Raw genomic sequence first — 71,276 nt, 5'->3', positions numbered from 1 at the left:
CTCCTGAAGCACAGACAAAGAAGAAGAAGACCTGTGCAGCACATACAAAGTAGGAGATGTCCCTGGTGTCCCAGAAGGAATTGGCCATGGCTTTGGGGAGAGTGGTGGAGATGGAGCCCAGGTCGAGGAGGGAGAGGTTGAGGAGGAAGAAGTACATGGGGTGTGCAGGTGGTGGTCACAGGCGATGGCGGTGATGATGAGGCCGTTGCCCAGGAGGGCAGCCAGGTAGATGCCCAGGAAGAGCCAGAAGTGCAAGAGCTGCAGCTCCCGTGTGTCTGCAAATGCCAGGAGGAGAAACTCGGTGATGGAGCTGCTGTTGGACATTTGCTTCCTCTCTGGATCTGGCAGACTGTTACAGGAAGAAAAGCCAGTGGTAAGTGGGAAGAGAGTTCTCTGAGCAAAACCTGTGCCATTTCTTTATAGACCCTCCCCCTACCCCACACACAACTGTTTTTTTTGCCTCTGGGTGAACCATTCATTCAGTCTCCTGACTTGAGCTTCACTTTCTGAAGCCAGTGTTGTGATTTCATGTTGTGATGGGCAGGGCCTCTGCCCATGGGTTCTGGAGAAGGCAGCCCTGCCCCACTGCAGTGGGTATGTGGGAATGTGGCAGGGGGAGGAGGGACTAGGTTTGATATTTAGAATTAAGAAGATGAAATCACTCCTCATTTAGAAGGCTTTGTCAGAATCTGCACTCCTAGTTCTAAGGAATAGGGGTGGCAGAAAGTAATTTAGGCAATCTTTTTTTCTGACCTCCCCCATCATGCTGTTTGAGTGTTCTCTGAAACCAGGAATCCTGAAAAATTCTGCTGCACTCAGACCCAATGGCTGTGAGACCAGAGAAGAAACAGGATTCCCTGTGGTCTAGTGAAGAGTGAAGGGAGCTGGTTGAGCCTGTTCCCAGCTGCCCTGTGCTTGCACCTTCCTGAGGTGGAGGGCAGTCTCCCTCCCATGTATCTCTGAAAAGACACCAGACACTGCTAAGAGCAGAGGGATCCTGCAGACCACTCAGTGTCTCACTCTTTCTCAAGGTCTCAGCATCCCACTTCTAGCCCAGGACACACACAGCTCAGTTCACCAACCCAACAGCATTTCCTCAGTCCCAGTATCTCTGCGCTTCTCTATGGGACTTTAAGATAAACCAGAGGTGCTCTGAGATAGGTTTGCATCCTTGAGGGCAGCTCACACCTTGGAAGGACACCTCAAGGGAACAGCCAAGTGTCCTAATGGTGGTGCCTCAGTAAGTAAGAGTTAGGTCACACCCCAGCCCCAGAGATTGTATTGACCAGATCTCCACAGGTGAGGGGAAAGCTGGGACACTTGTTCCCATGCACACAGCTGCGTGAAAGGGCCCACAAGATCAGTGTGTGACCTGCAGCTGAAACTCCTATCCCTGACAGCAAGAATGAAATAACAACAGCAACAACACAGAGAAGTGGAGAGACAAGTTTAAATACAGTGAGGGTCTGGCTTAGAGAGGCCAGGGCAGGGGCAGCCTCAGGACAGCGTTACCCTTCCCCAGCTGTGCTCATCACCTCCCAGACACCAACGTTGCCGGGCACCTGCTCCCAGCCCCTGTGATCTTCAGAGGGAACTGGGCACGGGGCTGGAGAGCTGCACCACGGCTCTGCCGCAGCCCGGGCTGTAGAGGAGGAGGTTCATGCCTTGGACCCCACTGCCCTGAGGGCAGAGGCTTTGCTGGGTGGGAGAGAAGGAAGGAAAGGGGCTTGCTCAGAGGAAGGGGTCTGCACTGGAGGCGATGATATGGAGATTTCTGAATTCTCCCTCCCACGTTTCTGTTCGCATTTCCTCTCATTCCCTGACCATGTCCCTGCTGTCTGGAGTTTCTCCTCCTGGAAGGTGGTTCCCTGTGCCAGGTCTTTCCCTGTCAGCATGGACAGACCCCGTCCCAACCTCTGGGCATTCACCTTGGCCTAACAGAAACCTGCCTGTTTGCAGGGCACTGGCTGGGTGCATATTCCTGTTTGCAGGTAGAAAAGGGCAGGTCAGAACAACCCTGATGGGTGATGCTGGTGCTGCCATAGGCAGGGGAGTGGCTGAAGGCACTTTAGGAGGCTGCTATCAAACATACTGCTCACTCAGACTTATAGCTCAGGACTCTCAATGACTTCTTCAAGCATGAGAACTCCTTTTCCACTTCTCCCCCCAAATTCTCAAAAAGCAGGAAATTGTAAACAGAGACTCAAGAAAGCTCCTTCTCTTTATAGTAATCCCTGCCTTGAACTTCCTCTTGAAATGCTGCCTCTGCCAATGTCCAGTGGAGATCTGGAGCTGTGAGCAGCCCTGACCCACGCAGCACCCTCTCCACAGCAGAAGGACCCTGCCCTGCTGGGGGTCTCTCCTTCCCCACACAGCTTCTCCCCACAGCACCCTGGGCAGCTCCCCGGGCAGGCTGAGTGCTGACCTTGGCAGGCGGCAGAGTCCCTGCCCCGGCACACAGCCCCTGGGCTGCAGGGACCCTGCTCTCAAGGACAGCCCTGGGCACCCCTGGCTGCACTCGCGGCAGCCGTCCCCGGGAGAAGGCAGCGGCCATGGCCTGTCCCTCTGACAGTGCAGCAGGGAAGCCCTGCTCTGGAGCACGTCTGTAGGAGTACAGACACCAGGGAGATTCCTGGTGGCTGTGCCAGCTTCACCAGATCCCTCCACCACCTGCAACTGCATTGCCCTGCACCCAGAGACTTACTGTGTCAAGGGCTGTGTCAGCCTCACCTCTGTGCCTGGGAAGATCATGGAACAGATCCTCCTAGAAGCTGTGTTGAGGCTCTTAGAGGACAGGGAAGTCATTTGAGACAGCATGGCTTCACCTTGGCTGACCTACCTTGTGGCCTTCTAAGATGCAGTGACAACATCAATGGGCAAGGGAAGAGCTATGGATGTCGTCTAACTGGGCTTCTGTAAACCTGTGACACAGTTCCCCACAACATGTCGAGCTGTCAGGGGTGCTCTGTCCACCCCCCATCACCACCCCGAGGTGCCTGGGCCCTTCCATGTACAGCTGCCCCATGCAGGAAGCTGGACTGATGCCAGGGAAAATGGCTGAATCCATGCTGGATGTGGGGGTGACTCTGTGCTGGAGCTGGGCTTGTGGCCAGGGATGGTGTTTCTGCTAAGCCTGGCTTTGTCTTGGGTGCTCTTGAGGTGGGTGCTGGGCGTATGCAAGGAGGAGTCCTGGGAGAGATAAATCTTGACCTTACCTTCTCCAGCTTCACCCAGCTCTCACCACAGAAGATGAAGGTCGCAGTTCTCACCATGGCCCTGCTCTTCCCCATCCTGCTGTGTACCCTGGAAGATGCTCAGGGGAGTCCCCAATGCCATGGGAAGGGGCTTAAGGCTGGGGATGGGTCTTGGCTGCAGGACATACAGTCTCCTGCAGAACAAAATCATAGTAGGGAGCATGAAGCCCCTTGCCTTGGCCTCTCCTTTCCCAAGCCAGGGACTCCTGCAGGCTCCCCTGCACCTCCAGCCCCCAGCAATGCAGCTTTCTCCCCTCCACAATTCCATCTGTTCCCCCCCTTCCCCCACAATTAATGTTCTTGTGCCCACAGCCCAAGTTCCTGTTGGAATTGTTGGACCCGTCTCCTCCCTGAGAGGATCCCCACAGATTTCTTGTCCTGATGCCCCCACCTCCACCCCTTTTATGCCTCCTTATCTCTTTGTTTTGGTCCCTTCAGACATCTCATCCCTGGGATCTCTTTCATGTCCTATCTGGGGTCCTCAAATCCCCTCCCTTTGATCCCTCCCAATGCCTTTCTTTCCATCTTTCCCCTCAGTCTTTTGCTTTTCATCCTGTCCACTGCAGTAGTGTCCCCAGATCCCCTTCCTTGAACCCCCACTCCCAAACACTCTCTCAATCTTGTCATTTTTGTCCTCTGCAGTCCTCTTCCTTCTGACCCCAGCAGCCACTGTGCTTGAAGTCTCTGTGTCTCCTCCACTTGAATTCCTTTAATCCTCACTTGCATTCGACACAGTCCTGTCCCTGCAATACCCCCAGCCCAGTACCCTGGTGTCCACTAATTCACCCCAGTGCCTTGTCTTTGGGTCTCCCCCCACCTCAACCCCATCCTCTCTGAAGGACATGAATTCCTCACTCTCTCCTTGTCTCCATCCCCACTCCCGGTCCTTGCATAGACAGGTATTGTAGGTGACACTTGGAGGAATGGGGCCAGGTAGAGCAAAAGGGATTTTCCTGCTCAGACCAGGGGGAAGCCATGGGCCTGCAGGGACTGGGGAAATCTGTGTCTCACACCCAACCCCACCAAGATCCAGTCCAGGCCACCCCTTTGCTCTTCTTCCCTAGGCATTCTTCGAAGCCAGTGTAGGTTATGGCATGGTGGTAAGTAGTGGGGTGGACTTGGAGGGCATCCAGTCTGGGGAACTGGAGGGCACTTTGGTCCTCCCATCCCTTGCTGGTACTGGGGACATCCCAGAGACCCGTGAGGTCTCATGGTCTCTCAGAAGGGGGATTGAAAAAGGCAGGTACCACGACTTCTGCTGGCCTCAGACCCTCCATTCCCATGGCCAGAACACTCCAGGGCATTCCAGCGTGCCCCAGTAAAAGCCTGGGTTTTACCACTTAACCTTCTGAAGCCCTTGTTCCCACACTCTAACCCCTTCACGCTGAACCCCTTTCCTAATCCTGACTTAGTCTGTTTGGCCCTTGGGGGCAGCACAGGGACTGCAGGATTCTAGAGCAGCCATGAAGCTTTGGAAGAGGAACCTGAGGTGACCTGTATCTGATCACCTCGTGGGCCATGAAGAGGATTTGCTGTGGAATGTTGTGATGAGGTCAGCTGTGCCTCAGGATCTCGTGGGCCAGCAGAAGGTGCATGGCTGTGAAGGCAGCTCTGAGGTCACATCTGCCAGAATCCCTGACAGGCCAGCAGCAGACTTGGATGTTGTTTTGCACCAGGATATGTTTTTGATCCTGGTGCAGCGAGCCGTGCAGATCCCACCTGTTGAATCATTTCCTTTTGCTCCTGGGAGCTCTTTCAGTGTTACAAGTTACAGTGTTACTCTTACAAGTGTTTTCTTACTTCTCCTGCCCCAAAAAGAGGATGTTCACATGGGCACTTGTTGCTGCACTTGTATAAAGGTCAGGACATGCAGATGGCCTGATCGCCAGTGGCAGGTGGGAGCTTCCTGCACTCTTCTCTCTTACAATCAAGTTTAACTTCTGACCAGGGGATACACTCAGCCCAACAGGGCCTGAAGCCCAGGCTGTACATGGAGCACAGCCCGGCACAGCCCAGGCCTGGGTCTACTCAGGTTTCCTGTTATGAGGATCACTGACTCTTCAGGGCACAGTCTTCTGGGTCAGCATCAACGAACCTCCTGATGAAGGATAGCAGGAGGATGAAGTCTCCTCTAAACAGCTGGAGGAAGGGACACAAATTTAGGCCCTGGTAATCAGTGCAGACTTGGAAGACCATGGACCTCTGTTAGAAAACCTTGGTTGAAAGGAAGGTGGAAAGTGATTGTTGACTCAACATGGGGGAATGCTCTCCTCTACGTGCACATTAACAGCTGGCCCTGGAGCCAGCTTCATTGCTGGGGGACCCTGAAAATCTCTGTGTTCAGTCATTAGAAAACTCATGAAGCTTTACAAGGCCAAGTGGCCAGTCCTGCATTTGGGGACAGAATAACCCCATAGATGGGGGCATGCGGGGACCTGACTGGCAGAGGAGTGACCCCGAGGAGAAGGGCCTGGGCATCACTAGGGATGCCATACAAGGCAGAGGTGCATGTCACCGTGAGTAAGGCCAGCTGCCTGTGGGGCTGCGTTAGGGGGCATGTGGCCAACTCAGACAAGGGAGTGATCATCAGCACTGTGGTGGCCGCATCATGACTAGTGTGTCAGGGTGTGGGGCTCCCTGTTCTGAAGGAATGAGGAGGAACTGGAGAGGCTCCAGAGCAGATCTGCCAGGACGGGGTTTGGGGACTTTGTGGAGAGGCTGAGAAACCTGGGCTTCTTTAGCCTGGTGAGGTGGAGCCTCAGGGCACTGTACAAATAACCTGCAACTGTTTGAAGGGGGGTTTCAGAGATGATGGAGCATTTCTTGGTGTGGGAGGCATCGGCCTGTCAGCCTTGCACAGCCTCTGAATCAACAGCTAGGCTGTGATTGTGATAGACAGTAAACTGTTTGTTCATCAAATTCCATTAAAGATACTGGGAGCTCGTGACATGTTATTCCATAAACTATGTAAGCCTAAGCTTAATCTTAACTATTACATTGTGTAATGACTAACTGACTGCAAGTGCTTATCTAAGTTGAAATGCTGAAGCAAGGACTCCTATTGTGCTAAAGACTGAAAAGAGGGAGAAGGGAAGAAGGACAAAGGGGAGAAAGAACAAGGGAAGAAGGACAAAGGGGTAATGCTATACTCTGTAAAATATAAACAAAAGCTTTGTGAGCCACTCTCAGGAAAGCAGGAAATACGAGGAGTTGGTGACGTGAGGAAGACCCAGATGGAGCGACCTCCTAACTGCAAAGTGCGCAGACGCAGAGTACGCCCCTCAGAGAGACCCGATACCGGAAGGCGGAGGATATAAAAAAGACGGACCCTCGGGAAGTGAGTGCGCGCCGTTGGTGGAGCAAGGACTCCCCGGCCACCCAGCGCTGTTTTGCTTGTTGCCGCTTGCTAAATAAACAATTGAAATTTTGATTGGCTCTGACTCACATCAATTTGAGAAATGTACTTATAACAAAATTGGTGCCGTGACTGGGATAGAGGCAATCTGGTGGGAAGCCCCATACGGGGAGGCGCGCCCCGCTGAGTTCAGCGGCCCCGGCTGAGTGCTATCACATCACACCCTCTACCGACGAACTCCAAAACTCGGCAACAAGCAAAAAAAAATACCGGTAACCCCGTAATCTTTGTGCACGAAGCCCCGGACGAAGACGCAGGGTTGCGTGAGTATAGGCCGGTTATCCGTTCGGTTGGGGTTGGGTTTCCCGGAGCGTGGTGTGTGAGACGCCCAGCAGGGCGAAGCGAGCGCGGACCCCTCATAGTGCAGTTCCCATATCCCGCGAGGGACTGGGTCACGAAAAGGGGGAAAAAACGAATTGTGTGAGTGTGTGAAGGCGCTCCGGAAGATGGGACAGAAGAAGAGCAAGCCTTCTGATCCCATGGGTGGTGTGGGACCCAAGGTGAGGTACCCCCAAATACCACCAGATAGCCCTTTAGGCTTAATGTTAAACCATTGGGAAAATTACCCCTTTAGGCGGGGTAAGGACAAAGTAGAAATGATTTATTATTGTATGGAGGTTTGGGGAGGGAAACAAATCAGGGGCGACCATCTCTATTGGCCTGGGTTTTTTGGGTCCTTTGAAGAGTGGGTCTGTCAAGCCTTAAACATTTATGTCAATTCAAAGGAACCCTTTAGTTTGGAGGAAAGTGAATATGCACAGGCATACGAATGATATGCAGTATTAAAGGCTTTACAATTACTAAAAGAAAAAGTGGGAACTACATATACCGATTCTAGATATACCTTTGGAGTAGTACATACCTTTGAAAACTATGGGAAGAGAGAGGCTTAATCAATTCTCGGGGGAAGGACCTAGTACATCAGGAGTTAATATCACGAATTTTGCAAGCTATATGAGGGCCCAGCGACATTGCGGTAGTACACGTAAAGGGACACTAGAGGGGGCTAAATCCTTTAGTACGGGGGAATAACCTTACTGATCAAGAGGGAAAGAGAGCAGCGCTATTAGCACTGCACTTGGATGATCCGATAGAGACCAGAAAACAGTGTGTTAATTGTGGAGATAATTACCTCCCCTGTTATGGTTACTGGAAAGAATTTGGAGTAGACGGTATAGAATGTGTATGTGAAAGACCAGGGTTTAAGTAGTGCTTTTTCCATGGAAAATCCTATGAAATTTTAAGCTTTACTGTTCAAGAACAAGCAAAATTAAATCAAATGGGGATTAAACAGAAAGCTAATGGAAAATGGGAACTCCCGGACGGCCGAGAAGTTCTCCCAAAACCCATAGCTACCAAGATAATGCAGCAATTCCATAAAAACACTCATTGGGGAACTCAGGCATTAGTGGATCAATTTGCAACTAAATACATGTGCATTGGGATATATGATATAGCCAAACGAGTGATAGGAGAATGTCTCGTTTGTCAAAAAGTAAATAAACATCAAATAAGAAAACAAGTATATGGAGGGTGAGAATTGACTCATAGACCTTTTGCAAAAATACAAATAGACTTTGCCGAATTACCAAAGGTGGGAAGGTATAAATACCTATTAGTAATTATAGATCATTTAACCCAATTTGTAGAAACCTTTCCCACAGCCTGAGCCACAGCTCACACAGTAACAAGGATATTACTTGAAGAAATTATACCTCGGTATGGAGCAATAGAAGCAATAGACTCAGATAGGGGTCCACACTTTGTATCCAGAGTAGCCAAAGAGACTTTGGCTGCCCTGGGTACACAGTGGCAATACCATACCCCGTGGCACTCGCAGAGCTCAGGAAAAGTTGAACGTATGAATAAAAAAAAAAAAAAAAAAAAAAACAGCTTACCAAATTGATGTTAGAAACTAAAATGTCATGGATAAAGTATCTCCCTTTAACATTGTTAAATATCAAAACTCAACCCCGAACCGATGTAAGTATTTCTCCCTTCGAAATGCTATATGGGATACCCTATGATTTAGAAATACCACCAGATCACCCCCAACTTGAAGAATTAAAGATAAAATCCTACCTGATACAGCTAATGGCAAGGGGAAAACAACTGCAGGCCCAGGGGATGGTAGTACAAAGGCCTCCATTGGATGTGACCATGCATCAAATCCAACCAGGAGATAAAATACTAACCAAATCATGGAAAGAATCTTCTTTGACCCCCCGTTGGGAAGGACCCTATGTTGCTCTTATCACTACAGAAACTGCTGTTCGGACTGCTGAGAAGGGGTGGACACACGCAAGCCGAGTAAAGGGACCTATACAGGATCCGGCCTGGAAAATGACCAACTCTCCTGGGGATCTACGAGTCACCCTTCGGAAAACCTGAAAGAACTCTCTACACATTGTGAGATAAGAACCTACGAAGGACTCGATGAGTGAGACCCTAATATTTTGTCCAATTGAAACTTGTATTTGTTTTCCCTTTATCTGCATAAAGTGTAATGTATGTAAAGAAGGCTGGGGGATTCATAATGCACATGGAATAAATCTTCGGTCTAGTTGCAAACAGTGTTATCAACGAGAATGAAGATTAACTAATCAGGCCCTAAAAATTGGAATAAAAATGGGAAAAATAATTGAGGATTCAAAAATTTGGTGGGAAATATTACCAAAGAAATAAATCCCAAAATAGAGTACACTCACTCTAATTGACCTACTGAATATCACCCTCAGATCCTAAGGGTGATCTGTAGAAAGCAGATCCCCTGGGTCCCCTGCCGTGGACCCGAAATCAAAGATAAAAACTGGGAGGCCTACGTGTCCCGGAGCAGAGGTAAGCGTACCCCTGAAGAATACGGCTGCTGCCGAGAAGATGGAACACCCTGCTGCTCTAAGCAACAGAGTAGGCAGAGGAGGCAGAGACGTACTGAAGTGGGGAAAACTTTGCTACCCTACTCTGAAGAGAAAAAGACATCTGAGAGGGAAGGGCCAGATAGGAGTGCCAAACAACCTGATAAAAAAAAAAAAAAAAGAGAAACTACATAAATCTATAGAATCCCACCAGCCTTTTGAACATACCCTAACTAACCTAATACCGTGACCCTGGTCAGACATGCAGGAAGTATTGTTTTGCTGATTAAGGATAGCAATTAAACTCGGACACCAGAGTGAAAGGAGTAGGCGTACTTTATTAGTGATACCCAAGTAATGTAACAGCGTAATACAGAGAACATGCAGTAAGAAGAAGCAGAATAGTGCACTTAAAGCAACAAACAGAGTAATGCATCAAATCATTACTACACGAGAGAGAGAGAGAATAGTGATTAAGAGAAATACATCACCACTTGCATATATAATCATCATCATCCAGATCCGCAGATGCTGGGCAGCCCCGGTTACAGCGAGGATTTGGAGAGCCTGTCCCGGCAAGTGGGAAATCCTACGCGGTGCGTCCACCCATAGGTGAGGCATCCAAAGTCGCTGTGAACGGGCCCAGCCTTATATACCAGAGATCGACAAGCCAGAATAGCTGGCACCTTTGTTTTGAGCGGAAAGTTTCTGGTTTCATTCTCCTGTTGGATTCCACCCAAAGCCTGGCCAGGGCTCAGGGCGGGAGACCAAGGGAGTTTCTAACAAGGCCAAATACTTGGGTTCTCAGCCTTGAAGAAGGCTGTGAAAGGAAGGTCGGATACATTCTCTCCTATCTACTGATTATATTTTGTCTTTCACTAGCGAGTTTACATATTTTACTAATGACTACATGCTAAGTTAGCAGCTTCAGCTTGGGGCCTGTTGTTCAGGCTGCAGTATTTCAATACTTTAGCACTTTTTACACCAGCATAAGTGGGTTGTTGTAACTTAGTACAACACCTACTAGCACAATGGTTATCAGTTATAAAATATACAGGATTCATCTATAGGTCAACTTGGGCTTGGGCCTGTTGTCCAAGCCTTAGCACTTCAGGAAACAACAGAAAACACCAGACAGGTAGAGGTGGTGGGAACAAACACACTGAGAAACCATGGAGGGAACAGCAAGGTTAGAGAAAGAGGAGGAGGCTCTCCATGGTGGAGCAGATCTTCCCTGCAGCCCATGGAGGATTAGTGCCAGAGCAGAGAAAAACTGTTATGTACTGGCTGTGACCCCCAATCCCAAACACCCCTGCGCTGCTCAGGATGGGGGACAGGAGCCTGGAGTGAAGCAGTGAAGCTGAACCTGGGACAGGGAGGAGGAAAGGTGTTGTTTTAATGTTTGTCTTTTTCCCCCATTATCTGAATTAATAATTAAATCTCTGTTTTAACTGTGAATAAATTGAGTTGTTTTCATCCAAGTCATGTCTTGCCTACAATGCGAACTGGGAAGTGATCTCCCTGTCCTTGTCCCCACCCAGCAGCTTTCTCATCCCCATTCTTCCTAATTTCTCCCCCATCCCACTGGGGTGGGAGAGGCAGTGAGCCAGCAGCTGGGTGGCAGTTTGGTGATTAGCCACGGTTAACCCACCACAGCAATGAGATGCCTCGGCTGGTGGATGAGGGCAGAGCAGGGAAGGTGTTTCACCTCCGTATTAACAATTCTTTTCACGCTGCATCCCGTCACACCCTGATAGGCGTGAGTGAGGTGGACTGGAAACAGGGTGAATGGCCGGATCCAGAAGGCCATGGCCAAGAGCACAAAGTCCCCTTGGGAGCAGGGCACCAGTGGTGAAGCCCAGGGGCCAATGCTGAGTCCAGTCCTGTTTAACAGGTGGGTTTGCAGATGGGAATGGGAAGGGATGGGATGCAGATGGGAAGCTCGAGGGAGCTCGTGACTTCAGGGTGTGACTGTCTGTGAGTGAATATGGACAGAGTCTGGGGCAGGGGGTGCTTTGGGGGTTCTTGGGGTCTCTGCTTGACATAAAATATATTTTCTTCTGCTCTAAGCCCTTCCCCACTGTGGAAAGTGGCCTTTGGAGGAGGTAAGATGGACTTAATATACAGCAGAGGAGTGTATTTTATTTTTGATTGAACCATACCTCCTTTCATTTAGCTTTCTGGCAATTAAATATCCTCTGTGTCCATGTGCAACTTGATTTCCAAGTACAGCAGGTGGAGTTGGTGTCAATCGGCTGAAAGCTGCAGCTACAGCCTGTTGTAGTGTTTTGCTGATTAAGGAGTGAAAAGAGTGAAAAGAGTATGCATATTTTACTAGTGAGAACTAAATAATGTAACAGAGTAATACAGAAAATATGCAGTAAGAAAAGGCAGAATAGTGCACCTAAAGCAACAAATAGGAAAATACAGGGTAATGCATCAAATCATTACTACATGAGAGAGAGAATAGTGATTAAACAAGATACATCAGCACTTGCACCCGTTACCATCATCCAGATCCGCAGCTGGGGAGCCCCAGTTACAGCGAGGATTTGTTGAGCCTGTCCCGGCAAGTGGGAAATCCTACGCGGTGCGTCCACCCGTAGGTGAGGCTTCCACAGCCTTATATACCCCAAAATCAGCAAGCCAGAATAGCTGGCACCTTTGTTTTGAGCGGAAAATTTCTGGATTCATTCTCCTGTTGGATTCCACCCAAAGCCTGGCCAGGGCTCAGGGGGGGAGACCAAGGGAGTTTCTAACAAGGCCAAATACTTGGGTTCTCAGCCTTGAACGAGGCTGAGAAAGGAAAGTTGGATACATTGTCTCAGCATTTCATCCTCACTACTGATTATATTCTGTCTAAGCTGCATCTTTCACTAGTGGGCTTACATACTTTGTTAATGACTACATACTAAGTTAGCAGCTTCAGCTTGGGGCCTGTTTTTCAGGCTTCAGTATTTCAACACTTTAGCACTTTTTACCTCAGCATAAGTGGGTTGTTATAACTTAGTACAATACCTATAGAACAATGGTTATCAGTTATAAAATATACAGGATTCATCCATAGGTCAACTCTGGCTTGGGCCTGTTGCCCAAGGCTTAGCACTTCAACAAATTACTCTCACTGTATGACAACCTAAGCATGTCTTTCATTCTTTATACATTTTTTTTTTTCCATCTGTGATTATGTGTTCTACAAAGAAATTCCATTAGTCTTTCACTCATAAATCAGTATTCACCCATCTTGTCAGACCCAGGGACATTGTCTAAAGGAGGAGCCAGGCACCCTGTATCTTTATGCAAAATAAATGCACCCACAGATTCTTCCTCTTGCATCCATCCTTACCAGGGCAGGAGTAAACAGGGAACAAAAACACTTTCTGGCTGCACCAGTTCAGTGCTCTTCTGCTGGTCTGGGAAGAGGGGATGGCACCGAGTGGCTGCAGATCCCTCAGGATCTGCTGGAGAGAAGACCAGGGGATATAGGGTGTCCCTGACCTCCTTCTCCTTGTGCCATGGGTGCCTCCCATCTCTGGGGTTGACCCCTCTCTGTCCCCGAGGAGCTGCTGTGCCCTTCAGAGGGACTGAGGCTGTGGGGTGAGTGCCCAGAGCACCCTGCAGTGGGCGCTGCCTTGGGACCAGCCCAGACTGGGCTGTCCTGGGGAGAGAGGAGGAGAGAGGTGGGAAAGCTTGGAGGGAGCTGGGCTGGGATGGAAATTACTGGGGATAAAAAACCATCAACATATAACTCACACTGTGTGACCACACAGGTTGAGGACTCACACCAGGGCATTTGTGGTGCAGAGCCAGGGCTTGTGGATCAAAGACATGCAGGTGCAGGAGAGAAGAGGCTGGTCTGTGCCCTTGGTGGCATGGACAGACCAGGAAGGTGGCCCAGGGCCTTCATCACCCCCCAGCCTCTCTCATTGGCCATTTCCAGCACTGGCTGCTCACCCCAGGGTTATGGGGGAGTCTTTTGCCATCCTCCATCCTCCTGCTGCTCTCAGTGCCTGGATGGGGGGAACATCCAGCCCTGCCTGGCCTTTCTCCTGGCCCAGACCCCGGCAGACCCTGGAGAAAGGCTGTCTGCAAAGACCAGCATGGGACACAGCTGGGTCTGGGCAGGGGTTGGATGATGGGGGAGCTTCTGAAGAAACACGACCATGGGGAGAAGGAGCTATGAGGACTCCCTTGGGCGTTGAGCCGAGGAAACTTTCAGCTACCACAAATCAAATGGAGGAGTTGATTGGGAAAATCCAGCACAGATTTCTGAAGGGCAAATCATGCCAATCTAACCTGATCGCCTTCTTCAACAATATAAACCTTCTGTCAGCATGAGGAGAGCAGTGGATGTTGTTTACCTGGACTTGATCAAAGGCTGTTTCCTACAGATTTCTCCTGAACAATTGGGCAAGATACAGACTGGACGGGTGCTCTGTGAGACAGGTAGGAAATTGGCTAACAGGCTGCACTCAGAGGGTGGTGATCAATGCTTTTTATTCAGGCTGGAAGCTGTAAAAAGTTGGATCCCCCGGGAAATGATATTGGGCCCCACACTGTTTAATATCTTTCCAAATTATCTGGGTGATGGGGTTGAAATCACCCTCACAATATCTGCTGACAACACCACAGAGGGTGGTGAGGTGGACACATCAGAAGGCAGAGCCGCCTCACAGAGAGACCTGGACAGGCTGGAAGAATGGTCCTGCAAGAACAGGATGAAGTTTAACAAAGGGGTTTAGCCTGAAGTTTGGCAAAGTCCTGCCCCTGGGTGGGAATAACCAAAGAGCCCAGCACAGGCCAGGATCTGTGTGGCTGGGAGCAGCCTTGCTGAAGGGGCCTGTTCCTGGGGGACAGCAAGCTGAAGATGAGCCAGCAGTGCGCCACTGCAGCAACAACGGCAAACAGGCTCCTGGGCTGCATCTGCAGGGGCGTTACTAGCAGAGACAGGGACTGGATCATCCCAGTCTGCTCAGCGCTTGTCAGGCTCCACCTGGAGTACTGTGTCTAGTTCTGGTCCACACGATTAATGAAAGACGTGGACAGACTGGAGATAGTCCAAAGGAGTGAGAACAGTCACTCACTGGAAGAAACTCCCCAAGGGATGTGGTGGTGTCCCCATCACTGAAGGTTTTCAAGAAGCAGTTGCACAGGTGCTAGATAATCTCATGTAGGCTCCCTTTCACACAAAAGGTTGGACCAGATGACCTGTTGAGGTGCCTTCCAACCTGGGCTGGTCTATGAGTCTAGGATTGTCTGAATATGAAATAATAGTGTTAAACTGCCCAGTTCCCAGGGGAGTCCCCTGTGCCATGCCCCAGTATGTCCCACTGGCCTCCAGGTAGGGTGTGACCCCTTCACCACTGCTGTATGAGCCTCATCATCCAACTGGCCTTTTACTCATCTCTTTGCCAGCCCATCCAGACTGTAATGGCCTAACTTGGGTATAAGAATATTGAGGAAGTCCACGTCCAAAGTCTTCCTGATGTGGAGGTACATGACATCCACTGTTCTCCCTTCATGCAAAGAAGCAGTTACTTCATCAAGAAGTCAATCAGGTTGCTGAGGCATGATTTACCCTTGGGAAGTCCATGCTGACTGCGTTTGGACACATTCATCTCTTTAGGAGCCTACAAATGTCACCCAAGCGAACTGTTATACCACATACCTCATTTCTCTGCTCTTTCAAGTATTTCCAACTGTCCAAGATACAATGACCATTTCTAAAGTCACTTTTTCAGATGCAGACTGTCTAGGCAAAAGCCCTTTCCATTATTCTCTGCTTTTATCCTCCCCTTACTCTTTGTTCATTCAGATACACCTCACAGATGCACTTCCTTCCTTTGACACCAGGAAGTTAAAACTTTGCCTGGCTTTCAATAGCCGATAGTTTACTCCTCATGAAACTTTAACTTGCTTTACTTTTCTTTGCTCACAATTAGGAAAAAGAATCTGTGCCTGTGTGCAGCCAGTTCTCTAAGGAAAGCAGGTGGGAGCTGGTGCAGAGGGACTGTAACCTCCAACAAGGAGAAGTTCCAGGAGGGCAATAAGAGAAATGTTGGGGTAGGGGAGGTGCGGGGGAAGGTTGTGCATTCTATGTCAGACCTCAAGGAACTGATTTTCCACCTGTCCAGACGTCCTTAGGAGAGACCCTGGACCAGTACCTAGTAAAGAATGCTGACATCACCTCTTCTCTACACTGAAAAATAACAAAATACACCCTTGAAAATAAAACCTCATTTTATTTGAAGCTCTTTGAAATACTCATCCATAACTACATGAGGAAACTGCTCCAATTATTTGTACAAGTCTTGAAGACTTAAAGAAAAGTACAGGAAGAGACATGGCTCCTTAGGGCTTGTTTTATTTTAATGAGCCCCTGGTGTATTTGACCCTCAGGTACTGAGAGGAGATTACTCAAATCTCTCAAAGACTTGATATAAAAAGCAAAACCCAAAGTACCTTGAAGCATCATGGAGTCCCACTGAGGACCATGACCAGCAAAGCCTCCCCAAAGACTCGTTAGGACAGATAATTGGAGGCCGTGATTGCAGGTAGGCAAAGGGAAGTGCAGGCAGCTCAGGTGCTGAGAGAACCTGGGGTGTCTTTGATAAAGCAGAAAGGTGAAGCCCTGACCCCCAGCCCCTGGAAGGCAGATCGTGTCCTTCACGCATTGCTCAGGGCTCTTCTGGGGCCAGTGGGATGTGGGGTGGGTGATGCTGAGTGAAGGACAATGGTTTGACAGTCTCCAGCCTTATGAGGGGTGTGCAAGGGGGCAATAAGCCCCCCTGAAAGCCTTTGGACAACATGTCCCCTCATAGGCCTTGGTGCCAGAGACGATGGCTGTACCCAAGGGCACAAAGACTTGGGTTCTCTTGCTGACTCCCAGCCTTGCCAGCGCCCTTTGCCATCTCCACCACAGGTTGTCCTACGCTGTCCCACAGCTGCTCCTGTTTCCCCGCAGGCCGTAGACACCCACCTCGCTTCCTCACCTTGTCTCCCCCTGGCATTTCCACACCTTCACTGACGTCTGGCCACACTCACACTCTGTTCCTTGAATCACAGAGACATGGACTGATCTCATCTGCCTTCTGGATGACTTCTTGTGCCACACCATGACCCTTGGGGTGACATTTCTTCCTCCTCATGCCCAGTCTCCACCTTCCAAACTGCACTGTGTGACAATGTTTCTCTCTCCTGCCATTTCCCACAACCTTCTGGAAACAACCCTTCAAGCAGGGAACCCAACCCCTCCGCCTTCTTGTGGCCTTTCACCTGACCAGACAGAAGTCACCTCACCATGATCTCCGAGGGCTGCTGGCCTTTCAGCTTCTTGGGTAAAAACAGCCAAGCCCTGTGCCTGCTGCTCTCCTGTCATGTTCTCAGGCAGAAGAAACATGACAACCCAAATCTCAGCCCCCTTCCTGGAGTGAGCCTGGGCCCTTGGGCAGAGGGGATGACACAATCGATGTGCCACCCGGGTGCCTTCTGCTGGCCTGGCAGAGGCGCTGGCAGAGGGGAGCTTAAAAGCACCTGTCCCAGCCCTGAGTCTGGGGCTGACCTACCAGCTGTGACCTCATAGCCCCCTTCACAGCCATTGGCTTCCTGCTGGATTAGGAGTTCTGAGACACAATGACCACATGATGCTGTACCCAAACATCACCCAGTCCCTGAGCAGATAGAAGTCATCTTGTTTCATTAAATTTATCTGAGGGATTTCCTACAAACAGTTGGAGTGGAGAAATATTCCTCTGAGGAACTGCCGTATTTACACTGGTGTATTTCATATCTCTATTTCTGCTTCTCTCTTTCATTGAATCACAGAGTAACACAGGTCAGAAGAGACCCCTCAACCCCACGGTACTGGCTCTGGCTGGGATGGGGTGAACTTCCCCCATAGCAGCCCCTATCCTGCTCTGCTTCGTACTCATGGCTCCAAAGGTGTTGATCACACTCCAGTGGTTTGGCTGTTACTCAGCAGTGTTCATACTACAGGAAGGCTGTCTCTCCAAACCCCCCAGGAGCTGGTACCCTCCGGGTGGGCAAGTGGCTGTGAGGGGACATAAATGGGACAGCTGACCTGAATTGACCAAAGGCATATTCCATAGCATATGGCATCATGCTCAGCAATAACAGCTGAGAGAAAGGAGTGCCGAGAGGAGGGCGTGACCTTCATTATTAAGATATTATTCTTCCAAAGCACCCACTACATGTACTGAATTCTTACCTCCCAGGAGGTGGCTGGACATTGTCTGCTGATGGGAAGTCGAGAATAATCATAACATCATACAATCATGGAATGGTTTGGGTTGGAAGGGACCTTAAAGATTATTGGTCAGGGACACCTTCCACTAGACCAGGTTGCTAAAAGCCCCATCCAACCTGGCCTTGAACCCTTCCCAGGAGGGGGCAGCCACCACTTCACTGGACAACCTGTTCCAGTTTCGGACCACAGAAAAAGTAAACGATTTCTTCCTAATACCTAATCTTAATCTCCCCTCTTTCAGTTGAAAACCTTTACCCCTTGTCCTATCCCTCCACTCCCTGATAAAGAGTCCCTCCCCAGCTTTCCTGTAGACCCCCTTGAAGTACTGGAAGGCTGTTATAAGGCCTCCCCAGAGCCTTCTCTTCTCCAGGCTGAAGACGCCCAACTCTCTCAGCCTGTCATCACAGAAGATGTGTTCCATCACCCTGATCATCTTCATGGCCTCCTCTGGACAGAATCCCCTCCCTTGACCTGCTGGCTACACTTCTCTTGATGCAGACCAGGACATGGTTGGCTTTCTGGGCTATGAGTGCACATTGCTGACTCACAGTCAGTTTTCCATCGAAGTCCTTCTCCGCAGGGCTGCTCTCAATCCACTTATCATCCAGCCTGTATTTGTGCTTGCGATTCTCCCAAACCATGAGCAGGAACTTGTACTTGGCCATGTTGAATTTAATGAGGATTGCATGGGCCCACCTCTGAAGCCTGTCCAGATCCCTCTGGATGGCACATCCCTTACCTTCAGCGCGTGACCGCATCACACATCTTGGTGTTGCTGGAGAATTTGCTGAAGGTGCACTACTGTCCATGTCACCAACAAAGATGTTAAACAGCGCTGGTACGAACACCGACCCCTGAGGATGCCACTCATCACCACTTTCCTTTTGAAAATTGAGCCACTGATCTCAACTCTTTGAGTGAGACTGTGCAGCCAATTCCTTCTCCACCAAGGGGTTTATCTGTCAAATCCATTTCTGTCCAAGTTAGAGACAAGTGTCAGATGTTTTGCACAACTCCAGTTAAATGACGTCAGTTGCTCTTCCAACTGTTCTGTGGGGGGCTGCAACTGGCAAAACCGGTGTGTGTGCATGTCATGTTGGTGTGTATGTCAGTGGGTGCAACCGGTAGTGAATATCAAACCAGAGCAACCAGTGAGTACAAGAGGACAGGAAGCCTGGTATTTTTGATAGCCTAAGTCTAGACTGGACACTAGAGAGCCCAGAGGCTTTGCAAGGAGCTACTGTAACAGTAAGGTGACCAAAACCACCTCCTGGAGAAACTGTGATGTCTTGAGAGTCAGCTGAGAGCTGAGGAGTTAACATGAGAGGAAAGAAAATCATGGGCAAAATTGTGGTGGGCAGATGTCTGGTCCAGACCTCCTGACCATGAAGAGGAAGTAGATGAGGCCTTAAGACAACTTCACCCTGTCAATGGCACAGGCTGGGGGCTGCCTGGCTGGAAGAATCCCCATGAGAAAGGTCTTGGTGGGTTGGGCAGGAGGCAGCCGTGTGCCCTGGCAGCAAGGGAGGCCAGCTGCCCCCCGGGGCTTGATGGCCAGGAGTGGGGCCAGGAGATCAAGAGAGGGCATTGTCCAGGTTACTGAGTCCAGATTTCAGACCCTCAGGACAGGAATGATGTTGGCAAGCTGGAGGGCATTTAGTGAATGGCCCCCAAGAGAGGCCAGGCCTGGAACACTTTGCCTGTGAGGAGAGGCTGAGGGAGCTGGGCTTGTTCAGCCTGGAGAAGAGAGGGCTGAGGGGCACCTCAGTGCAGCCTGGCAGCACCTCCGAGGAGGCCATAAAGAATAGAGAACTAGGCTCTGCACCATGGTGCATGTTCAGAGGATGGAAGGTGAGTGTTGGGTGAAAGAGGGGATGTTCAACCTGGAGATAAGGAAAAGATTTTTCACCCATCTCAGGGCTAATTCTGAGCAGGGTGGTCATGAACCCTGCTGGCCCTTCTGTCTGCCATGGTTGGTCAGGTCAGAATAACAGAGGTGTCCCCAGAATCAGAACCCAGGTGGGCCTCTTCCTCCTGCCTCACCCCTTCCCCTCCCCAAGGATGTTGGAGTGATGTCATAATCATACCCAATCCAGCCAGATCCCCTTGACCTTCCTCTCCCCTTCCTCTCTGTCCCTGTCTTGTCTCTGCTGGGATGAGTGGTTTTGTGAAGAATATCTTCTCCACAAATTGCTGGGGCCAGCTGCTGGCCAATCAGGATCCTGTAACAGGAGTGGCCTCACAATCAACATCAGAATTTGTGGTGTCTTTGCCTGTCTCTCCCCATCCACTCCCTTGACTCCTCATCGCTGCTGGACCCCACATTCAACAGCCGAACCCAGCCCCTTCACTGCCCTTTCCCTCTCCCCCGTCCCACAGGTTGGCAGAGCCGGGGGGGACGTGTCACGTTCAGGCTTTGCAGTGCTCATGCAGAATTATTGCCACAAAGTCGGTGCTGAGATCAGACTCAGTGCTGTGGAGCAGACCCCAGCAAGAAATAACAGCGTTCAACAGGAGATCTGCAGTGGTGGCAACCATGTTGGTTTTGCAAGGGGCCTTCTGTCCATTCACTAAAAGGATCTGCTACTACCAAGATGCACTTGGTGTTTCAAGCTGTCACTGGCAGAGCTCCCACCAAATCAATCTGCCGTTGTGGCCGTGGGCCTCCACTCTGTTGGTGCTGGGCTGGGGCTTTTACTCCAGTGTAATCTGCACTGGTCACAGCACGAGACAGACAGCTCCTACCCCAGAGATCTACATCCTTCTTCGTGTTAGGCCAGCTCTCACTGTCCTTCACTCTGCTCAGAGTGTTTGCCTCAGCTCATGGAGGAGCTTGATGAGATTCTCCTTGAATATTCTGAGGCACAATCCAATGCTTATTGCCCTCTGCATCTACAGCATAACAAATATTCCTTTCCCTTAATATGTGCATTGACCTGCTTGGTCTTTTCACACGACTCCCTTGAATTTCCCTGGTTGGAAGGTGACATTTTCCCAACTTGGGTCAAGATGACGGGCTCTGTCACAGCCACTTGACTTTAATTTTTCTCAGTTATTCAGCCTGAGGTTTCCCCAGATGACCCAAGAGTGTTCATGGATGCTCCTCTGCCTGCTAATAACAGGGCCAAGATTCTCGGGTTCCCAATGGCCTCTTCAGCTGTGGGTCATCCCCAAGAATCTGCTGTCAAGGGTACCAGGATCCATGGTGTCACCCACAGGAACCTGGGCCTTCCCAGTAGAACCTATGGATCTTGACGAAGACTTGCCTTTGACTTCCCAGGCTGCAGGGAATGCATTGCGTTTATTGTCACTTGTTTCTTTCTGGCAGAGCAGCATGCAGTCACTGAGCTTCTGTTCCACATTTTTCGAGCTCATTTTCTAAAGCCTTTATTTCTCTTTCTAAATCTTGTACTTGTCCAATGTCCACCTCCATCTATTTAATTGATATCAAATCTATATCTGTGGACCCTAAGATCTTCCCTCTTTTGATTAAGATGGTTCTTGTAATTCGGGAAATTCCTTCTCCTTCAATTTCTGGATGTCCTTTTGTCCTTCTTTCCCTTCCCATCTGTTTCTCTCGGGAGATTCTGGGAACCGTATCAGGCACACCACAGTGTCCCAATGGCACAAGCTTCCTTTTTTTACTGGCTTTTATGTTTTCCAGTTTGATATTACTAACATAGACTTTACAGGCTGGAGAGGTGGGACCTGCTGCTTTAAAACAGTGGAACCTCCAAGGGCATTTCCCTTGCTCAATCACTCACTTGTGGAGCTTTATAACACCCTTTTCCTCCTGAGCATATTTGTTATCTCAGGCTGCATGGTCTATTTGATTCCATGTATTTCCCACACTGTCTTTACAGAAGGAAAAACTAACAAGAATTTTGTTGCTCCAACCAGCTAAGTAAGAAAGATTTTTAAATGTGTTTTCTGTGAGCACCAAGTCCAGATTTACTTTCCTGCAGAGTGAGTTGGTTCTGAGCATCGCAATAGCCAGACCAAAAGATGCACTGCGGGTCATTTCAGTTCCCACTCTCACCCACAAACCTTCCACTTTTCCTGCAGGGTTTGTCTCACAGTTTACGGACCATGGAATGAAGCTGGGATGAGGCTGTTCCTTAGGACAGCTTCCCAGACAAAATGCTGTTTGTGTCCAGACAAAGGTGTGTCTAGAGACTATTCCAGTTTTCTCATTTTGTGGGTCTCCAGTCACTGCTAACCCCGGGGACACACGGTCCCTGCAGATCCCCTGGGATCTCCAGGCAGCTCCAGACTCCCCTCCTTAAAGACATCAACTACATGTCACGTGTGGGACAGCTCTGGATATGGACCTCAGGTATTCACCTGACGTAGAGTCACCCCGTGGTGAATGGTCCATTCAGAATCTACACTCATTAGAAACCAAGTTAGTCTTAAATCCAACCCTTGGTGCCAAATAGGTCACAGTGTGGCATCACTGACTTCTTTTCTCCTGGATCCATGAGGAAAAGGAGCTTGTGGGGAGAAGTTGCTCATGCGGTTCTTGGCATCAGCTTTGGGAAAGGACCCCAGTTCTGGGGCACTGCACTGGGGAGATACCGTATTATTCCAGAGATGGGGTAAGAGAGTCAGACTGGGCCCAGTGTTAGAGGAACATGTATACAGGCACCAGGTGAGACTGAGGAGGCAAATTCCTCACTACTAGTGAGTCGAATCTAAAGGTTTGGGTAGAAACAAAATAAACATATAACAAAATTGTAAGGACACTGATGATAATGATAATTATAATGAGAAGAAAATAAGAATGAATATACAATAATAATAACAATAGCAACAACACAACTACAGGCTTGAAATATGATGCCCTGACAGTCATTTGCAGAGAGTGAGTGGAAGCTTATAAAGGAACAGCCATGAAAACAGTTTGCTCAGGGCATCTTTGAGGTCTTGGTTCCTCATGCTGTAGATGAGGGGGTTCACAGTTGGAGACACCACTGAGTACAGAAATGACACCACCAGGTCCAGGGATGGGGAGGAGATGGAAGGGGGCTTCAGGTAGGCAACTATGCCAGTGCTGACAAACAGGGAGACCACAGCCAGGTGAGGGAGGCACGTGGAAAAGGCTTTGTGCCATCCCTGCTCAGAGGGGATCCTCAGCACGGCCCTGAAGATCTGCACATAGGACACCACAATGAAAACAAAACATCCAAAACCTAAACAGGCAGTAACCATGATAAACCCAACTTCCCTGAGGTAGGAGTGTGAGCAGGAGAGCTTGAGGATCTGGGGGATTTCACAGAAGAACCGGTCCACAGCATTGCCCTTGCAGAGTGGAAGTGAAAATGTGTTCACAGTGTGCAGGAGAGAATTGAGGAACCCAGTGCCCCAGGCAGCTGCTGCCATGTGGACACAAGCTCTGCTGCCCAGGAGGGTCCCGTAGTGCAGGGGTTTGCAGATGGCAACGTAGCGGTCGTAGGACATGATGGTGAGGAGAGAAAACTCTGCTCCAATGAAGAAGAGAAAGGAAAAGATTTGGGCAGAACATCCTGCATAGGAGATGTCTCTGGTATCCCAGAGGGAACTGGCAATGGCTTTGGGGAGAGTGGTGGAGATGGAGCCCAGGTCGAGGAGGGAGAGGTTGAGGAGGAAGAAGTACATGGGGGTGTGCAGGTGGTGGTCACAGGCGATGGCGGTGATGATGAGGCCGTTGCCCAGGAGGGCAGCCAGGTAGATTCCCAGGAAGAGCCAGAAGTGCAAGAGCTGCAGCTCCCGTGTGTCTGCGAATGCCAGGAGGAGGAACTCAGTGATGGAGCTTCTGTTGGACATTTGTTTCTACTGGACATGGGGACCTGTACATGTTGGAACAATCAGTGAGAAGTTAGGGCAGATTTCTCTGAACAAAAGATACTCCAGTTCTTGCAGAACCCTCCCAAGCTGCTTCACCTCTTTTATGAAACCTTTGGCAGGTCCACTGCATGAGCTTTGTTTGCTGCTGGCTGAGGGTACCCAAGGGAGCAGGGGTCTGCTGTGGGCTCTGGAGGACTCAGTGCTATGCTACAACAGCAGGCAAAGAGGAACATGGGGTCATCTCAGATCAAATCCCCTTCTGATAACAAAGACTTATTAATCTTTATCCCACCAATTCACCCAACTGCAGAGCAGAGCTGTAGGGATTTTGTTTTGTTTAGTCTGTTCTAGTGGCCCCACCACACCTCAGGAGTGTTCTTAAGGCAGAGATCCTTGGCATTTCTGCTGCACTCCATGGTGGAGTCTTGTGGGTCCTTAGAGACAAAGGGTCTGTCCCTTCGTGCGCAGTGAGGACAGCCACTGTGTCCATCAGTCCTATCCACAGCTGCCTTGTGCTGGCACCCTTTTAGCTGGAAGACAATCGCCCTCAGCTGTTCCCTGTAAAAGAAACTGGACCCTGATGAGAGCAGAGGATCTCAGCTCTCCCCTCCCAGCCAGGGACACAGAGGAGTCTTTACAACTGCCCACATGAAGCCGCCCAGCAGCATTTCCATGTACTTAACACCAAGATGTCTTCTCCAGGGGGTTTCTAGAGAACTCAGAAGGCCATGGGTCAGCTGTTCCCTTCTGGAGGGCAGCCTGCAGCCAAGGAGGACCCCCCAGGGAAGGAGTTGAAAAGCCAAAATTGTCATGTCAAGAAGGGAGGGGCAAATTGCCCACCCCACCCACTGCGATGAACGGAGTCCCAGAGTAAAGCAGGGGACAGAGATGCTTTTCCTCAGATCCATCGGCACAACAGAATCCACAACACCAGTGTCTGAGCTGTGCTTGATGCCTCCCCCTCCACACCAGTGAGTGCAGCAGTAAGAAGAAGGGTAGCAGGGAGAAGAGGGGAACACGCCAAAGTGCTCATGCCAAGGAAGGCAGGACAGGGAGACAACGCTGGGCACTCGAGCATTTCTCCTCCTCTGTTGTCAGGCTGCTGGGAGGGCAACTCATCACCATGTCCCTGTCACATTAATGGCGGGGGGCTCTGCTGGGTGGGAGAGGAGACCAGGGAGTTGCTCAGTGAAGGTGTCTGCACTGCAGGGGATGGCAAAGAGTCACCATCCTCCCACAGCATTACTGGTAGGAACTCCCTCACAATCCTGCCCATGTTTCTGCTGCCTGGAGCTGTCACACCCAGGAGCTGTTTGTCTGTCCCTAAGTCTCCTGCCTGTCAGTGCTCACAGCCCCCATCCCACCCGCTGTGTGCTCAGCTCTGCCCTGCAGACACCTCCTGGCAGCAGGGCCCTGCCCAGGGACATCTCTGTGTGTGTGCACAGTCTTAGGAACAGTATAAACAACTGCTAAGGAGAACTGGGGACTCAGTGCCTTCTCCAGAATGGAGAAATAAATTCCCGTCTCCTTGTGTCTACTCAGGCAATGAACAGGGGAAAACACAAAGCACAGACACTTTCCCTGTCAGTTAAATGCTGCCTTGATGTACTTCTTCAAAAAGGCTCTCACTATATGTCCTAGGGGTGATCTGGAGCTGTGAGCAGCCCTGACCCACGCAGCACCCTCTCCACAGCAGAAGGACCCTGCCCTGCCGGGGGTCTCTCCTTCCCCACACAGCTTCTCCCCACAGCGCCGTGGGCAGCTCCCCGGGCAGGCTGAGTGCTGACCCTGGCAGGCGGCAGAGTCCCTGCCCCAGCACACAGCCCCTGGGCTGCAGGGACCCTGCTCTCAAGGACAGCCCTGGGCACCCCTGGCTGCACCCGCGCCTGCACACCCCTGCAGCCGTCCCCGGGAGAAGGCAGCCGCCATGGCCTGTCCCTCTGACAGTGCAGCAGGGAAGCCCTGCTCTGGAGCACGGCCTCCTCCTCCAGACACCAGGGACATTCCTGGCGGCTGTGCCGGCTTCACCACATCCCTCCACCACCTGCAGCTGCATTGCCCTGCACCCACAGACTTACTGTGTCAAGGGCTGCGAAGATTTCTCCTCCAGTGAGCTCTCAGCATCCTGCCACTGCCGTCTGCCTTTCCCCTCTCTGTGCCCGGCTCCTCTGCCCTCGGTGCCTGCAGGCAGTGCCCTCAGCCCTGCTGCGCTTTGCAGAGGAGCTGCTCCTGGGCAGAGCTGTCTCTCTGCAGCACTGACCACTTGCCCTCAGCTCCCTCTGTCCCAGGAGCCCGGCCCAGCTCCGCAGCAGAGGACCAGTCCAACGCATTTTAATGACCCCTTGGGTGGGTTTGTTGTTGAATATATGAACCTCAGACAGTGACAGGACGATGAAGGTGCCTGTCAAGAAGTCACTCTCAGATGCAGACTACAAAGTTACTTGGCATTTTAGTGGGTCCCTGTGAGGACCATTACTGAGAAAGGCTCTCCAGGGCCTTGTTAGATCAGAAAACTCCAGGCAGAGATGACAGGGAAACAAAGGCCATGGAACAAATTCTGAGTGAAAATGGGTGTGTTACATTAAGCAAAAGGGCCAAGGCCTGACCCCAACCTCTACGAAGTCAGATCCTGTCCTTCACACACCGCTGAGGGCTCTTCCTGGGGCAGTGTGATGTCGGGATGGGCTATGCCAAGGGCAGGACAATGGTCCAACACCTCCCAGGCTCTTGGGTGGGGAAGGGGAGGCCATGAGACCCAGTGCTGGAAGGAGAAGGTGCATCCTCATGGGCATCAGTGGCAGAGACAACAGCCAGAGCCAAGGGCAGAAAGAGCTCATCTCTGCTGGGGGATTTTCAGACTTTCTTCATCCCTCTATCGTCTCCACCACAGGCTGTCCCACTGTGTCCCACACCTGCACCTCTTTCTCTGCAGGCTGGAGACCTCCACCCGGCTACCACACCTTGCTCTCACCTCAGCATCTCCCTTCCTTTACTGAGATCTCTCCATCCTCCCTGGCTGCTCCTTGAAACACAAAGCCTGGGGCTGCTCCAGTCTCCCTCTGGGTGACTTGTTACACCACAGCACTGCCCTTCGAGTGACATTTCTCTGTGTCCACTCTGGGCCTCCCAGCTGCACTTTGTGGCATTAGTTCTTTCTCATGATGTATCTCAATACAAAGAAAAGCTCCATCATCTCTGAAATCCCCCCTCAGTCACTCTCAGGCTACTCCTATAGTGCCTGGAGCCTCCACACCACTGGGCCAAAGAACTCCAGAACCCTTAACCACCCCACACAACTCATGGGCACCAGGTCCCGAACCCCACCTTGGCAGAGCTTCACTCAACACTCTCCAGGTCCTCCCTACTTCTCCAAAATTGGGAGCCACAACCTGGGACTCACCCATGTGTGTGGGGCCACACCAGTGCTGAGTGGAGGGGGATGGTAACTCAGCGTTTCAGGGTGGCCCATGCTCCTCCGAATGCAGCCCCGTAGGCAACTGCCCTTGTTCATCATGTCCATCATCTCCTGGCTCGTAGGGCATCCCTCGTAGTGCCCAGGCCCTTCTCCTCAGAGTTGCTGCTCAGCCGGTCACGTCCCAAACTGTCCTGATGTACGAGGCTGTTCGCCCCCTGCTCCCAATGATGTAGGATTAGCCACTTTTCCTTGTAAAACTGCAAGTTTGAGAAATCCCAGATTTTGTCAAGGTTCCGATGGACTGTAGAAAAGTTTGTTCAGCTTTTAATATTTGTGTGCAGCTGGCTTATCTTGACTGGGGTGTCTCTCACAAGAGAACAGCATGAGGAGTTGCAGGGCACTACAAATCCCCTCTGCTGGAGAAACTGCGGGGTCCTGGGGGTCTGGTACTGATAAGGCCATGGGGCTGGACCCTGAGGGGAAGATTCCCTTTATGGGAGAGAGCAGCAGGAATGTGTGGAGCTCTGCCTGGGGATGGAGGATGAGTCAGCTGAGCTGAAGGGTCATGGACAACACTGTGGTGGGTGGATGTCTGCTATGGACCCCCAGATGAGGAAGAGGAAGTAGATGAAGCCTTCTGCATTCAACTGGAAGAAGCCCTGCACCTCATGGCACTCCTAAACTCTCCCAATATTTGCTGAAGGGGCAACACAGCACAGTGAAAGCCATCCAGGAGGGTTTGGGAGTTAATTGACAACATCATCCTGACAAGGGTGACTGAGGAACCAGTGAGGGGAGGTGTCCTGCAGGCAATCATACTTAGAAACAAGGAAGAGCTGGTCGGGGATGTAACATTCAGGGGTGAGAAAGTAGAGTTGAGGCTCCTGAGAGAACAGAAGAAGGCAAAGAGCAGGACTTCAGTGAGCAGGCTTTGGCCTGCTGAGGAACCTGCTTGGCAGAATCCCACGGGATATGACACTGAAGAGAAGAGGTGAGAGGTATTTGATGGTCAAGGATCTCCTCTTCAAGCTCCAGAATAGCACCACCAGATATGCAGGAATTGAAGCAACACTGGAGAAGGCGCATATGGATGAGAAAGGAGCTCCTGACAAAAATAAGCATAAAGAGGCGGCACAGAGAATTTCAAATCTGGCTGCCTTCCAGCCTCAGATGTTCCATTACTCTCTGCTGGAGAAATAAATTTTTGTGTTTCCATGCATGTGTCTACGACTTTGTGTGTGTTTTTCTGTGTTAGGGGGTACTGGAGGGATGAGGGGATCCCAGGACCAGCTACTGGACAGGTGGAGAGTCTAAGATCAGCTCCTGGAGAGATCACTACTGGACACGTGTCTATAGAGCCCAATGTTTCCCACTCCCACAGCCCAGCATACAAACAGCCCAAACCTTGTTTCTCCTTTCTCCACTGACAGTGGTTGTGCTTGGCCGAGGTCCCTTCCAGGATGGGTGACGGTGCATTTCCTTCCACCGCAGGTATTCCCTTGGTGATGACGGGGAGAGCGCTCACGTTCCCCATGACCATGGAAGGGAGCAGACATACATTTGTAGCAATCAGCTCTTAAATTTTGTTCCACTGAAGTCATTGAATTCTTGGCAGGGAACCTCTGATGCAGGATTCATCATGTCGGAGCTTAACCTTTGCTTTTCTTTTTCTTCCTTTTCCCTCCCAAGTTCTTCTCTTTGATCATCCTCATACATTCCTCTACAAACAGCCCAACTCTGCTCTTTCCCCACTGCCCCTGACTTTGCTTGCTTTGTGCCCTATTAGAGTTTTTTAACAGGCTTCTCTTGATTCCTCCCTTGGTCAGTACAAACCCAACAACTCCTTTTATTAGCTGTGGTGTCCTGCAGTTTCTTATCCGGTGATCTTGTGTTGATGCCTCACCACAATCAGGGTGAGCCACCTGCACACAAACATTGACAGCCAGAAAAATGGAGCTTCAGTCCAGGAGGCCTTTGAGAAGCTCTGGGTTTTGGCCAGGAGGAAGGTAAAGTTTTAGAAGGAGAAGTGGCCAGTCCTGCATTGGGGGGAAGAATAACCTCTATCGATCCCCAGGTGTAAGAAATCAGGCAAGGAAGGCAAGAGACCAGCATGGCTGAGTGGAGACCTGCTGGTCAAAGTAAAGGGCAAGAAGGAAATGCACAGGCAGTGGCAGCAGGGACAGGTATTCTGGGACAAGTAGAGGGACGCTGCCCAACTGTGTATGGATGGGGTCAGGAAGGCCAAGGTGCAGCTGGAGCTGAACGTGGCAAAGGATGCACAGAATAAGAAAAAGGGCTTCTACAGGTACATCAGCCTGAAAAGGAAGGTCAAAAAACTTGTATCAACTCAATGAACAAGACTGGAAAACTAGAAATAACGGGCAGGTAGAAGGCTGAGGTACTTAACAAGACTTTTGCCTCAGTCTTCACTGCAACCTCTCTTCCCAAACCTCTCGAGTGGATGGACCACAAGACAGGGACTGGGGGAGCAAAGTCCCTCCCACTGTAAGTGAAGGTCAGATTCAGGACCACCTGGGGAACCTGAACATACATTAGTCTGTGGGACCTGACAAGATGCATCCCAGAGTCCTGAGGGAATTGGCTGATACAGTTACCAAGCCACTCTCCAGGATATTTGAAGTCCTGGCAGTCAGGGGAAATCCCCTGTGCCTGAAAAAAGGGAACCATTGCACCCCTTCTTGAAAAGAGTAGAAAGGAGGACCCTGGGAACTACCGACCTGTCAGCCTCACCTCTGTGCCTGGGAAGATCATGGAACAGATCCTCCTAGAAGCTGTGCTGAGGCACTTGGAGGACAAGGAAGTGATTTGAGACGGTGTGACTTCACCTTGCCTGACCAACCTTTTGGCCTTCAAAGATGGAGTGAAAACAACAGTGGGCAAGGGAAGAGCTATGGATGTCGTCTAGCTGGGCTTCTGTAAAACCTGTGACACAGTTCCCCACAACATGTCCAGCTGTCAGGGGTGCTCTGTCCAACCCCCATCACCACCCCAAGGTGCCTGGGTCATTCCATGTGCAGCTGCCCCATGCAATAAGAAGGACTGGTGCCGAGGAAGGTGGTTGGATCCATGCCGGATGCAGGGGTGACTCTGCTGCCAGGGCTGGTGTCTCTGCCAAGCCTGGATCTGCCCTGGGGGCTCTAGGCGTGGGTGCTGGGGGTGCGCGAGAAGGAGTCCTGGGAGGGATAAATCTGCCCTTCACTTTTTCCATCTTCACCCAGCACTCGCCACACTGCACAGGAAGATGAAGGTCGCAGTGCTCACCATGGCCCTGCTCTTCCCCATCCTGCTGTGCACCCTAGAAGATGCTCAAGTGAGTCCCCAGTGCCACGGGGAGGGGGTCAAGGCTGAGGATGGGTCCTGGCTGCAGGATATCAGCTCTCCTGCAGAACGAAATCATAGTGGGGAGCATGAAACCCCTTGCCTTGGCCTCTCCCTTTCCCAAGCCAGGGGCTCCTGCAGGCTCCCCTTCACCTCCAGCCCCATCTTGCTCCCCTCCACAATTCCATCTCTTCCCTGCCTTCGCCCACAATTAATGTTCTTGTCCCCAGAGCCTCAGTTCCTGTTGGAATGGTTGGACCCGTCTCTTCCCTGGGAGTGTCCCCACAGATTTCTTGTCCTGATGACACCACGTCCATCCCTCTTGTGCAATGCCATCCCCTTGTTTTGGTCCCTTCAGACATCTCATCCCTGGAATCTCTTTCATTTCCTATCTGGGGTCCCCAAATCCCCTCCCTTTGATCCCTCCCGATGCCTTTCTTTCTGTCTTTCCCCTCAGTCTTTTCCTTTTCATCCTGTCCACTGCAGTAGTGTCCCCAGATCCCCTTCCTTGAACCCCCACTCCCAAACACTCTCCCAATCTTGTCATTTTTGTCCTCTGTGGTCCTTTTCCTTCTGTCCCCACTAGCCACTGTGCTTGAAGTCTCCATGTCCCCTCCACTTGAATTCCTTTAATACTCACTTGCATTCGACACAGTCCTGTCCCTGCAATACCTCCAGCCCAGTACCCTGGTGTCCACTAATTCACCCCAGTGCCCTGTCTTTGGGTCTCCCCCCACCTCAACCCCATCCTCTCTGAAGGACATGAATTCCTCACTCTCTCCTTGTCTCCATCCCCACCCCTGGTCCTTGCATGGACAGGTATCCCAGGTGACACTTGGAGGAATGGGGCCAGGCAGAGCAGAAGGGATTTTCCTTCTCAGACCAGGGGAAGCCATGGGCCTGCAGGGACTGGGGACACCTGTGTCTCACCACCAGCCCCACCCAGATCCACTCCAGACCACCCTTTTGCTGGTCTTCCCTAGGCATTCTTCGAAGCAAGTGCAGGTTATGGCGTGGTGGTAAGTAGTGGGGTGGACTTGGAGGGCATCCAGTCTGGGGAACTGGAGGGCACTTTGGTCCTCCCATCCCTTGCTGGTACTGGGGACATCTCAGTGACCAGTGAGGTCTCATAGCCTTTCTAACAGGGTGTATTTAAGAAGGTAGGTGACCACGATATCTGCTGGCCTCAGACCCTCCCCTCCCATGGCCAGGACACTCCAGGGCATCCAGTGTGCCCCAGTAAAACCCTGGGCTTTACCACCTAACCCTCCAAAGCCCTCGTTCCCATACTCTGATCCCGTCACCCGTGCTTTCGATCCTGGTGCAGCAAGCTGTGCAGATCCCACCTGTTGAAGTGTTATTTCATTTTGCTCCTGTGAGCTCTTTCAGTGTTTTCTTACAAGGAAAACAATTCTAGTCATGACTTCTACTGCCCTAAAAAGAGGATGCCCACACGGGCATTTGTTGCTGTAATTTTGTATGAAGGAAAGGACATGCAGATGGCATGATCATCAGTGGCAGGTGGGAGCTTCCTGCACTCTTGTCTTTTACAATCAAATTTAACTTACGACCAAGGGATACACTCAGCCCAACAGGACCTGAAGCCCAGGCTGTACATGGAGCACAGCCCAGGCCTGGGTCTACTCAGCTTTACTGTTATGAGGATCATTGACTCCTCAACGCACGGTGATCTTCTGGTCAGGATAAACGAACCTCCTGATGAAGGACAGCAGGAGGATGGATCCTTTAGACAGTTAGAGAACAGACACAAATTCACGCCCTGGTAATCAGTGGAGACTTTGAAGACCATGGACCTCTGCTAGGTGGCCTTGGTTGAAGGGAAGGTGGAAAATAATCCCCAACCCAACATGCGGGAATGCCCTCCTGGACTTGTTTTTCACAAGAAGACAGGGCAGGACTGGTGGAAGATGTGGAGGGCAGCTGTGGCTACAGTGCAAGTGAAGGTGGCAGGGTTGAAAACCCTGAGGGAAGTCAACAAGAGAAATTGTAACAGTGCTGAGAGGAAGGATCACCTCCACCAACCTGCTGGCAGTGCTCTTCCTAATGCAGCCCAGAAAGCCACTGGCCACCTTTGCTGCAAAGGTGCAAAGCCTGGAGAAGAGACGGCTTTGGGGAGACCTAATAACAGCCTTCCCATACCTTCTTGGGTGTCCTCATGGAAATGCAGCCAGGCTCTTCACTGTTGTGCATGGTGAGAGGATGGGGGCCAATGGGCATCAGCTGAAACAAGGGAGAAAAATATTTCTGCTCATCAAGACGGTCAAGCACTAAAGCAGATCTCCCAGAGAGCTTGTGTCATCTCCATCCTTGGAGCTTTTCAAGCTGAAAATGAATGGAGCCCTGAGCAACCTGCCATGACCCAGAGGTGACGCTACCTTGAGCAGGAAGTTGGACTAGAGATCTCCTCAGGTCCCTTCAGCATGAATGATTCTGCATTTTGATCCACCATGGATCTTTCCTTCATGGTGGGAGGGAAATCACTCAGGTTCCTGGTGGCCACAGAAGTCAATGAGAAAGTTTGCTCAGATGATCTGTGAATTTTTTGATGCAGGCATGCTTGGCAGGTACCTCCAAACAGTCCTGATCTTTTCCATTGCTTCACCTTTTCCTGTCTTTTCCTGCTCAAAATTTCTTCCCCTTGACCATCCTTGCACCCTCCAGTGCAAATAGCCCATATCTATTTACCTTTTCCTCTTTGGTCCTAGTTTGGCTTCCTTTGCCATTTCATTTGGTGTTTCTGAACTTGTCACCATGGGAATGTGTACCTTGGTGAACAGCATCATTGAATAGGTGCCTCCTGTTATTATCTGTTATGTCCCGCAATTACTCATGCTCTTATTGTGTCAAAGTCACCCCATGTCAGGGTGAGCCATCTGCAGGCACACATCACCAGCTGGCCCAATGGAGATTCATTGCTGGGGAAGCCTGAAAATCTCTGGGGTTCGGTCAGTAGAAACCTCATGAAGCTTTACAAGGCCAAGTGGCCAGTCCTGCATTTGGGGACAGAATAACCCCATAGATGGGGGCATGCGGGGACCTGACTGGCAGAGGAGTGACCCCGAGGAGAAGGGCCTGGGCATCACTAGGGATGCCATACAAGGCAGAGGTGCATGTCACCGTGAGTAAGGCCAGCTGCCTGTGGGGCTGCGTTAGGGGGCATGTGGCCAACTCAGACAAGGGAGTGATCATCAGCACTGTGGTGGGCACATCATGACTAGTGTGTCTGGGTGTGGGGCTCCCTGTTCTGAAGGAACAAGGAGGAACTGGAGAGGCTCCAGAGCAGATCTGCCAGGACGGGGTTTGGGGACTTTGTGGAGAGGCTGAGAAACCTGGGCTGCTTTAGGCTGGTGAGGTGGAGCCTCAGGGCACTGTACAAATAGCCTGCAACTGCTTGAAGGGGGGTTTCAGAGATGATGGAGCATTTCTTGGTAGTTGGAGGAGAAGGAAATCTCAAAAAAGTGTATCTTGGAAGGTTCAGACAGCATTTGAAGAAGAAGCTATCTCACTCAAATGGTAGCATTGTGGTGCAAGAGATCACCCCGAGGGAGTCAGGATCAGCCCATGGCTTTGTCTTTCAAGGAACAGGCGGTGAAGGTGGAGAGACATCAGTGAAGGTGTGGAAATGCTGAGGTAGGAGCTGGGTGGGAAAGCAAGATGGGTGTCTGCAGCCTGGAGGGAAAGAGGTGCAGGCATGGGACAGTGTAGGACAGCCTGCAGTCGAGATGGCCAAGGGCTCTGGCAAGGCTAAAAGGCCCAACAGGACCAAGGTCTTTCTCCCCTTGGCTATGGCAGTTGCCTCTGCCACTGAGGCCTAACAAGAAAAAATTATTTTGAGTCTTTGGACTTCATTTACTCTTCACCATTGCTTGGGGAAGCCGGGAGGTGTTGTGCAGTTTTCCTACACTTGGCATTGCTCACCCTCACACCCCACTGCCCCCAGGAAGAGCCCTGAGCCACACATGAGGGGCAGCATCTCCTTCCCAGGGCCTGAGGGTCAGGGCTTGGCCTTTCTGCTTCATAAAACAAACCAAGGGGTTTCTCAGCATTACAGCCACCTGCAGGGTGCCTTTGCCTACCTGCAATCACAGCCTCCAATTATCTGCTCTAACGAGTCCCTGGAGAGGCTTTGTCAGTAGTGGCCCTCAGTGGGGCCCATCAGTGCTTCAAGGTACTTTGAGCTTTGCTGCTGACTTTGACTTCTTGAGTACTTTGCTCAGTCTCCTCTCAGTATCTGAGGTTCATGGACTCAGGGCCAAATACACCATGGGGCTCATTAAAATAAAGAAAACCCTAACGAGCTATTTCTCTTCCTTTAGTTTTCTTCAAGGCTTCAGGACTTGTACAGCTCATTGGATCATTTCACAGTGTAGTTAAGCAGGAAGATTTCAAGGAGGATCTAGTAAAAATTATTTTTTATTTTAACGGTTATTTTTATTGACATTTCAGATTAGAGAAGAGGTGATAGAAGCCTTCTGCAATTGACATTGATCCAGAGGGTCTCCTCAGGAGCTCTGCACAGGTAGCAGAAGCAGCCCCTTGAGGTCTGGCACTGTCTGGACAACCTTGCTCCTCACCTCCCCAGCCTCACCATTTCTGTCATTGGCCAGCTGGGATTTACATCCCTTTTCCTTACATCCGACTTCTCCACTGCCGTCTGCAGCGGGAGGTTACAGCTCCATTGCACCATCTCCCACCTGTTTTCCTGAGAGAAATGGTTGCACACAGGCACAGAAGAATTTTTCCTATTTGCAAGCAAAAGACAATGAAACATGATCAAATTTTATAAACAATAAAGCACACTCCTCAACCTTCTACAGCCTTTCGAGAATTGATAATTTAATGAGAAGTGTTTTAGCTAGATAGATACAAAAAGGTAGATATAAACATAATGAAAGATTTGGCTAAAGAGACAATTAGACTATTGAGAGACAGGCAAGGTTTGAGTCCCTGAAGCTCAAAGCAGCAGCACAGGTGAGAGGTGTCTGAATGAACAAAGAGTAATGGAAGGAGAAAACTGCAGTTCTGGGCCCCACAATTTCAGAAGGGTGTTAAAGTCCTTGAATGAATCCAGAGGGGGCAACAAAACCTCTGAAAGTTCTGGGAGGAATGTCCTGTGAGGAGCAGCTGAGGACTTGGTGTTTGTCTAGTTTGGAGAAAAGGATGTTTAGGGGTGACCTCATGGCTCTGTGCAGCTTCCTGAGGAGGGGATGTGGAGATGGAGGTGCTGAGCTCTTGTCATGGTATCCAGTGACAGCACGTGTGGGAATGGTTCAAAGCTGCATCAGGGGAGGTACAAACTTGGCATCAGGAAACATTTCTTTACCAAGAGGGCAGTGGAACACTGGAACAGGCTTCCTAGAGAGGTGGTTGATACCCCAAGCCTGTCAGTGTTTAAGAGACATTTGGACAATGCCCTTAATGACAGGATTTATCTTTTGGTCCACCCTGAAGTGGTCACGTATTTGGAGTAGATGGTCGTTGCAGGTCGTTCCAACTGAACTATCCTATCCTATCCTATCCTATCCTATCCTATCCTATCCTATCCTATCCTATCCTATCCTATCCTATCCTATCCTATCCTATATTCCTGTACAAGGTGGATCCCTCCAGCAGCTGGGCTCGGACACTCACTCTCCTCAGCAGCTGCCCCTGGGTACCAGCCTCCCCAGTTGCAGGCACCTGGACATACAAGCCCTCGAGGCCGCAGCCCCGTTCCAGATGCTGGCACAGACCACCCCAGTCACACACAGACTCTTAAGTTCACTCACTCCAGTCTCTCAGTTGCTGGCACTAATGACATATGGGCTGTCTGACCCCCTGCTCCTGCTCCAGTTGCTGCACTCACACCCCCATGCTCACATGTTCATGCAGAAGAGAGATTCCCTCACACAAGAAACAGTTAGAAATTAAGTTTAATGAGAAGACAGGACAGGCTGGCTTGGCGGGGTTCTCCCCTAAATATCCCATAATAAGTCCTGTGCAGTGCAAAAATGCTTTTCCCCTGCATCCCATCATGTGTCCCACACCCCTAGGCAACAATCCCCTCAGTCCAAATGCTGACCCAGAGCTGCTCTCAGTGGCTCATCCTGACGGGTTTCACCCCTGGACAAGGGGGCTGGTGGCTGTCCCAGGGCAGCCCTGGAAGGAGCTGGGACAAGACGTTCATTCCTCAGGAGCCTGTAAATTGGGATCCCACCTGCCCCTGTGCCTCGGTTTGTGGAGATGGGCTCCTGATGAGCTGGTGGCTCTGCTGTGATGGGCCTGGGAGCAGCTGGGGCAGGGTGTTAACTGAGTTACTCCTCCTGCCGTTGTTGGTGCCGCCTTTGTGTGTGCAGATGAGCTTCTTCTCACTTCACCTGACACAGTCCAACAAGAACAGAAATCTCCTGAGGCATCTGTATTTGGAGGTGACACACCTGTGCACTGGTGTTATTTAACAGATGAGAGCAGATCACTGGAATTGCTGTCCAGAAATGCACCATGATTAGGGGAAAAGCTGTAGTGTCGCACGGGCAATGGCTTCGTTCAGGGCCAGGATCACCGTCTTGTTTCTAAGTCTGTAGATGAGCGGATTTAAGAATGGGTACAGGACAGTGTTCAGCAAAGCTACAGGTCTGTTTGTCTCCAAGGAAACACCTTCTGAAGGACGCACACAGAGAGCAATGCAGCTCCCATATGCAATGGCCAAGGTGGTGAGATGGGAAGAACGCGTAGGAAAAGCTTTTTTCCTCGCAGAGGCTGCTGGAAGGTGTAGAATACAGAAAAGGATGCGCATGTAAAATGCCAGAGTTAAACATAAGGAAGCCAGTCGGCCAACTGATATTAAACCAGAGTCTATTTTCCACAGCAGGCTGCTGTCAGAGCAGGACAACTTGAATAAGGGTCAGTTGTCACAAAAGAAATGGTGGATCTTGTTGGAGCCACAGAAAGTCAGCTGGTAGAGGAGGAGCAGACGGTAACTCGAGAGTGTGATGCCCATGACCCAGCAGCAGGAGCCAGGTGGATGCAGAGCTGAGGCTTCATGATGGCGACGTAACACAAAGGCTGGCAGAGAGCAACACAGCGGTCAAAGGACATGACAGCAAGGAGAACCGACTCTGTACAGCCCAGGGCAAAATAGAAATAGGATTGGGCACAGCAGCTGCTTAGAGAGATTGTTCTCCTACCAGAACCCAGGATCACAAACAATTGGATGCTTGTGGAGGATGTAAACCAGATTTCTATGAAGCACAAACTGCTGATGAAAAAGCACATGTGGGTTTGCAGGCGGTGATACACACACGAGGGAAATGATGGTTGTGTTCCCCATCACTGTTGTCAGGTGCATGAGCAGAAGGACCAGAGAGAGAAATGGTCAAACACTGAGAAGCCCTCTAGGATGAACTCAGTAACTGCAGTTGCATTTTCTGGTTCCATGCTGAATTTCAGCTCATCCTGCTGAGACAGGAACATGGCAAAACCCAAGTGTGATAATTTCACAGTCTGGATGAAGAGTTCTGTCCTTCCTTTTCTGCTTCTTTCCTTTCTAGCACTCTTCCTCCACAACACCGACAGAGTCCTTCAAGCTTTTCTTACACTCTGATTTTTGTTTTATATTTCAGAGTCCTCAGAGAATTTATTGTCTTCTTTCTAGCTTTCTCAAACCCTCACCCAGAACTCTTTCTCCAGAACAGAAGATTTTAAAGAGACTGTTGGCTGTTTCACCCCATTCCTGGGAAATACCAAATTCACTCAGACCTGCTGCAAACATCTGTCACAGCTAAGTGCCAAACTCATCTCTTCTACTGCACAAATGCTAAACCATCAAATCAAATCAAACCAAATCAAACCAAACCAAATCAAATCAAATCAAATCAAATCAAATCAAATCAAATCAAATCAAATCTCTATGTTGAAAGCTATTCTTTCTACTTTTCAGTATTTGCCTTTTTGGACTAGAAATCCCTGAGAATCTGTTGATTTCAAAATAAGTAATATCAAGCACATCTTCTCTCATCCCTTGCTTTCTTCCTCAGCTTCTTGCTCTGTCTTCCCTCAGAAAAGGGGGAGGGGGTTTAAGAGGGACCAAGTATAACTTGTCTTCTTTAGCTCTCCACATAATGACTGAAATGTATTATGGTTCCGCACAGCCTCACCTGACATCCGTCTGCCCTGAAATGCAGTTGTTCCCAACAGTTGCTCATTGCTATGACTATCAAATGCAGAGCAAGAGAAGAGTGTCTGGAAGAGATCCGTAACATTTCTTTGGCAGGCCAGTTATAGGTTGGGAGGACCCAGGCTCTAGAGTTTTCTCTTGTCTCTACTGACTATAGAGGGAGCCTTGGGAAAACAAGTTCTCCCAGGCACATGCAGGACTAGATGAAACTCACTATTCAAGTCTCAAATCTCTGATTTATTAAGTCTTTTTTTTTTTTTTTTTTTATCAAAGACATGGAAGCACAAGGAAAATATATGCAATAACGACTGATGGTTTTCCCTTCCTCTTGACATTTGTTTTTAGACACAGAAAGGAGCAGAGCAGATGGTGACTCCAAAACTAGGATGACTCAAAATGGAGGGGGAGGAGATGGAAGGGAGGAGATGGTGGGTTTTAAGCTGCGAAACAAAGCTTCTTCACGGACTGAGTTGTCCCCTCAGGTTCTGTCCCAGGGCAGAATCGGTACCACTTGCACGAGGAGTAAATGGGAAGTTCAGTCCAGATCACTGCTCCCTGTTTGCAATGACATTTTACCTTGGGGCTCAGGCCAGTCTTAGATCCCAAATGTCCAGCTTGTTCTTTGCCTCCAGTCTGGCATAGGGGAATCTCTGCTCTGGGTTCATCTGGAAAGTTTCCTGAGATTAATCCACTGGCTGTATTTGAGCAAAAGCACAAGCTCAGTCACCTACAGCAGTATGAGCCCAGTGAATCGGTGAATCAGAGGTGACAGTCCCAGTTTCCATTTTGTGGGTCAGCTCAAACACTCAAAGGTTTCTGTCTTCTTACTCTGTTGGGTGACACCTACATTTCCTAAATTATTCTTCTCCTGAAAACACTTTCTTAGGGGAACCTGAAAATTCTGGCTGCACCATCTGAATAAATTATTTTTTATAATATTTGTTGCCTGAGAGTCTACTAGGTGACGAAACCTAGGGTGAAGAAACTTCTTCAACAGTTTTTCACCCCAGATGAGACCCTAGGCCACCACTTTTGGATCCTCTCATCTCCAAACATCCAACTGCCGAGTTCACCCAGGACCTTTGGAGCAGGAGACACTGAAGGGTGAGTGTTAAAATTCCCTGAGCAGATTTTATGGAAATACTGAAGGGAGTTCCTTGCGGAAGGTTTTTGCGGCGCTTGGCTCAATCGGCGTAAAACGCACAAATTGAAAAAGAGTGAGTGCGTGGCCTGATCAGCATAAAACACACGTGGATAAATAAGGGAAGTGTTGGGAAATACACCCGGCACAGAGAAGGGGATGTCCTTGGTCAATGTACTATAAAATTGGAAAAGAACTTTTGGTACATGAAGTTTATCAAACAGGCGCACTTCTGCCGAGAAGGCCGGTCATTTATAACTGGAGATGGAAACCTGGCAGAATGGTGGCCACCGTGAGGGACCTGTGACCACCACAGACTTACATTTCTGCCACATCGCCGATGCTGAATGAACTCAACAGGTGGAAGGAAACAGAAAGCCCTGGCCAGCAAATAATCTAAGCTGGGACATAATAACGCAGCGGGTTGAGCTGTCCTGGTTTCGGCCAGGTTAGAGTTAACTTTCCTTGCGCTGAGAGGGAGCACGGCTGGAGGGCCAGGTCTGGTCAATCATTGGAGCATTCCTTATCATGTGACGTCACGCTCAGTATAGAGGCGCACGCGTGCTCTCTCACGCCCCGTTTTGGTTTCCGGGTTGGTGCGGAGGGATTTTCTGGTGCGGCCGGATCACTGCTGGGGACGGGCTCTGTACCGGGTGCTGCTCGGTGGTCACCATTTTGGACTATTATTACTGTTTTTGTTAATATTACTATTTTTTTTTTTTAATTCCACCGATGAATTTCTTCCTTTTCCCTATTTCGTGAGGGGAAAGCAGACAACTGCCCACTCAGCGATTGGCTCCCGGATGACTTCAAACAACAGTTTTTTTGCGCCCAGAGCGGGGCATGAAGTTTGAGACAATGGCAGAACCGGTAATAACGTCGATTTCTTGGCTCCTTAAGATTTTATCACCTAATTTGCATTACGTATTTCCCACGCTCTTGCTCACAGTCCGAGAGTTGGGTTAAGATCTTGGTTTTGGCTGTGCTACGTGATGCTGATCCATGACCGGGTGCTGTCGCCGGCCCTGGGGGTATTTACAGTTGTGTTTGAGGAATTCAGGAATTTCCGACACCTTTGGAACGCTGATATCAACGTGGTGGTCGAGCTGGGAGCTCGGTCCTGCACATGGCTCAGGTTTTGTTCAGGGTTAAGGAACTATTTATCACCCGGAAACCTGCCCCAGGATTGGAGAATTACGAGTGGTGGGGGTGTGGAGTAGCATGGGCGAGGACCTAGAACGGTGGGCACCTCCGGGGTGTTGGAACTTCACTCCTGCACGAGTGCGGAATCGTGAAGAATTAGTAAAATATTTGGGAAAAGTATTAGGAGCGATCGTTTCTCTACTCAGGAGAACCCATAAACACCACGGGGGAAGCTGTGGCATCACCTGTGTGACCGTGGAGAAGACATGAAGAAATGGGATGGAGAACCGACCTACCTCCTAGAAGAGCGGGTGTGTGAGTTGGAAGGAGGAATGAGGACAAAACTGGGTTCTTTTAGGAGAAATGCTGCTCCGGTGTCCAGTAACCGAGTGCCCAAACAGAGCGGGAAGGTCGACTTTGCTCGTGGTCCTACGAGAACTTCTGACTTATCTTCACAAGGAGTAACCAAGGTGAGGCTGGAACACGTGGACACTTTGTCGTTAGTGGGTCTCATGTCCAACAGCAGCCGTAGTCGAAAGGAGAAGGATTTCAGTTCTGTTGGGGGGTCCCAGCCTCAACCAGGGTCCTTCCTTTGTCCAACCTCCAGGCTCGTGGATGTTCCCCGAGGTCCATCCAAGCGTGAGGAGCAAAGGAAGCAATGAGAGGTGTCTCAGCGTCCCCACCAGCCCCAGGGCTGAGGGCCAGCCATGGCATGAGGAGATGGAGGCCGGTGTCTCCCCGTGTCCCCTGCTCCTGTCCCCAAGGCATCCTCCAGCTGCCCCAGCAATGGAGAAACTTGCCCCGAGCTGGTGCTTTCACAAACAGGTTTCTCTTGGTCATTTCTTTCCACCCACCTTCCCTCTAGGCCCCCTTTAAGCACTGGAAGAGTCTTCTCTTCTCCAGCTGAACCCCCCCAACTCCCTCAGCCTGTCCTCACAGGGGAGGTTCTCCAGCCCCTGATCATCCTCGTGGCCTCCTCTGACCCCGCTTGATCAGATCCGTGTCCTGAAGATGTTGGTGCCCCCAGAGCTGGACACGGCACTGCAGGGGGGGGTCTCACCAGAGCAGAACAGGTGGGGACAATCCCCTCCCTCGACCTGCTGGCCCAGGACACGGGTGGCTTTCAGGTCTGCGAGGGCGCACATGGCTGGGTCATGAGTTTGTCATCCACTGCCACCCCCAAGTCCTTCTCCACAGGGCTGCTCTCAACCCACCCATCCCCCAGCCGGTGTTTGTGCGTGTCATTGCCCTGATCCATGGGCGGGACCTTGTACTTGGCCTTGTTGAACTTCATGAGGTCTGTAGGGGTCTAGAGGGTCTGCAAGGAGCTACTGGAGGAGAAGGTGGCCCAAAACACCTCCTGGAGAAACCGGGGGGTCTTGGGGGTCTGGTAGTGATGAGGTCATGGGGCTGGACCCCGAGAGGGAATTGGTGGTGGTTGAGCATCAGCAATGGCTGGAGCTCGGCCTGGGGATGGACGAGGAGTCAGCCCCACCATGAACCTCCCCCTGACCGCTCCCAACCCCACCAGATCCCTCAGCGCTGGCTCAACCCGACTCTTCAACCCCTCCAGGGATGGGGACTCCCCCCCTGCCCTGGGCAGCCCATTCCAACGCCCAACAGCCCCTTCTGCAAAGAAATCCTTCCTAAGAGCCAGTCTGACCCTGCCCTGGCGCAGCTTGAGGCCATTCCCTCTTGGCCTGGCGCTGGTTCCTTGGCTCAAGAGACTCCTCCCCCCTCTCTGCACCCTCCTTTCAGGGAGTTGCAGAGGGCCATGAGGTCTCCCCTCAGCCTCCTCTTCTCCACACTAAACCCCCCCAGTTCCCTCAGCCGCTCCCCATCAGACCTGTGCTCCAGACCCTGCACCAGCTCCGTTGCCCTTCTCTGGACACGCTCGAGTCATTCAATGGCCTTTTTGGGGTGAGGAGCCCCAAAACTGAACCCACCCATCGAGGGGCACCCGGCATTTGGCCTTAGTGAAACTCCCCCCGTTGGGCTCAGCCCATCGCTGCACCTGCCCAGGTCTCTCCGCTTCCACCTCGGAGCAGTGACCGAGACAGAGGAGCAGCAGCGTTCACAGAGCTCATCGTCCTGGGAAGAAGGAAAGCCCAAGTTTGGCTTTTCTCCTCAAAAAAAAAAAAAAAAAAAAAAGGCCAAGACGTCTGTGCTTTTCTACACCCTCATTTCTGCATCTAAAATAATTCTTTGATTTCCAACCCGTGGTGGTGGCCAACTCCGCTCAGCAGCAGGACACCAACCTCTACCCCGGCTTTAGGATCCCACCACAGGATATTTGGGTTTTTAAATAACAAAACAGCATCAAACCATCCAGGATCCACCACCCACAATCAGACCACCCACCATCCATGGTCAAACCTTCCACCATCCTCGATCAAACCTTCCACCATCCATGATCAAACCTTCCACCATCCATGATCAAACCTTCCACCATCCTCGATCAAACCTTCCACCATCCTCGATCAAACCTTCCACCATCCATGGTCAAACCTTCCACCATCCTCGATCAAACCTTCCACCATCCACGATCAAACCTTCCACCATCCACGATCAAACCTTCCACCATCCTCGACCAAACCTTCCACCATCCATGATCAAACCTTCCACCATCCACGATCAAACCTTCCACCATCCACGGTCAAACCTTCCACCATCCTCGATCAAACCTTCCACCATCCACGATCAAACCTTCCACCACCCTCGATCAAACCTTCCACCACCCTCGATCAAACCTTCCACCATCCTCGATCAAACCTTCCACCATCCGTGATCAAACCTTCCACCACCCACGGTCAAACCTTCCACCATCCATGATCAAACCTTCCACCATCCTCGATCAAACCTTCCACCACCCACGGTCAAACCTTCCACCATCCATGACCAATCTTCCACCATCCACGATCAAACCTTCCACCATCCACGGTCAAACCTTCCACCATCCACGATCAAACCTTCCACCATCCACGATCAAACCTTCCACCATCCACGGTCAAACCTTCCACCATCCACGGTCAAACCTTCCACCATCCACGATCAAACCTTCCACCATCCTCGATCAAACCTTCCACCATCCACGATCAAACCTTCCACCATCCACGATCAAACCTTCCACCATCCTCGGTCAAACCTTCCACCATCCACGGTCAAACCTTCCACCATCCACGATCAAACCTTCCACCATCCTCGGTCAAACCTTCCACCATCCTCGATCAAACCTTCCACCATCCGTGATCAAACCTTCCACCATCCTCGATCAAACCTTCCACCATCCTCGATCAAACCTTCCACCATCCATGGTCAAACCTTCCACCATCCTCGATCAAACCTTCCACCATCTATGATCAAACCTTCCACCATCCTCGATCAAACCTTCCACCATCCTCGATCAAACCTTCCACCATCCTCGATCAAACCTTCCACCATCCATGGTCAAACCTTCCACCATCCTCGATCAAACCTTCCACCATCTATGATCAAACCTTCCACCATCCTCGATCAAACCTTCCACCATCCTCGATCAAACCTTCCACCATCCTCGATCAAACCTTCCACCATCTATGATCAAACCTTCCACCATCCATGGTCACACCTTCCACCATCCATGGTCACACCTTCCACCATCCATGGTCAAACCTTCCACCATCCACGATCAAACCTTCCACCATCCACGATCAAACCTTCCACCATCCTCGATCAAACCTTCCACCATCCACGGTCAAACCTTCCACCATCCACAGTCAAACCTTCCACCATCCATGGTCACACCTTCCACCATCCATGGTCAAACCTTCCACCATCCACGATCAAACCTTCCACCATCCTCGATCAAACCTTCCACCATCCATGATCAAACCTTCCACCATCCACGATCAAACCTTCCACCATCCTCGATCAAACCTTCCACCATCCATGATCAAACCTTCCACCATCCACGATCAAACCTTCCACCATCCTCGGTCAAACCTTCCACCATCCACGATCAAACCTTCCACCATCCATGGTCAAACCTTCCACCATCCATGGTCAAACCTTCCACCATCCACGGTCAAACCTTCCACCATCCACGATCAAACCTTCCACCATCCACGATCAAACCTTCTACCATCCATGGTCAAACCTTCCAAAATCCATGATCAAACCTTCCACCATCCATGATCAAACCTTCCACCATCCATGATCAAACCTTCCACCATCCACGATCAAACCTTCCACCATCCACGATCAAACCTTCTACCATCCATGGTCAAACCTTCCAAAATCCATGATCAAACCTTCCACCATCCATGATCAAACCTTCCACCATCCATGATCAAACCTTCCACCATCCTCGATCAAACCTTCCACCATCCACGGTCAAACCTTCCACCACCCTCGATCAAACCTTCCACCATCCATGGTCAAACCTTCCACCATCCATGATCAAACCTTCCACCATCCACGATCAAACCTTCCACCATCCACGATCAAACCTTCTACCATCCATGGTCAAACCTTCCAAAATCCATGATCAAACCTTCCACCATCCATGATCAAACCTTCCACCATCCACGGTCAAACCTTCCACCATCCTCGATCAAACCTTCCACCATCCACGGTCAAACCTTCCACCACCCTCGATCAAACCTTCCACCATCCTCGATCAAACCTTCCACCATCCACGGTCAAACCTTCCACCACCCACGATCAAACCTTCCACCATCCTCGATCAAACCTTCCACCATCCACGGTCAAACCTTCCACCACCCACGATCAAACCTTCCACCATCCATGGTCAAACCTTCCACCATCCACGGTCAAACCTTCCACCATCCTCGTTCAAACCTTCCACCATCCTCGATCAAACCTTCCACCATCCTCAATCAAACCTTCCACCATCCACGGTCAAACCTTCCACCATCCACGGTCAAACCTTCCACCATCCATGGTCACACCTTCCACCATCCTCGATCAAACCTTCCACCATCCTCAATCAAACCTTCCACCATCCATGGTCAAACCTTCCACCATCCATGGTCAAACCTTCCACCATCCATGATCAAACCTTCCACCATCAATGATCAAACCTTTCACCATCCATGGTCACACCTTCCACCATCCACGATCAAACCTTCCACCATCCACGATCAAACCTTCCACCATCCATGATCAAACCTTCCACCATCTATGATCAAACCTTCCACCATCCATGGTCACACCTTCCACCATCCATGGTCACACCTTCCACCATCCATGGTCAAACCTTCCACCATCCACGATCAAACCTTCCACCATCCTCGATCAAACCTTCCACCATCCATGGTCAAACCTTCCACCATCCACGGTCAAACCTTCCACCACCCACGGTCAAACCTTCCACCATCCTCGATCAAACCTTCCACCATCCATGATCAAACCTTCCACCATCCATGGTCAAACCTTCCACCATCCTCGATCAAACCTTCCACCATCCACGGTCAAACCTTCCACCATCCATGATCAAACCCCAAACATCCAGGGGCCATGAGGAAGATCATCTTCCATTGGGCAAGTCAACCTCCTCCTGCCCCAAGGGGTCGCGGTTTCCGTGAAAGAACGTTTTGAGTTATTCAAAAAGTGGCGGCACCGAGACGCCGCAGCCCGAAGCGTCCTCAGCGCGGCAAGGTCCTCCTCTGAGGGGGGGTGGTGGGTGGTGGGTGGTTGATTTGGTTGGTTGGTGGTTGGTTTGGTTGGTGGGTGGTTGGTTGATGGGTGGTTGGTGGGTGGGTGGTGGTTGGTTGGTGGTTGGTTGGTGGTTGGTTGGGTGGTTGGTGGTTGGTTGGTGGTTGGTTGGTGGTTGGTTGGGTTATTGGCTGACTTGGTTGGTTGGTTTGGTTGGTGGGTGGGTGATTAGTGGTTGGTTGGGTGGTTGGTGGTTGGTGGGTGCTTGGTTGGTGGTTGGTTTGGTTGGTGGTTGGTTGGGTGGTAGTTGGGTGGTTGGTTGGGTGGTTGGTTTGGTTGATGTGGTTGGGTGGTTGGTGGGTGGTTGTTTGGGTGGTTGGTTTGGTGGTTGGGGGGTTGGTTGGGTGGTTGGTTGGGTGGTGGGTTGGGTGGTTGGTGGTTGGGTGGTTGGTTGGGTGGTTGGTGGGGGGTTGGTTGGGTGGTTGGTTTGGTTGGTGGGTGGTTGGTTGGGTGGTTGGTTTGGTTGGTGGGTGGGTGGTTGGTGGGTGGTTGGTGGGTGCTTGGTGGGTGCTTGGTTGGGTGCTTGGTTGGGTGGTTGGTTGGTGGGTGGTTGGGTGGTTGTGTGCTTGGTTGGGTGGTTGGTTGGGTGGTTGGTTGGGTGGTTGGTTTGGTTGGTGGTTGGGTGGTTGGTGGGTGGTTGGTGGTTGATTGATGGGTGGCTGGTTGGGTGGTTGGTTGATTTGGTTGGATGGTTGGGTGGTTGGTTGGGTGGTTGGGTGGTGGTTGGCTGATTTGGCTGGTGGTTGGTTGATTTGGTTGGTGGTTGGGTGGTTGGTTGGTGGTTGGTTGATCTGGTTGGTGGTTGGTTGATTGGTTGGTGGTTGGTTGATCTGGTTGGTGGTTGGTTGATCTGGCTGGTGGTTGGTTGATTGGTTGGTGGTTGGTTGATCTGGCTGGTGGTTGGTTGATCTGGTTGGTGGTTGGGTGGTTGGTTGGTGGTTGGTTGATCTGGTTGGTGGTTGGTTGATCTGGTTGGTGGTTGGTTGATTGGTTGGTGGTTGGTTGATCTGGCTGGTGGTTGGCTGATTGGTTGGTGGTTGGTTGATCTGGTTGGTGGTTGGTTGATCTGGTTGGTGGTTGGTTGATCTGGTTGGTGGTTGGCTGATTGGTTGGTGGTTGGTTGATTTGGTTGGTGGTTGGTTGATTTGGTTGGTGGTTGGTTGATTTGGTTGGTGGTTGATTGGTTGGTGGTTGGTTGATTTGGCTGGTGATTGGCTGATTGGTTGGTGGTTGGTTGATCTGGCTGGTGGTTGGTTGATCTGGTTGGTGGTTGGTTGATCTGGTTGGTGGTTGGTTGATCTGGTTGGTGGTTGGCTGATTGGTTGGTGGTTGGTTGATCTGGTTGGTGGTTGGTTGATCTGGTTGGTGGTTGGTTGATCTGGTTGGTGGTTGGTTGATTGGTTGGTGGTTGGTTGATTTGGTTGGTGGTTGGTTGATTTGGTTGGTGGTTGATTGGTTGGTGGTTGGTTGATTTGGCTGGTGATTGGCTGATTGGTTGGTGGTTGGTTGATCTGGCTGGTGGTTGGTTGATCTGGTTGGTGGTTGGTTGATCTGGTTGGTGGTTGGTTGATTTGGTTGGTGGTTGGTCGATCTGGTTGGTGGTTGGTTGATCTGGCTGGTGGTTGGCTGATTGGTTGGTGGTTGGTTGATTGGTTGGTGGTTGGTTGATCTGGTTGGTGGTTGGCTGATTTGGTTGGTGGTTGGTTGGGTGGTTGGTGGTTGGTTGATCTGGCTGGTGGTTGGTTGATCTGGTTGGTGGTTGGTTGATCTGGTTGGTGGTTGGTTGATCTGGCTGGTGGTTGGCTGATTGGTCGGTTTTCGCCCGTCGGCGCGGAAGGCCCCGCTATCCCCATCTAACGCCCCGGTCGCGGCACAACCCCCGCGTCTCCGTGCCGAGCTCTGCGCCGCGCGGCAGGAGAGGCCACGGGGGCCGCAGCTCAACGCACCAACCGCCAAATCAAAGCGACCGAAACCCCAAACTTTTGGGGTCGTTTTGTAAATAAATCCCACGCGCGGGCGACCGGCGGGAAACGATAAACTATTGAACGATCCCATTTCCTAAGGAATTTGGGTCAAAACCAGCGGCTTTGGGGGAAAGACAAGACCTCCTGGGTCCGCCGCGATGACAATTAACGCCCGCGGATCAGAAAGTTCATTTCCGAGACCCGGGAGCAGATTCCGGCGTCATCGGACCCGCGGGAACGGAAACGAAAGGGAAAGTCGGCGTCGTCCAACGGCGCCTTAAATTTTTTAAATTTTTAAATTTTTTACTATTTCAATTTACCATTTTAATTTTTTTACAATTTTAATTTTTTTACAATTTTAATTTACCATTTTAATTTTTTGAAATTTTAATTTTTTTACCATTTTAATTTTTTACAATCTATTTTACCATTTTAATTTACAATTTTAATTTTTTTATCATTTTTACAAATTTTTTTTACAATTTTAACTTTTTTATCATTTTAATTTACAATTTCAAATTTTTCACAATTTTAATTTACCGTTTTAATTTTTTTCACAATTTTAATTTACCATTTTAATTTACAATTTTAATTTTTTTCACAATTTCAATGTTTTTACCATTTTCATTTTTTCACCATTTTAATTTACAATTTTAATTTTTTTACTATTTTTTTCAGTTTTAATTTATAATTTTAATTTTTTACAATTTTAATTTTTTAGAATTTTATCATTTTAATTTTTTCACTATTTTAATCTACAATTTTATATTTTTTCACCATTTTCATTTTTTCACCATTTTAATTTTTTTAGTTTCAATTTTTTTACCATTTTAATTTACAATTTTACTTTTTTACAATTTTAATTTACCATTTTAATTTTTACAATCTTAAATTACAATTTTAATTTTTTACAATTTTTTTAACATTTTAATTTACAATTTTAATTTTTTTACAATTTTAATTTTACCAGTTAATTTACAATTCCAAATTTTTCACAATTTTAATTTACTGTTTCAATTTTTTTCACAATTTTAATTTACTGTTTTAATTTACAATTTTAATTTTTTTCACAATCTTAATTTACAATTTTAGTTTTTTAAAATTTTAAATTTTTTACCATTTTAATTTACAATTTTAATTTTTTTCACAATTTCAATGTTTTTACCATTTTAAGTTTTTCACTGTTTTAATTTGCCGTTTTAATTTTTTCACCATTTTAAGTTACAATTTTAATTTTCACAATTTTATTTTTTATACAATTTTAATTTTTCACCATTTTCATTTACAATTTTAATTTTCACAATTTCATTTTTTTACAATTTTAATTTTTTCACCATTTTCTTTTACAATTTTAATTTTTCACCATTTTCTTTTAAATTTTAATTTTTTCACCATTTTCTTTTACAATTTTAATTGTCACAATTTCATTTTTTTACAATTTTAATTTTTCACCATTTTCATTTACAATTTTAATTTTTCACCATTTTTTACAATTTTAATTTTTCACCATTTTCTTTTACAATTTTAATTTGTCACCATTTTCATTTACAATTTGAATTTTCACAATTTCATTTTTTTACAATTTTAATTTTTCACCATTTTCTTTTACAATTTTAATTTTTTCACCATTTTCATTTACAATTTTTATTTTTCACCATTTTCATTTACAATTTTAATTTTTTCACCATTTTCATTTACAATTTTAATTTTCACAATTTCATTTTTTTACAATTTTAATTTTTCACCATTTTCATTTACAATTTTAATTTTTTCACCATTTTCATTTACAATTTTAATTTTCACAATTTCATTTTTTTACAATTTTAATTTTTTCACCATTTTTTTCACTGTTTTAATTTACAATTTTAATTTTTTACAATTTTCCCCGTTTCAATTTTTTCCAATTTCACCATTTTAATTTTTTCACCATTTTAATATACAATTCCATTTTTTTTACAATTTTCATTTTTTTACAATTTTATTTTTTCACCATTTTGATTATTTTTTCACCACTTCCCCTGTTTGACAGCACGGCCACCACCCCCGATCAGTGCGACAGCCCAGATCTCTTTGGGGCCCTCACGCGAGTTCTCAGCCTCACCAAAGCCCATCGCCCGCGTCACGCCGGGGCCGCGTCCTCACCAGAACGTCCTCACCAGAGCCCAAGTCAAAAATCGATAAAACGCAGCATCTAAAAAAAAAAAAAAAACGCCAGTTGAATCCTTTCTCCCCCCACACCCCGAACCGCGTCGTCTGAAAAAACTCCCGCGAGCGGATTGACGGGCGGAATCATTAAAAAAAAAAAAAAAAAAAAAAACAGCAAATCAAAAATCCCCGAATGGGTTTTTTTTCCGAAAAAAATTCGGAACTAAGTGAAAACAGAAAGAAAATCTATTTCTGAGGGAAAAGGAAAAGCGGAGAGTCGCGGAGACTCTTGGGAGGCGGAAACGACCCAGGACGAGCCCCAGGAGGGACCCGGGGGGACGTTGCGGGGGTTTGAGTTGGGTTTGGGGTTCCCTTGAGTCGCCCTTTGCACAAGGCCCGGGAGTCGGGTGGTTTGTTACCAACCACCCAAATCAACCAACCACCCAACCAACCACCACCCAGATCAACCAACCACCCAACCAGCCACCCACCAACCAACCACATCAACCACCACCCAAATCAACCAACCACCACCCAACCAACCACATCAACCAACCACCCAACCAACCACCACCCAACCAACCACATCAACCAACCACCACCCAACCACATCAACCACCCAACCACATCAACCAACCACCACCCAACCAACCACCCAAATCAACCAACCACCCAACCAGCCACCCACCAACCAACCAAATCAACCACCCACCAACCAACCAAATCAACCACCCACCACCCAACCAACCACATCAACCACCCAACCACCACCCAAATCAACCACCAACCAACCACATCAACCACCACCCAACCACTCAACCACCACCCAAATCAACCAACCACCACCCAACCACATCAACCACCACCCAAATCAACCAACCAACCAACCACCCAACCAACCACCTAAACACTCAACCACCAACCACATCAACCAACCAACCACCAACGACCAACCACATCAACCAACCAACATCAACCACCACCCAAATCAACCAACTAAATCAACCACCCACCAACCACCCACCAACCACCCAACCAACCACCAACCAAATCAACCACCCAACGACCAACCACACCAACCGCCCATCAACCAACCAACCACCCAACCAACCACCCACCCAATCAACCAACCACCTAAACACTCAACCACCCACCCAAGAACCAACCCACCACCCAACCCAGCACCCACCCACCCACCCAACGACCCAACCAACCAATCACCCACCCAACCACCCAAGAACAAACCCAACCCAGCACCCACCCCCCAGATTTTGATCATCACCCAGATTTTGGTCGTTCCTTCGATTTCGGTCGTTGCCCAGATTTTGGTCGTTAAAAGTTTTATTAAGTTTTAACTTTATGAAGTTTTCTGGCTCCAGCCTCAAGGACCAAGAAACTCGCCCAAGAGCACCCCGAGGCGGCGCCATTTTGGGGAGAATTAACGCCGCAGCGAGATTTTAAAATATGAACTTACAACTGGCGGGGTGACGACGGGATCGATTTTGGGGAAAAAAAGGAAATTTAGAGCACAAGGGGCAAATTTGGGGGGAAATGGGCAATTTGGAGGCCAGAAAAAAAGATTTTAGGCATAAAGGGGGGATTTTAGTGTAAAATGAGCAATTTTGGTTCAGAACAGATCAATTTTGGGGAAAATAGAAATTTTTGAGCAGTAGGGAAAAAATTTGGGGGGGAAAGGGGCAATTTGGGGTCAAAAAAAAAGATTTTAGGTATAAACGGGGGATTTTAGTGTGAAACAAGGCATTTTGGTTCAGAACGGATCAATTTTGGGGAAAAACACAAGATTTAGAGCACAAGGGGCAAATTTGGGGGGAAAATGGGCAATTTGGGGGCCAAAGAAAGTATTTTAGATATAAAACGGGGTTTTTAGCATAAAATGAGCAATTTTGGTTCAGAACGGAACAATTTTGGGGGAAAACAGGAAATTTAGAGCACAAGGGGCAAATCTGGGGGGAAAATGGGCAATTTGGGGGCCAGAAAAAAGATTTTAGGCATAAATAGGGGATTTTAGCGTAAAACAAGGGATTTTGGTTCAGAATAGACCAATTTTGGGGAAAAACAGGAAATTTAGAGTAGAAGGGGCAAATCTGGGGGGAAAACGGGCAATTTGGGGGCCAAAGAAAAGATTTTAGATATAAAGGGGGGTTTTAGCATAAAATGAGCAATTTTGGTTCAGAACGGATCAATTTTGGGGAAAAACAGGAAACTTAGAGCGGAAGGGGCAAATTTTTGGGGAAAATGGGCAATTTGGGGTAAAAAAAAAAGATTTTAGGATAAACGGGGGATTTTAGCATAAAACAAGGGATTTTGGTTCAGAATAGATCAATTTTGGGGAAAAATAGGAAATTTAGAGTGGAAGGGGCAAATTTTGGGGGGAAAATGGGCAATTTGGGGTCCAAAAAAAGATTTTAGGTATAAACGGGGGATTTTAGCGTAAAACAAGGGATTTTGGTTCAGAATGGATGATTTTGGGGAAAATTAGGGAATTTAGAGCATAAGGGCTGAATTTGGGGGGAAAAATGGACAATTTGGGGGCAAAAAAAAGATTTTACGCATAAATTGGGAATTTTAGCATAAAATGAGCAATTTTGGTTCAGAACGGAACAATTTTGGGGGAAAACAGGAAATTTAGAGTGGAACGCGCAAATTTGGGGGGAAAATGGGCAATTTTGGGGGTTTTGAAGTTTTGGGGGTTTGGGGATTTTGGGGTTGAGTTTTGGGGTTTGGGTTTTTTTAAGGTTCTGGGTTTCTTTGGGTTTGGGGGGTTTTGGGGGTTTTTAGGGTTCGGGGTTTTTTGGGGTTTTGGGGTCTTGGGTTTCTATTTTTAGCTTATTTTTTCAGAATTTTTAAAATTTTTTTTAAATTATTTTTTCCATGATGACTTCAAATCGGTGATTTCCCATTTTTAATTTTTCAAATTGGTGATTTTCCCCCATTTTCCTCAAATTGATTTTTCCCCCTTTTTAATTTTTCAAATCCATATTTTCAATTTTTCAAATCGTTTTCCCCATTTTCAATTTTTTAAATCCATATTTTCCATTTTTCCATTTTTTTCCAATTTTCCAATTTTCCATATTTTCCATTTTCAATTTTTAATTTTTCAAATCAATGTTTTTCCCCATTTTTTTCAAATCGGTTTTTCCCCCCATTTTTAATTTTTCAAATCAATGTTTTTCCCCATTTTTTTCAAATTTTTTCCCCCATTTTCAATTTTTCAATGATTTTCCCCCATTTTCAATTTTTCAAATCCATATTTTCCATTTTTCCATTTTTTCCATTTTTCCGATTTTCCATATTTTCCATTTCCCCCATTTTCAATTTTTCAAATCAATGTTTTTCCCCATTTTTTCAATTTTTTCCCCCATTTTCAATTTTTCAAATCTATGATTTTCCCATTTTTAATTTTTCAAATTGATTTTTCCCCCACTTTTAATTTTTCAATTCGTTTTATCCCCCATTTTCAATTTTTCAAATCCGTATTTTCCATTTTTCCATTTTTTCCAATTTTCCAATTTTCCGTATTTTCCATTTCCCCCATTTTTAATTTTTCAAATCAATGTTTTTCCCCATTTTTTTTAAATCGTTTTTTTCTACATTTTCAATTTTTCAAATCCATATTTTCCATTTTTCCATTTTTTCCAATTTTCCATATTTTCCATTTCCCCCATTTTTAATTTTTCAAATCAATGTTTTTGCCCATTTTTTTCAAATTTTTTCCATTTTCAATTTTTCAAATCGATCTTTCCCCAATTTTCAAATCGGTTTTTTCCAATTTTAATTTTTCAAACCCATATTTTCCATTTTTTCAAATCAATATTTTCCCCCATTTTTAATTTTTCAAATCAATGTTTTTCCCCATTTTTCTCAAATCGATATTTTTCCCCCATTTTCAATTTTTCAAATCGATTTTTTCCATTTCCAATTTTTCAAATCAATGATTTTCCCATTTTTAATTTTTCAACTCGATTTTTCCCCATTTTTTCAGACATTTTCCCCATTTTTAATTTTTCAAATCTTTATTTAAATTTATAATTATTCGAATCAATATTTCTCACATATTTAAATCACCATTTTTCACATTTTCCCCTCAAATCGCTGTTATTTACACCTTCTCACCCGCCCCCACATCGATTATTCTCCAGAATTTGAAATTCTGTCGACATAATCACGTCAATTTCCCTCTTTCCCCCGTATTTCCCACTTCAGGCCCCGCTGCCGCCCCATTTATGGCCACCCACTTACGCATATTTAAGGCTCATTTGCATACCCCTGCTCACACCCCCGGTCGTTTTAACCAACCATTTCCCATTTATTTCTATATTTTTCCCATTTTTTTCCCCGTTCTGTTCCCGCCCGCGTGGTGCAATCGGGAATTCTTTACATTCCGCCAGATTTCTGTCCAGCTTCACCATTTTTAATCATTTTTATTTCAGTTTTTATTTAATGATTACAGGCCCATTTCAGTCAGATTTTTAGGTTTATTTATATCAGCACATTTTCATCGACATTTACGCCCATATTGATCCAGATTTAATTTATCCACATTTTTATACTTTTTTCCCCTCCACATTTACCCATATTTATATATTTTATACATTCATTTCTTTATATCTAATTTATCCACATCTAAATTTTTTATCCATATTTATTTCCCTCCACGTTTTTACATTTAACTAATTTATTTATTTCCCTCCACGTTTTTACATTTAACTAATTTATTTATTTCCCTCCACGTTTTTACATTTAACTAATTAATTTATTTCCCTCCACGTTTTTACATTTAACTAATTTATTTATTTCCCTCCACGTTTTTACATTTAACTAATTAATTTATTTCCCTCCACGTTTTTACATTTAACTAATTAATTTATTTCCCTCCACGTTTTTACATTTAACTAATTAATTTATTTCCCTCCACGTTTTTACATTTAACTAATTAATTTATTTCCCTCCACGTTTTTACATTTAACTAATTAATTTATTTCCCTCCACGTTTTTACATTTAACTAATTAATTTATTTCCCTCCACGTTTTTACATTTAACTAATTAATTTATTTCCCTCCACGTTTTTACATTTAACTAATTAATTTATTTCCCTCCACGTTTTTACATTTAACTAATTAATTTATTTCCCTCCACGTTTTTACATTTAACTAATTAATTTATTTCCCTCCACGTTTTTACATTTAACTAATTAATTTATTTCCCTCCACGTTTTTACATTTAACTAATTAATTTATTTCCCTCCACGTTTTTACATTTAACTAATTAATTTATTTCCCTCCACGTTTTTACATTTAACTAATTAATTTATTTCCCTCCACGTTTTTACATTTAACTAATTAATTTATTTCCCTCCACGTTTTTACATTTAACTAATTAATTTATTTCCCTCCACGTTTTTACATTTAACTAATTAATTTATTTCCCTCCACGTTTTTACATTTAACTAATTAATTTATTTCCCTCCACGTTTTTACATTTAACTAATTTATTAATTTCCCTCCACGTTTTTACATTTAACTAATTTATTAATTTCCCTCCACGTTTTTACATTTAACTAATTTATTAATTTCCCTCCACATTTTTACATTTAATTTATTTCCCTCCACATTTTTACATTTAATTTATTTCCCTCCACATTTTTACATTTATTTCCCTCCACATTTTTACATTTATTTCCCTCCACATTTTTACATTTATTTCCCTCCACATTTTTACATTTAATTTATTTCCCTCCACATTTTTACATTTATTTCCCTCCACATTTTTACATTTAATTTATTTCCCTCCACATTTTTACATTTAATTTATTTCCCTCCACATTTTTACATTTATTTCCCTCCACATTTTTACATTTATTTCCCTCCACATTTTTACATTTATTTCCCTCCACATTTTTACATTTTATTTATTTCCCTCCACATTTTTACATTTAATTTATTTATTTCCCTCCACATTTTTACATTTATTTCCCTCCACATTTTTACATTTATTTCCCTCCACATTTTTACATTTATTTCCCTCCACATTTTTACATTTTATTTATTTCCCTCCACATTTTTACATTTAATTTATTTATTTCCCTCCACATTTTTACATTTATTTCCCTCCACATTTATATATTTTCCTCCATATTTACCCACATGTATATATTTTATACATTTCTTTATATCTAATTTATCCATATTTATATTCATTTATATCTAATTTATCCACATCTATATTTACATATAATTTATCCATACTTTTATATTTATCCATATCTAAATTGTCCCTCCATACTTACTTTAATAATTTCCCTCCATACTTATTTTAATAATTTCCCTCCATACTTATCCATATTTATATATATTTTACTTTCCTTTCTTTATATCTAATTTATCCATATTTATAATTTATCCATATATTTATCCATATCTAATTTATGCATATCTAGATTTATTTATATTTATCCCTATCTACATTTATTGTCCTCCACACTTATATTTATCCATATCTATATTCTAATCAATATTTACATTCATCAATCTATATTTTTATCAATACTCGTATTTATCCATATTTCTATTTTAATCAATATTTATATTTCTCCATATCTATTTACATTTACCAATCTCCATATTTTTATCAATATTTTTATTTCCCCGTATCTATATTTAAAGTGACCCATACCTGTATTTCTTTAATTTCTATTTACCCATATCTCCCCTTATTTACATTTATCTATATTTATTTATAATTTACCCATATCTATATTATTTATATCCATATTTATCCATATCTATATTTATATATTCCCTTAACATTTTTAATAACTTTATCAGTTTCAATTTACCCATTTTTGTCACTCAATCCTCAGTTTTACTCCTATTACCCCATTTCAATATTTTACTATGTTTTATTGCCGTATTTTAACCCAATTTGGGGTCTTTTTCTTCTCTCTCACCGGAGGCGCCGACGTCTCCCCCCCCTCGGGCTCCTCTGGGGGACCTTCTGGCCACCTGAAGGAGACAACGGGGCGTCAGCTCAGGGGACTTCGGCCACGGGCGGCGCCTTGACCTGGGGCCACGGCGGGGCCGGATGGTTCAGAAAGTGACCAACCACCCACCCACCCACCCACTCATCCACCCACCAACCAGATCAACCAACCACCCACCCAACCAACCACCAACCAGATCAACCACCCACCCAACCAACCACCCACCCAACCAAAACCACCAAACCAACCACCCAACCACCCACCAACCAAATCAAGCACCCACCCAACCAACCACCCACCCAAGAACCAAACCAAGCACCCAACCATCCACCCACACACCCAACCACCCACCCACGCACTCAACCAACCCACCAACTACCCAAGCACCCAACCATCCACACAAGCACCCACCCACGCACTCAACCAACCCAACTACCCAACCAAGCACCCACCCACCCAAGAACCAAACCAAGCACCCAACCATCCACACAAGCACCCACACACCCAAGCACCAATCAACCCAACTACCCAAGCACCCACCCAAGCACCCAACCATCCACACAAGCACCCACCCAACCAACTACCCAACCAAGCACCCACCCACCCAAGAACCAAACCAAGCACCCACTCACCCAAGCACCCAACCATCCACAAGCACCCACGCACCCACCCACCAACCAACCCACCCACACACTCAACCAACCCACCAACTACCCAACCGAGCACCCAACCACCCAAGAACCAAACCAAGCACCCACTCACCCAAGCACCCAACCATCCACCCAAGCACCCACGCACCCACCCACCCAACCAACCCAACTACCCAAGCACCCACCCAAGCACCCAACCATCCACACAAGCACCCATCACCCAAGCACCCATCACCCAAGCACCCATATTTTGATCATTGCCCAGATTTTGGTCATTGCCGAGATTTTGGCCATTTTCCAGATTTTGCCCATTTTCCACATTTCTGTCACCCCCAACAGGTCCCGATCATCCCCTTCCCAGTCCCCTTCCTCCCCCCCAACTCTTGACCCTCCTCATCCTCCCCCACATCCCCATGACCCCCCCCCCACCCCCGGCGCCATCTTCCCCCACGTTGCACCTTCACCCATCGCCGAGTTTCCCAAATTCCTCAGAAATTCCGCTACGCTCCGACTCTTTTTTTCCACCTTTTTTTTTTTCCCCCACCTGGGGGGGAAAAAATAAAATTATATTTTGCATTAAAAATTGTGAATTTTTTAAAAAAAACTTGGATTTTGAAGCCCACCAGCGACGACGACCACGTTGAGTCTTAGAGCCCTCAACTTCCTTCCGATTTCACCCCGTTGACCAAATTTCTGTAATTTTCTAAAAAAAACAAAAACCACCCAAAACACCACCTCGCTAAAAAACAATGAGTCATTATTTCATCGGAACTGGGAGGAACTGGGCGAGGGGTCGACTCGCCAAGGGGAAGTTCTGCCTCATGGACGAGGCTCCTCACGAATCGGGAAGTAAAACTCGGTTTTATTTCCCCCAAACCCGGCCTTAAACTCAACCGTCAGCAGATGCCACCGGGAGAAAGATTATTTTTTTCTCCTCGCGGTCACGTCGGGCTGGGTTGGACCTTTTTTGGCCGTTTTTATAACCAAAAAAAACCCTCTGAAAGAAGGTGGGAGTCGCCACGGCGACCGCGCTCCAACGGGACTGGCTGGAGCCTCTTCACCGCGTTGGGTTGCGCCGTCGCTCCGCGTACCCGAGGAAAAGCGCTAAAAGTCGGGTTTTAACCCCATTTTAACCCTTTTTCTCCCCCAAAAAAATGTTCTTCTGGAGAGTCAAAGAAGCTCCGGCTACTGAAAGCGACCAAATTTGGGTTTACGGCCTCAAAACCAACTTCAAACCTTCTTCCCACCAATCGGCACCAACCCAACGTCTCCAGTTGAGAGTTGGCCAACCGAGGCAAACTTTTTCCCAATTTTGGTGCTTTTCGCCCCAAAAAAACCCCAAAAAAACCATCCTCCACACCCAATTTTGGGGCCGAACCCATCCCGTTGCTCCCGGCGAGGGCCCAAAGCGCCGCCACGTCCCGGTGACGTCGCGGAGACGCTTGGCCTTGACCACAACCATGAGGATATGTTGCAATTTTAATGTTTTTTTTTTTTTTTTTTTAATTTAACCTTTTTTCCCCTTTTTTACGTCAGTTCCATGGCAACTGGTGTCACGTGACCCCCCCGGGGCCACCGGACGGGACCTAAGGGGAACGAGATGTTCCCGTCGTCGCAGAAAGAAGAGGACGCCACCCAAAATGGAGCCCCTGCGCCTCGTCCCGCTGCTCGGTGAGCCTTCCTCCTCCTCCTCCTCCTCCATTCCTCTCAGTTTTACCCTTTTCCGTCGTTTTTCCACCCATTTCCAGGCCCGTTGGGTCAACTCCTCCCTCCTCCTTCCAAATTTCTACATCGATTTCTCCGTCTCTTCCCTTTTTTCAGCACTTTTCTCCACCTGATCTTCATGCCCCCCCCCCAAAATAGACACTTTTTTCCACGTCTTCATTTTTTTTCCCCAATTCCTTCGGTTTTCCCCCCAATTCCTTCAAGATTTTCCCCCCAATTCCTTCAAGATTTTTCCTAATTTTCCCCCCAATTCCTTCAATTTCCCCAATTCCTTCAAGATTTTTCCCAATTTTCCCCCAATTCCTTCAATTTTTCCCCCATTCCTTCAATTTTTTTCCCCAATTTTCCCCCCAATTTTTCCCCCAATTCCTTCAATTTTTCCAATTCCTTCAATTTTTCCCATTTTCCCCCCAATTCCTTCAATTTTTTCCCCAATTCCCTCATTTTTTTCCCCCAATTCCTTCAATTTTTTCCAATTTTTTCCACCAATTTTCCCCCCAATTTTCCCAATTCCTTCAATTTTTTCAAACTCCTTCAATTTTCCCCCAATTCCTTCAATTTTTTCCAATTTTTTCCCCCAATTTTTCCCCCAACTTTTCTAATTCCTTCAATTTTTTTCCCCAATTCCTTCAATTTTCCCCCAATTCCTTCAATTTTCCCCCAATTTTCCCCCCAACTCCTTCAATTTTCCCCCAATTCCTTCAATTTTCCCCCCAATTCCTTCAATTTTCCCCCCAATTCCTTCAATTTTTTTCCCCAATTCCTTCAATTTTCCCAATTTTCCCAATTCCTTCAATTTTTTTCCCCAATTCCTTCAATTTTTCCCAATTCCTTCAATTTTCCCCCCTATTCCTTCAATTTTTTCCCCCCAATTCCTTCAATTTTTCCCCCATTCTTTTGCCTTTTCCCCAATTTCTTTGCTTTTCCCCCAATTTCTTTGCTTTTCCCCCAATTTCTTTTCCCTCTCATTCTAAAATTTCCTTTTCCCTTTCTTTTCTCCATCTTCCTTTTTTCGTCTATTTTCATTCTTTTCCTTTACTTTTGTTTCTCCAATCCTTTCTCCTTATTCTTGTCTTTTTCCTCTTTCTCTTCTCGTTTCCTTTTTTCTCTTTCCCTTCCCCTTTTTTTTCTTCTCATTTGTCATTTTCCAATTTTCCCTTTTCTCGCCATTTTCCAGTTTTCCTTTTTCTTATCATTTTCGCTTTTTCTTATCACTTTTCCTTTTCTCATATTCCCTTTTTCTCGTGGCTTTTCCCCTTTTTTCCCCCCTCATTTTCCCTTTTTTTTTCCTCATTTTCCCTTTTTTCCCCCTCCTCATTTTCCCTTTTTTTTTCCTCATTTTCCCTTTTCCCCCTCCTCATTTTCCTTTTCCTCATTTTCCCTTTTTTCCTCATTTTCCCTTTTTTCCCCCTCCTCATTTTCCCTTTTCCCCCTCCTCATTTTCCCTTTTCCCCCTCCTCATTTTCCCTTTTCCCCCTCCTCATTTTCCCTTTTTTCCTCATTTTCCCTTTTTTCCTCATTTTCCCTTTTTTTCCCTCATTTTCCCTTTTTTTTTTTCATTTTCCCTTTTTTCCCCCTCCTCATTTTCCCTTTTTTTTTCATTTTCCCTTTTTTCCCCCTCCTCATTTTCCCTTTTTTTTCCTCATTTTCCCTTTTTTCCCCTTTTTTTTTTTTCTCATTTTCCCTTTTCTCCCTCCTTTTTCCCCTTTTTCCCCTCATTTTCCCTTTTTCTTCCTCATTTTCCTTTTTCCTCCCTCATTTTCCCTTTTTCTCATTTTCCCTTTTTTTTCCCCTCATTTTCCCTTTTTTTCCCTTTTTCTCCCTCCTCATTTTCCCTTTTTTCTCATTTTCCCCTTTTTTCCCCTCATTTTCCCCTTTTTTCCCTCATTTTCCCTTTTTTTCCTCCCTCCTCATATTCCTTTTTCTCCTGATTTTCCTTTTTTCTCATTTTCCCTTTTTCCCCTCATTTTTCCTTTGTTTTCCCCTCATTTCCCCTTTTTCCTTCATTTTTTCACCTTTTTCCTTTCCTCTCTTCGTTTCTCCATTTACTCCTCCAACCCTTTTTTTCATTTCCTTCCACTTCCCCTTTTTTCCTCCTTTTTTCCCTTTTTCCCCCCGTTTCCTCCCCACCCCCTCACTCCTCTCTCTCTCCTCCAGCCTCTCTCCAGATCCTCCTCCCGCTGGCGGCACCTACAGGTAACAAATTTTGGGGAAAAAACAACAAATTTCCACCTCCCCTTGGGCCACGTCACCACCTGGACCCCCCTAACCCCCAAAATCACCATCTTTTGCCCCAAAACCCTGCGGATCTCGGTGCTAAACCTACATTTGGTGGGACCTCAGTGACAATCCAGGTGATGAAATCCGCTCCGTCCTGCAAAATAGTGAATTTTAAGAGAATTTAGTGGGTTTTCCTCTACTTGGGCCTCTCTCATCTCCCCCAGCCACCAAAATACCCATTTTTAAGAGAATTTGGGGGTTTCTCCTCCATCCAGTCCCCTCTTCCCCAAAACACCCATTTTTAAGAAAATTTGATGGTTTCTCCTCCATCCAGACCCCTCTTCCCCAAAATACCCATTTTTAAGATCATTTTGGTGGTTTCTCCTCCATCCAGTCCCCTCTTCCCCAAAACACCCATTTTTAAGAAAATTTGGTGGTTTCTCCTCCATTCAGTCCCCTCGCCACCAAAATACCCATTTTTAAGATCATTTTGGTGGTTTCTCTTCCATCCAGTCCCCTCTTCACCAAAATACCCATTTTTAAGATCATTTTGGTGGTTTCTCCTCCATCCAGTCCCCTCTTCCCCAAAACACCCATTTTTAAGAAAATTTGGTGGTTTCTCCTCCATCCAGTCCCCTCTTCACCAAAATACCCATTTTTAAGATCATTTTGGTGGTTTCTCCTCCATCCAGTCCCCTCTTCCCCAAAACACCCATTTTTAAGAAAATTTGGTGGTTTCTCCTCCATCCAGTCCCCTCGCCACCAAAATACCCATTTTTAAGAAAATTTGATGGTTTCTCTTCCATCCAGTCCCCTCTTCACCAAAATACCCATTTTTAAGATCATTTTGGTGGTTTCTCCTCCATCCAGTCCCCTCTTCCCCAAAACACCCATTTTTAAGAAAATTTGGTGGTTTCTCCTCCATCCAGTCCCCTCGCCACCAAAATACCCATTTTTAAGATCATTTTGGTGGTTTCTCCTCCATCCAGTCCCCTCTTCCCCAAAATACCCAGTTTTAAGAGAATTTGGTGGTTTCTCTTCCATCCAGTCCCCTCGCCACCAAAATACCCATTTTTAAGAAAATTTGATGGTTTCTCCTCCATCCAGGCCCCTCTTCACCAAAATACCCATTTTTAAGAAAATTTGATGGTTTCTCCTCCATCCAGTCCCCTCTTCCCCAAAATACCCATTTTTAAGATCATTTTGGTGGTTTCTCCTCCATCCACTCCCCTCTCATCTCTTCTCTCCACCAAAACACCGATTTTTAAGAAATTTGGGTGGTTTCTCCTCCACCTGCCCCTGTCTCATCTTTTCTCTTCACCAAAATCCCCATTTTTAACACAATTTGGCAGTTTCACCTCGCTCCCATCCCATCTCCTTCCTCCTCACCCAAAACACCCATTTTTAAGAAAATTCGGCGTTTCCTCCTCCATCTGCTCCAACTCTGACCCCGGGGCCCCACCCCCGGCTCCCCAGCGGGTCCCATTTTGGGTTGAAAACCCTCTTTTGACCTCCACAACGTCCCCCCTCCTCTTCCAAACCATCCCCCACCCCAACTCCACCCAGAAGCCTCCAAGATACCCCCCAACGCCCCTTTTTTCCCCTTTTTTCCCCCCAAATCCTCCCTCCCCTTTCTCCCCCGCGTCAACCCTTCCTCCCCAGACCCTCCTCCTCCTCCTCCCAACATCACGGTGACGCCGGAGAAGACCGAGTATCTCCTCGGCGACACCGTCGCCCTCCGTTGCGTCGCTCCTTGGTCCAAAGAGAAACTCCAAGGTTTCCAATTTTCGGGAACGAGCGGTTGGGTGGTGGACGTGCGGACGATGAAGAGGAGTTACACCTACCGCTTCAACCTCACGAGGCCGAAGGACGGCGGCTCGCACGCCTGCGCCTACACCGTCATCAACCGCTACCGCCAACCCGTTCGCTCCCTCCAGAGCAAATCCATCATCATCAGCGTCAAAGGTCGGTGAGATGTCGCCCCATTGGCCTCCTCCCACCCGATTTTCCCCCTTTCGCCCTCAAAAAGGGCCTTTTTCGCCTTAAATTCCCCCCAACTCGCCACCGAAGTTCACCAAAAAACTTGAATCCGCCCCAAAAACCCCACGCCTGAGGCTTCTCCTTCACCTTTCAGACCACCCGCCTCAACCCACCTTGACCTTGACGCCTTCCGGCGGCGTCGCCGTCGAAGGCCAAGTCCTCGTCTTCCTCTGCGCGGCCCCAGCGGGGGACGGGGAGCGGAGGTTTAATTTCTACAAAGACAAGGTCAAGGTCATGGACGGGGTTGAGTTGACCTTGAACAACACCGAGGCCCAACTGCAGGTGGTGGCCGGTGGCCAAAACCACACCGGCAACTTCAGCTGCGGCTACAAGGAGGAGACCGAAGGCCGGTGGATCCCGTCCTACCTCAGCCAACCCATCGACGTCCTCGTCAAAGGTAGCGCCGCGTTTTTGGGGCAAAATCCAACCTTTTTTGACCACGCGGAAGAGCCACCAGTTTGGCGAAACAACCCCAACACCCCCCCCCAAAACACCTCGGTTTGATTTTCACGGCCAAGTTGGTTGAGCGCAAGTTGGCCAACTCAAGCCGTGCCCCGATGACCGTTTTGCCCAAAATGATCGTTTTTAAGCCGGTTTTTCCCCCCCGGTTTTTCTCCCCAGAGCGTGCGTCCCCTCCCCAGTTGAGCGTCGACCCCCCCAGCGGGGTGGTGAGCGAGGACTACCCGCTCCGGCTCACCTGCGCGGCCTCCAGAGACGACTTCGAGTTGAAGTTTCGCTTCTACAGGAACGGGGTTCAAATCCCGCCGGGCCAAACGGGTGCCAAAATGAGGAACGACGGGAATTTTTCCCAGCTTTTTTTCCCCAAAAGTCCCAGGAATTTTGGCGGGAAATTCAGCTGCGGGGTGGAGGAGGAGGTGGGGGGGACGTGGGTGCCGTCCCCGCCAAGCGAAACCGTGGACGTCACCGTCAAGGGTAAGTCCGTTGGGTCTCCCAGATTATTCCAAACGTCACCCCTCAAAATGGCCCAAAAAAAGGCAAAATTGGGGAAAAAGGTGGCGGGGAAAGGGTTGAAAACGGCGGGTTTTTGTCCTTTCCTGACGGACGGTCATTTAAATGGCTGCAACGCAACTTTTGGGTCTTCTCCAACGGCCAAGAGCCGCCACGGGAAGGTCTGAGGGAGCTCGGACTCGCAGGTTGACCAGAACAAGATGGAGATGAGTTTTGGAGGTTCCGTCTTCTCCTGACCAGGAACTTCATCTCCTCGCGATGATGAACGTCATCTCCTCATGACCATGAGCGTCATCTCACGGTGATGAGCTTCATCTCACGATGACGAACTTCATCTCCTCATGACCATGAGCGTCATCTCACGATGATGAACTTCATCTCCTCATGACCATGAGCGTCATCTCACGATGGTGAACTTCTTCTCCTCATGACCATGAGCGTCATCTCACGATGACGAACTTCTTCTCCTCATGACCATGAGCGTCATCTCACGATGACGAACTTCATCTCCTCATGGCCATGAGCGTCATCTCACGATGACGAACTTCATCTCCTCATGGCCATGAGCGTCATCTCACGATGATGAACTTCATCTCCTCATGACCATGAGCGTCATCTCACGATGGTGAACTTCATCTCCTCATGACCATGAGCATCATCTCACGATGGTGAACTTCATCTCCTCATGACCATGAGCATCATCTCACGATGGTGAACTTCTCCTCATGACCATGAGCATCATCTCACGGTGATGAACTTCATCTGCTCATGAGCGTCATCTCACGATGATGAACTTCTCCTCATGACCATGAGCGTCATCTCACGATGATGAACTTCTCCTCATGACCATGAGCGTCATCTCACGATGATGAACTTCTCCTCATGACCATGAGCGTCATCTCACGATGGTGAACTTCATCTCCTCATGGCCATGAGCGTCATCTCACGATGATGAACTTCTCCTCATGGCCATGAGCGTCATCTCACGATGATGAACTTCATCTCCTCATGACCATGAGCGTCATCTCACGATGGTGAACTTCATCTCCTCATGGCCATGAGCGTCATCTCACGATGATGAACTTCATCTCCTCATGACCATGAGCATCATCTCACGATGGTGAACTTCTCCTCATGACCATGAGCATCATCTCACGGTGATGAACTTCATCTGCTCATGAGCGTCATCTCACGATGATGAACTACTTCTCCTCATGACCATGAGCGTCATCTCACGATGATGAACTTCATCTCCTCATGACCATGAGCGTCATCTCACGATGATGAGCTTCATCTCCTCATGACCACGAGCTTCTTCTCCTCATGACCATGAGCATCATCTCATGATGATGAGCTTCATCTCCTCGTGACCATGAGCTTCATCTCCTCACGATCATCTCACGATGATCAACTTCATCTTCTCATGAGTTTCATCTCCTCGTGGTGATGAACTTCATCTCCTCTTCTCCAGCCACCAAAACAATTTCGAGGAGAATCACACGGTTTCTCCTCCATCTGGTCCTATTTCATTTCCTCTGCCCACCAAAATAACAATTTTTGAGAAAATTAGGTGGTTTCTCCTCCATCTGGTCCTGCCTCATCATCTCCACCCACCAAAATACCGATTTTAAGGACAATCAGATGCTTTCTCCTTCCTTGGGTCCTGCCCCACCTTTTTTCTCCACCAAAACACCCATTTTTAAGAAAATTGGGTGGTTTCTCCTCCATCCAGCCCCCTCTCATCTCTTTTCTCCACCAAAATACCCATTTTTAAGAGAATTTGGTGGTTTCTCCACCATCTAGTCCTGCCTCATCTTCTCTCTTCACCAAAGTATCCATTTTTAAGAAAATTGGGTGGTTTCTCCTCCATCCAGCCCCCTCTCATCTCTTTTCTCCACCAAAAATACCCATTTTTAAGAGAATTTGGTGATTTCTCCACCATCTGGTCCTGCCTCATCTTCTCTGTCCACCAAAAATACCCATTTTTAAGAGAATTTGGTGATTTCTCCACCATCTGGTCCTGCCTCATCTTCTCTGTCCACCAAAAATACCCATTTTTCACAGAATTTGGCGATTTCTCCACCATCTGGTCCTGCCTCATCTTCTCTGTCCACCAAAAATACCCATTTTTCACAGAATTTGGCAATTTCTCCACCATCTGGTCCTGCCTCATCTTCTCTGTCCACCAAAAATACCCATTTTTCACAGAATTTGGCGATTTCTCCACCATCTGGTCCTGCCTCATCTTCTCTGTCCACCAAAAATACCCATTTTTCACAGAATTTGGCGATTTCTCCACCATCTGGTCCTGCCTCATCTTCTCTGTCCACCAAAAATACCCATTTTTCACAGAATTTGGCGATTTCTCCACCATCTGGTCCTGCCTCATCTTCTCTGACCACCAAAAATACCCATTTTTAAGAGATTTTGGTGGTTTCTCCTCCATCCGGTCCTCCCCCATCTCATCTCTCCACCAAAACACCCATTTTTAAGAAAATTGGGCGGTTTTCTCCTCCATCCGGTCCTCCCCCATCTCCTCTCTCCCCCAAAACACCCATTTTTACAGAGGATTTGGTGGTTCCTCCTCCATCTGCTCCAAGTTTGGTCCCTTGGCCCCACCCCTGGCTCCGCCAGGACAACCCCCCCCCCCAAACCTTCTCCTCATGACCACGAACTTCACCTTCTCACCATAAACCTCATCTCCCGACCTCGTCACCACGACGTGGCTCCTCTCCCAACCCCGCCCTTCTCCGTGTCTCCCCAGAGCTCCCTTCCCAGCCTGCTTTGCTCCTGGACCCCCCATCCGGCCAAGTCCTCGATGGCGACCCCTTGGTCCTCACCTGCGCGGCCACCGGCCCCGTCGCCCAACGCAACTTCTCCTTCTACAAAGATGGCAACCAACAGTTCTCCATGGTGGCCATAAAGGAACGAGTCCGTTTCAGCATCCCGGTGGCCAAAGAGACCATCACCACCGGCCACTTCACCTGCCGCTACGAGGAGAAGGTCAACGATAGGTGGATCCCGTCCCCCTTCAGCCAGGCCATGACGGTCATCACACAAGGTGAGGTTCTGGAGAACTTGGGGACCTTCCCGCTGCGCCCGAAGTCTTGGGGTGGGTCCTCAGGGACCTCATTGACCTTCTAACGGCACATCCAGACCCTAAAATTGGGGAAAAAGGGGGGTTTTGGTGGTGGAATTGTGGGTTTGGTTTCCTCTCAGCCAGGCCATGATGGTCATCACACAAGGTGAGGGCCTGGAGAACTTGGGGACCCTCCCGCTGCACCCAAAGTCTTGGGGTGGGTCCTCAGTGACCTCATTGACCTTCTAATGGCACATCTAAACCCTAAAATAAGGGAAAAAGGGTTTTTTTGGAGATGGAATTGTGGATTCTGACCTACTTCAGCCAGGCCATGACGGTCATCACGCAAAGTGAGGTTCTGGAGAACTTGGGGACCCTCCCGCTGCACCCAAAGTCTTGGGGTGGGTCCTCAGGGACCTCATTGACCTTCTAATGGTACATCTAGACCCTAAAATGGGGGAAAAAAGGGTTTTTTGGAGGTAGAATTCTGGGTTTGGTTTCCCTTCAGCCAGGCCATGATGGTCATCACGCAAGGTGAGGGCCTGGAGAACTTGGGGACCCTCCCGCTGCACCCAAAGTCTTGGGGTGGGTCGTGAGGGACCTCATTGACCTTCTAACGGCACATTCAGACCCTAAAATTGGGGAAAAAAGGGTTTTTTGGAGGTGGAATTGTGGGTTCTGGCCCACTTCAGCCAGGCCACGATGGTCATCACACAAAGTGAGGTTCTGGAGAACTTGGGGACCCTCCCGCTGCACCCAAACTCTTGGGTTGGGTCCTCATGGACCCCATTGACCTTCTAACGGCACATCTAGACCCTAAAATGGGGGAAAACGGGGTTTTTTGGAGGCGTCTCCTGGATAGCAGATGGCCCCCCAACTTGGGGGTCACCAGGAGGGACAAGGGGGCCACCAGGGTGGGGTTTAGGAGGTCACTTACGCTTCTTGCCGGTCTCCCCCTCCCCCCAGCCCGGTCCCAGCTCCTCCCATTGATGGTCGGTGGCGTCGCCGGCGGCGTCATGTTGCTCCTGGGGCTCCTATTGGCTGTTTGCCTGTGTCGGAGGCGGAGAGGTGAGTGGGGCGGGGCCTGAGAACACGATGGGGGGGGGGGGCCACCACCCCCTTCCAGCTTTGGGGTGATTTCCCATGAGCCTTTGCGGCTGATGGGAGCCCCCCCCTCTCGGCCAGGCGGCGCTCACTGGAAGGGGTTCAAGAACAAGGATGACCCCAGCACCTACCCCATGGCCTACGTCGACGGTGGCGACCCTTGACCTCGGAGCTGACCCCCAAGTCTGCCCCCCAACCCCTTCTCCAGGGGGGTGGGGGGAAGAGGACAAGCTTCTGTGGGTCCACCCCATAGCACCGGTCAGTAAACGTTGACCTCAACCCCATCCCCCCCCTCCCACTTCTCTCGTCCCTGCCCATCACTCATGCCGACTCCAAGATGGCCGACGGCGTCGCCTGGGGGCGCCCCGAATGGTTTTCGGGGTGAGGAAGTGACCGCGCGGAACCGAATTTGTCACTTTTTGGGGTGAAAATAGAAAAGGGGGGTCATCTGGGGTCTTGGTCAACCAAGTTGGCCAACCCAAGTTTGCGCCCCCCCAGGTTGGGCACCTCAACATGGCGTCGGACACCCCTATGGGCCTCCCGGCCCCCCAAAATGGCCTCTTGTCCCCCAAAATGGCCTCTTGTGCCCCTGCAGAGCCTCCTGCCCCCCCCCCCACAAGTCCTCCTGCCCCACAACTTGCCCTCCCACCCCCCCAAAATGGTCCCTTTACCCGCTGTGGAGCCTCTTGCCCCCACAAAATGGCCGCCTGCCCCGCAACTTGCCCTCCTGCCCCCCAAATTGCCCCCCCCCACATGCCCTCCTGCCCCCCAAAATGGCCCCTTTACCCCCCTGTGGACCCTCTTGCCCCCACCAAGTGGCCTCCTGACCCCAAAATGGCTGCCTGCCCCCCCACAAGCCCTCTTGCCTCCCCAAAATGGCCCCCTAACCCCCCAAAAGGCCTCCTGACCCCCAACTTGCCCCACAAAATGGCCGCCTGCCCCCCCACAAGCCCTCCCGCCCCACAACTTGCCCCCCCTACCCCCCCAAAATGGCCCCTTTACCCTCCTGTGAGCCTCTTGCTCCCCCCAACTGACCCTCCTGTCCCCCAAAATGGCCACCTGACCCCCCACAACCCTCCTGCTGCCCCAAAATGGCCCCTTTACCCCCCAAAATGGCCTCCTGCCCCCCAAAATCACCTCCTGACCCCCAACATGCCTCTTCCCCTCCTGCCGAGCCTCCTGCCCCCCAACTTGCCCCACAAAATGGCTTCCTGCCCCCCCACATACACTCCTGCCCCCACAAAATGGCCACCTGCCCCCTCACATACCCTCCCTCCCCACAACCTGCCCCCCCAAAATGCCCCTTTTACCCCTCTGTGGACTCTCTTGCCCCCCCCCACAAGCCCTCCTGCCCCGCAACTTGCCCTCCTGACCCCCAAAATGGCCCCTTTTACCCCTCTGTGAGCTTCTTGCCCCCCCCCAACTGACCCTCCTGCCCCCCAAAATGGCTCCTTTACCCCCCTGTGGACCCTCCTGCCCCCCCACAGACTCCTGCCCCCACAAAATGGCCGCCTGCCCCCCCACAAGCCCTCCCGCCCCACAACTTGCCCCCCTGCCGCCTCAAAAGCCCCTTTTACCCCCTATGGAGCCTCTTACCCCCCCCCCCCAATGGCCTCCTGCCCCCCCAAATCCCCCATTACCCTGCGAAATGGCTTCCTGCCCCCCACATACCCCCCTGCCCCCACAAAATGGCCACCTGCCCCCCCACCAGCCCTCCGCCCCACAACCTGCCCCCCTGCCCCCCCAAAATGCCCCTTTTACCCCTCTGTGGACCCTCTTGCCCCCCCCACAAGCCCTCCCGCCCCCCAACGCGGCTTCTTCCCCTCCTGCCCCA

The 71,276-nt window shown here is 48.5% G+C and overlaps 2 protein-coding genes, 2 long non-coding RNA genes and 1 pseudogene across 4 annotated transcripts; 2 read left to right on the top strand and 3 right to left on the bottom strand.

The window, feature by feature from the left end:
- Window positions 1–22,641: 22,641 nt before the first annotated feature.
- LOC141917109 (olfactory receptor 14A16-like) lies at window positions 22,642–23,658 on the bottom strand. Its single transcript, XM_074810202.1, has one exon. It carries the CDS (start codon window positions 23,593–23,595, stop codon window positions 22,642–22,644), a length of 954 nt encoding a protein of 317 aa, XP_074666303.1. The 5' UTR covers window positions 23,596–23,658.
- A 13,056-nt stretch (window positions 23,659–36,714) lies between these two features.
- Window positions 36,715–37,843, bottom strand: LOC141917178 (olfactory receptor 6E1-like; annotated as a pseudogene).
- Window positions 37,844–56,788: 18,945 nt separating this feature from the next.
- On the bottom strand, window positions 56,789–58,965 carry LOC141917145 (uncharacterized). The gene is made up of 3 exons (XR_012621255.1): window positions 58,929–58,965; window positions 58,764–58,849; window positions 56,789–57,677 (listed from the first exon to the last, which is right to left on the bottom strand). It is a non-coding gene; the product is annotated as an uncharacterized LOC141917145 (long non-coding RNA).
- Window positions 58,966–59,924: 959 nt separating this feature from the next.
- LOC141917146 (uncharacterized) lies at window positions 59,925–64,054 on the top strand. Its single transcript, XR_012621256.1, has 3 exons — window positions 59,925–59,976; window positions 62,188–62,226; window positions 63,913–64,054. It is a non-coding gene; the product is annotated as an uncharacterized LOC141917146 (long non-coding RNA).
- Window positions 64,055–64,073: 19 nt separating this feature from the next.
- On the top strand, window positions 64,074–69,726 carry LOC141917116 (Fc receptor-like protein 3). The gene is made up of 6 exons (XM_074810209.1): window positions 64,074–64,215; window positions 64,385–64,687; window positions 64,912–65,223; window positions 68,024–68,320; window positions 69,305–69,406; window positions 69,524–69,726. The coding sequence occupies exons 1-6, from the start codon at window positions 64,074–64,076 to the stop codon at window positions 69,604–69,606; spliced, it is 1,239 nt and encodes a 412-aa protein (XP_074666310.1). The 3' UTR covers window positions 69,607–69,726.
- Window positions 69,727–71,276: the final 1,550 nt, after the last annotated feature.

This window comes from Strix aluco, chromosome 34 (genome assembly GCF_031877795.1).
Source record: "Strix aluco isolate bStrAlu1 chromosome 34, bStrAlu1.hap1, whole genome shotgun sequence".
NCBI classification, from domain to species: domain Eukaryota; kingdom Metazoa; phylum Chordata; class Aves; order Strigiformes; family Strigidae; genus Strix; species Strix aluco.
Note: the sequence above shows the minus strand (reverse complement) of the source record. Positions and strands in the feature narration are given on the sequence as shown.

Bases quoted from the DNA above. Each gene is read 5' to 3' on its own strand.
- LOC141917109 (XM_074810202.1), bottom strand. From the start codon at position 23,595: ATGTCCAACAGAAGCTCCATCACTGAGTTCCTCCTCCTGGCATTCGCA.
- LOC141917116 (XM_074810209.1), top strand. From the start codon at position 64,074: ATGAAGAGGAGTTACACCTACCGCTTCAACCTCACGAGGCCGAAGGAC. The intron at 64,216-64,384 runs GTCGGTGAGATG...TTCACCTTTCAG, and splicing joins CATCATCATCAGCGTCAAAG to ACCACCCGCCTCAACCCACC. The intron at 65,224-68,023 runs GTAAGTCCGTTG...GTGTCTCCCCAG, and splicing joins CGTGGACGTCACCGTCAAGG to AGCTCCCTTCCCAGCCTGCT.